Source organism: Coregonus lavaretus (assembly GCF_964263955.1).
Source record: "Coregonus lavaretus genome assembly, contig: HAP1_SCAFFOLD_1897, whole genome shotgun sequence".
In the NCBI taxonomy this organism is placed as follows: Eukaryota; Metazoa; Chordata; class Actinopteri; order Salmoniformes; family Salmonidae; genus Coregonus; species Coregonus lavaretus.
The window spans coordinates 4,011-76,099 of record NW_028165896.1 but is presented as its reverse complement, the minus strand read 5'-3'; the positions used below and the strand labels follow the sequence as shown (position 1 = coordinate 76,099).

General features: G+C 45.6%; 1 protein-coding gene across 3 annotated transcripts; it reads left to right on the top strand.

Annotated features, from left to right (window-relative positions):
* The first annotated feature begins 12,597 nt into the window (after window positions 1-12,597).
* Window positions 12,598-34,354, top strand: LOC311115326 (mRNA-decapping enzyme 1B-like). Of its 3 annotated transcripts, none has more exons than XM_084190519.1 (9): window positions 12,598-12,984; window positions 16,294-16,334; window positions 17,151-17,278; window positions 24,658-24,721; window positions 25,950-26,112; window positions 26,494-26,625; window positions 26,847-27,902; window positions 28,026-28,253; window positions 33,122-34,354. In XM_084190519.1, the coding sequence occupies exons 1-9, from the start codon at window positions 12,826-12,828 to the stop codon at window positions 33,200-33,202; spliced, it is 2,052 nt and encodes a 683-aa protein (XP_084046645.1). In that variant the 5' UTR covers window positions 12,598-12,825; the 3' UTR covers window positions 33,203-34,354. The 3 variants fall into 3 exon arrangements, with proteins under 3 accessions (XP_084046645.1, XP_084046644.1, XP_084046646.1); XM_084190518.1 differs by having other exon boundaries at window positions 24,655-24,721; XM_084190520.1 differs by lacking the exon at window positions 12,598-12,984 and adding an exon at window positions 13,688-13,946 and having other exon boundaries at window positions 24,655-24,721.
* The last annotated feature ends 37,735 nt before the right edge of the window (window positions 34,355-72,089 follow it).

Sequence of the window (72,089 nt, the reverse complement as noted above, 5' to 3'; positions counted from 1 at the left end):
TGTGTTGGAGCTGGTCCAGTCACCCAGAGACCCCCATGGTGTGTTGGAGCTGGTCCAGTCACCCAGAGACTCCCATGGTGTGTTGGAGCTGGTCCAGTCACTCAGAGACCCCCATGGTGTGTTGGAGCTGGTCCAGTCACCCAGAGACCCCCATGGTGTGTTGGAGCTGGTCCAGTCACCCAGAGACCCCCATGGTGTGTTGGAGCTGGTCCAGTCACCCAGAGACCCCCATGGTGTGTTGGAGCTGGTCCAGTCACCCAGAGACCCCCATGGTGTGTTGGAGCTGGTCCAGTCACCCAGAGACCCCCATGGTGTGTTGGAGCTGGTCCAGTCACCCAGAGACCCCCATGGTGTGTTGGAGCTGGTCCAGTCACCCAGAGACCCCCATGGTGTGTTGGAGCTGGTCCAGTCACCCAGAGACCCCCATGGTGTGTTGGAGCTGGTCCAGTCACTCAGAGACCCCCATGGTGTGTTGGAGCTGGTCCAGTCACCCAGAGACCCCCATGGTGTGTTGGAACTGGTCCAGTCACCCAGAGACCCCCATGGTGTGTTGGAGCTGGTCCAGTCACCCAGAGACCCCCATGGTGTGTTGGAGCTGGTCCAGTCACCCAGAGACCCCCATGGTGTGTTGGAGCTGGTCCAGTCACTCAGAGACCCCCATGGTGTGTTGGAGCTGGTCCAGTCACCCAGAGACCCCCATGGTGTGTTGGAACTGGTCCAGTCACCCAGAGACCCCCATGGTGTGTTGGAGCTGGTCCAGTCACCCAGAGACCCCCATGGTGTGTTGGAGCTGGTCCAGTCACCCAGAGACCCCCATGGTGTGTTGGAGCTGGTCCAGTCACCCAGAGACCCCCATGGTGTGTTGGAGCTGGTCCAGTCACCCAGAGACCCCCATGGTGTGTTGGAGCTGGTCCAGTCACCCAGAGACCCCCATGGTGTGTTGGAGCTGGTCCAGTCACCCAGAGACCCCCATGGTGTGTTGGAGCTGGTCCAGTCACCCAGAGACCCCCATGGTGTGTTGGAGCTGGTCCAGTCACCCAGAGACCCCCATGGTGTGTTGGAGCTGGTCCAGTCACCCAGAGACCCCCATGGTGTGTTGGAGCTGGTCCAGTCACCCAGAGACCCCCATGGTGTGTTGGAGCTGGTCCAGTCACCCAGAGACCCCCATGGTGTGTTGGAGCTGGTCCAGTCACCCAGAGACCCCCATGGTGTGTTGGAGCTGGTCCAGTCACCCAGAGACCCCCATGGTGTGTTGGAGCTGGTCCAGTCACCCAGAGACTCCCATGGTGTGTTGGAGCTGGTCCAGTCACCCAGAGACCCACATGGTGTGTTGGAGCTGGTCCAGTCACTGAGAGACCCCCATGGTGTGTTGGAGCTGGTCCAGTCACCCAGAGACCCCCATGGTGTGTTGGAGCTGGTCCAGTCACCCAGAGACCCCCATGGTGTGTTGGAGCTGGTCCAGTCACCCAGAGACTCCCATGGTGTTTTGGAGCTGGTCCAGTCACCCAGAGACCCCCATGGTGTGTTGGAGCTGGTCCAGTCACTCAGAGACCCCCATGGTGTGTTGGAGCTGGTCCAGTCACCCAGAGACCCCCATGGTGTGTTGGAGTTGGTCCAGTCCATCAGAGACCCCCATGGTGTGTTGGAGCTGGTCCAGTCACCCAGAGACCCCCATGGTGTGTTGGAGCTGGTCCAGTCACCCAGAGACCCCCATGGTGTGTTGGAGCTGGTCCAGTCCATCAGAGACCCCCATGGTGTGTTGGAGCTGGTCCAGTCACCCAGAGACCCCCATGGTGTGTTGGAGCTGGTCCAGTCACTCAGAGACCCCCATGGTGTGTTGGAGCTGGTCCAGTCACCCAGAGACCCCCATGGTGTGTTGGAGCTGGTCCAGTCACCCAGAGACCCCCATGGTGTGTTGGAGCTGGTCCAGTCACCCAGAGACCCCCATGGTGTGTTGGAGCTGGTCCAGTCACTCAGAGACCCCCATGGTGTGTTGGAGCTGGTCCAGTCACCCAGAGACCCCCATGGTGTTTGGAGCTGGTCCAGTCACCCAGAGACCCCCATGGTGTGTTGGAGCTGGTCCAGTCACCCAGAGACCCCCATGGTGTGTTGGAGCTGGTCCAGTCACCCAGAGACCCCCATGGTGTGTTGGAACTGGTCCAGTCACCCAGAGACCCCCATGGTGTGTTGGAGCTGGTCCAGTCACCCAGAGACCCCCATGGTGTGTTGGAGCTGGTCCAGTCACCCAGAGACCCCCATGGTGTGTTGGAGCTGGTCCAGTCACCCAGAGACTCCCATGGTGTGTTGGAGCTGGTCCAGTCACCCAGAGACCCCCATGGTGTGTTGGAGCTGGTCCAGTCACCCAGAGACCCCCATGGTGTGTTGGAGCTGGTCCAGTCCATCAGAGACCCCCATGGTGTGTTGGAGCTGGTCCAGTCACCCAGAGACCCCCATGGTGTGTTGGAGCTGGTCCAGTCACCCAGAGACCCCCATGGTGTGTTGGAGCTGGTCCAGTCCATCAGAGACCCCCATGGTGTGTTGGAGCTGGTCCAGTCACCCAGAGACCCCCATGGTGTGTTGGAGCTGGTCCAGTCACCCAGAGACCCCCATGGTGTGTTGGAGCTGGTCCAGTCACTCAGAGACCCCCATGGTGTGTTGGAGCTGGTCCAGTCACTCAGAGACCCCCATGGTGTGTTGGAGCTGGTCCAGTCACTCAGAGACCCCCATGGTGTGTTGGAGCTGGTCCAGTCACCCAGAGACCCCCATGGTGTGTTGGAGCTGGTCCAGTCACCCAGAGACCCCCATGGTGTGTTGGAGCTGGTCCAGTCACCCAGAGACCCCCATGGTGTGTTGGAGCTGGTCCAGTCACCCAGAGACCCCCATGGTGTGTCGGAGCTGGTTCAGTCACTCAGAGACCCCCATGGTGTGTTGGAGCTGGTCCAGTCACCCAGAGACCCCCATGGTGTGTTGGAGCTGGTCCAGTCACTCAGAGACCCCCATGGTGTGTTGGAGCTGGTCCAGTCACCCAGAGACCCCCATGGTGTGTTGGAGCTGGTCCAGTCACCCAGAGACCCCCATGGTGTGTTGGAGCTGGTCCAGTCACCCAGAGACCCCCATGGTGTGTTGGAGCTGGTCCAGTCACTCAGAGACTCATCAGAAACACATTCATACTAATAACGAGCGATCACGCATAGGATATGAGTCTGGCAGGTAGCCCGTGTGTGTGTGTGTGTGTGTGTGCGTGCGTGCGTGCGTGTGTGTGTGTGTGGTTATTCTATCTTTGACCATCCTACTGACTGGGACCATAGTGTACTGTAATGACAGACAGCTGTCACTACTGACTGGGACCATAGTGTACTGTAATGACAGACAGCTGTCACTACTGACTGGGACCATAGTGTACTGTAATGACAGACAGCTGTCACTACTGACTGGGACCATAGTGTACTGTAATGACAGACAGCTCTCACTACTGACTGGGACCATAGTGTACTGTAATGACAGACAGCTCTCACTACTGACTGGGACCATAGTGTACTGTAATGACAGACAGCTCTCACTACTGACTGGGACCATAGTGTACTGTAATGACAGACAGCTCTCACTACTGACTGGGACCATAGTGTACTGTAATGACAGACAGCTCTCACTACTGACTGGGACCATAGTGTACTGTAATGACAGACAGCTCTCACTACTGACTGGGACCATAGTGTACTGTAATGACAGACAGCTCTCACTACTGACTGGGACCATAGTGTACTGTAATGACAGACAGCTCTCACTACTGACTGGGACCATAGTGTACTGTAATGACAGACAGCTCTCACTACTGACTGGGACCATAGTGTACTGTAATGACAGACAGCTCTCACTACTGACTGGGACCATAGTGTACTGTAATGACAGACAGCTCTCACTACTGACTGGGACCATAGTGTACTGTAATGACAGACAGCTCTCACTACTGACTGGGACCATAGTGTACTGTAACGACAGACAGCTCTCACTACTGACTGGGACCATAGTGTACTGTAACGACAGACAGCTCTCACTACTGACTGGGACCATAGTGTACTGTAACGACAGACAGCTCTCACTACTGACTGGGACCATAGTGTACTGTAACGACAGACAGCTCTCACTACTGACTGGGACCATAGTGTACTGTAACGACAGACAGCTCTCACTACTGACTGGGACCATAGTGTACTGTAACGACAGACAGCTCTCACTACTGACTGGGACCATAGTGTACTGTAACGACAGACAGCTCTCACTACTGACTGGGACCATAGTGTACTGTAATGACAGACAGCTCTCACTACTGACTGGGACCATAGTGTACTGTAACGACAGACAGCTCTCACTACTGACTGGGACCATAGTGTACTGTAACGACAGACAGCTCTCACTACTGACTGGGACCATAGTGTACTGTAATGACAGACAGCTCTCACTACTGACTGGGACCATAGTGTACTGTAATGACAGACAGCTCTCACTACTGACTGGGACCATAGTGTACTGTAATGACAGACAGCTCTCACTACTGACTGGGACCATAGTGTACTGTAATGACAGACAGCTCTCACTACTGACTGGGACCATAGTGTACTGTAATGACAGACAGCTCTCACTACTGACTGGGACCATAGTGTACTGTAATGACAGACAGCTCTCACTACTGACTGGGACCATAGTGTACTGTAATGACAGACAGCTCTCACTACTGACTGGGACCATAGTGTACTAGAACAAAACATAGAAAATAACACATAGAACATCCACACCCTGGCTCAACATATAAGAGTCCCCAGAGCCAGGGCGTGACAGTACCCCCCCCCCCCCCACAAAGGCGCGGACTGCGACCGCGCCAACCAAACACAAGAGGGTAGGGGCCGGGTGGGCATTCCGCCTCGGAGGCGGATCCGGCTCCGGGCGTGACCACCACTCTCTATCTACCCCCCCGTAGCACCCCTGGTCTGGTCTGGCCCCGCTGGCCGGAGCTGGACTGGACATCGGTGGAGCGGATTGCTCTGGCTCCGGTTTGGAGCAGCTGACCGGTGCCGGACCAGGCACCGGTGGAACAGGCACGGACCGTGCCGGGCTGATGACGCGCACCACTGGCTTGGTGCGGGGAGCAGGAACGGGCCGGACCGGGCTGACGACGCGCACCACTGGCTTGGTGCGGGGAGCAGGAACGGGCCGGACCGGGCTGACGACGCGCACCACTGGCTTGGTGCGGGGAGCAGGAACGGGCCGGACCGGGCTGACGACGCGCACCACTGGCTTGGTGCGGGGAGCAGGAACAGGCCGGACCGGGCTGGCGACGCGCACCACTGTCTTGGTGCGGGGAGCAGGAACGGGCCGAACTGGGCTGGCGACGCTCACCACAGTCTTGGTGCGGGGAGCAGGAACGGGCCGGACCGGGCTGGGAACACACACCACTGGCCTTGTGCGGGGATCAGGAACGGGCCGGACAGGACTGGTAACACACCCCAGTACCTCTCGCCGTGCCTCTACACTCTCCTTCCCCCTCATGACCAATGGCCCCCGTAACCTGGTGGCCTCCTCTCCTAGTCCACAAACTCGCCCTGTAGCTGCCTCCAGCAGCCCTGTCGTCCATGCCTTGTGCCCCCCCCAAATTTTTTTATTGGGGTTGCCTCTCGCCTGTCCGACGACGGCACTGTTGGCGCCGTACCTCCTCTCTCGCCAGGGCTTTAACTTTTGCCCATGGCCCTTTGCCCGCGAACATGTCCTCCCAAGACCACCATTCGCCCACCTGGGACATCGCCAACTTCTCCAGTTCCTTTCCCGGTGTTTGCTCCTGAACACGCTGCTTGGTCCTTCTTTGGTAGGATCTTCTGTCACGATCGTCATAAGAGGCAGACCAAGGCGCAGCGTGATATGCGTACATCTTTTAATTAGTACTTAATACATGAACAACAAAACGATACGTGAAGTCTACAGGTTCACCAACACAAACCTATACAGAACAAGATCCCACAAATAACTGTACAAAACAGGCTGCCTAAGTGTGGCTCCCAATCAGAGACAACGAGCAACAGCTGCCTCTGATCGGGAACCACCCTGGCCAACATAGATCTAAACGATCTAGAATAAACACATAGAAACTACAACATAGAAACTAACACCCTGGCTCAACATAAAAGAGTCCCCAGAGCCAGGGCGTGACAACCATAGTGTACTGTAATGACAGACAGCTCTCACTACTGACTGGGACCATAGTGTACTGTAATGACAGACAGCTCTCACTACTGACTGGGACCATAGTGTACTGTAATGACAGACAGCTCTCACTACTGACTGGGACCATAGTGTACTGTAATGACAGACAGCTCTCACTACTGACTGGGACCATAGTGTACTGTAATGACAGACAGCTCTCACTACTGACTGGGACCATAGTGTACTGTAATGACAGACAGCTCTCACTACTGACTGGGACCATAGTGTACTGTAATGACAGACAGCTCTCACTACTGACTGGGACCATAGTGTACTGTAATGACAGACAGCTCTCACTACTGACTGGGACCATAGTGTACTGTAATGACAGACAGCTCTCACTACTGACTGGGACCATAGTGTACTGTAATGACAGACAGCTCTCACTACTGACTGGGACCATAGTGTACTGTAATGGCAGACAGCTCTCACTACTGACTGGGACCATAGTGTACTGTAACGACAGACAGCTCTCACTACTGACTGGGACCATAGTGTACTGTAATGACAGACAGCTCTCACTACTGACTGGGACCATAGTGTACTGTAATGACAGACAGCTCTCACTACTGACTGGGACCATAGTGTACTGTAATGACAGACAGCTCTCACTACTGACTGGGACCATAGTGTACTGTAACGACAGACAGCTCTCACTACTGACTGGGACCATAGTGTACTGTAACGACAGACAGCTCTCACTACTGACTGGGACCATAGTGTACTGTAATGACAGACAGCTCTCACTACTGACTGGGACCATAGTGTACTGTAATGACAGACAGCTCTCACTACTGACTGGGACCATAGTGTACTGTAATGACAGACAGCTCTCACTACTGACTGGGACCATAGTGTACTGTAATGACAGACAGCTCTCACTACTGACTGGGACCATAGTGTACTGTAATGACAGACAGCTCTAACTACTGACTGGGACCATAGTGTACTGCTTCTAAGGTGTTGAAGCTAAGAGGTTCACAAACACACACACCGAACACACAATTCACAACATACATCAAACCCACACACACACACACCGAACACACACCGATTTGATTTGATTTTGAACACACACACACCAAACACAGCATCAAACATTAGTTTATTTCAATTTATTTCAGGCATAAATAAAATGATAAGATATGTATAGGCCTGTGACGTAATCTGTCTGACACCAACATAACTCGAAGTCTTCCTGAGTTTGGCCTAATATATATTTTTACAACTGCCTGGTTCACAACGGTTCTGTTTACCTGTAATGCTATAGGCTAGCTATAGCCTATCGGCAAAGGCGTTATGCACTGAGGTCGCACTGAATAGAACGTCAATAGGCATACAAAGCGTGGTCCATTCATGATTACTCTGCTGACCGAATGAAATGGCATTGTGAATGTAATCTAAACCTTAATCAATAACAAACGAAAGCACACTGTATGGAATGAAGCGGTCACCAGCCCGAAGGTGGAGGGCAGGAGCGGCTCACACTAGGTAGTCTAGCAACAGGTAGGCCTAGATCAGAACGCGGGAACGACAGTAGCCTAGTCTAAAATATACGACTTTTAAAACCTGATGTAAGATGGTCAAATAATACAACTAGGCCGTAACCGGACAGTGTAACATGGATGATTTGCTAAATGTATGGGAGAATAAAAGCTGAGGTCGTAAAATCCATGTCGGGAACCGCGAAACAGCGAAAAAACTAACAAACAGTTGTTCGTACCATGACCTGAAATCCCTTGAGAGCTGTCAGAGGACAAACTGCACCATATCCCATTTATTGTGCACTAGAGAATATGGTGTCATTTGGGACCAAATCAGGGTTTAGCAGTGAGGAGCCTTCTCCACATTTCCTCTGGAAAAAGGAAGCTCGAGCTTGTTGCACTAAAACATGAGAATAGATGTGGATCTCATCTGAGGGAAAATCCGAATAATTAAGGATATGACAATAATAGGTTGGTTATTTCAACAACAGGCTATTAGAGAAGAAATACCATTGGTTTCACACGCATGTTCAGTGTTGCGCCCAGACACGGAGGTCATGGCATGGCGGCCAGGCGGCCTTTCATAGATAACCTGTCCATGGTGCTGAAAAGGCCACCCAAGGCCGCGGAATGCCGGGAGCACCTAATCAACAATTAATGGCGAATGAGAGAGCCTATAGGCTACTATTCATGGAGGAAAGTTAGACTACATTTCGTTACGCGTTTGCTAAATTTGACATAATAGTGTAGGTCTACTACAACCAGCCATCGGTGGAGAAATATGATCAGAGGAATCCCCATGTGTGATGCTGCGTTACGCAATGTAGCCTGCTATGACCAACGCGCCTCGTATGAGACAGACAACAAATATTAATAGCGAGTGTCAGGGGGTTGACACCAAGATGATATGTAGGCTATGTCATGGTTTTACTATGAGACCAAACCAATCAACTGCTGCGCCACAGATGCTGTGGCACAAGCTTAGGCAGGATTCCATGTATGCGACCACAGTCCGCTGCTCGCAGCTCGAGCACTCTCTCTCTGTTGCTATGGGCCCCCGCCTCTCCTCGCTCTGCTGTCGCCACGGTGTCGGTGGCAACGATAAAGGCAAGGCAGCTTTGCCTACTCCGTAGTTGGTAATCACAAGTTAAGACAATGATCTACTAAATCACTGCATTGTAGGCTATATCCTATGGACACTGTTGTGATTTAGGCTACTGTTGTGATTTAGTAATGCTCAGCTCAACGTGGGAAGAGGCAAATAGCCTACTGCGCAACATGCATGCAACAGACAGACCCTTGATCAGAATTGGCCTATAGGCTATTGCTTGATGCATGTTCAAAGTAATTATGTCCCACGTTATCCGTATCTTGTTTGAGATTTTAAACGCAAAATCCCAAAATGTAGATTCTAGTCTGATGACAATTGAGGCCCTGCGCATAGCCTGTGATTTTAATTAGATTATAAATCCCGAAAATAGCCTGTTAATGTGCCATGTCTTGGCCATGAATGCAAATGACATGTAAACTACATTAGCCCTACGTTTCACAAGCGAGTATCGATCCATGATAAATTAATCGATAGGTGATCGAAAATATCGATGCGCATCAGTGGGCTATCATTTTGTGCATGCACTCAGGCGGTGCGTTTCCTCCATTGCATTCTGTAAACGGGCTTGATTTGAATGCTCCAAGCATTAAAAATGAATCGATCCACAAGTTTGTAAACGAATACAACATTCGCCTTGGGACAAAATGCATGTGTGAAACCTTATTTAGCCTATAGGTGTGCGAGCATGTGTCAATCCGTTGGTTACCTGTCGGCTAATAATAATGATCTGCTGCTGGGCTAACCTACCTATGGCTGCCTGCATGTATGTATGCAGATAAAACTCGAACAGTGAAAACTAATTGACACCTCCAATAACCCGTTATGGTTTGTGTCATATGTCCATCTGTTTAAAAGAGAAGGTAACAACCCATTCCCTTTAGCTCCCCGTCTCCAAACCATGCTAGAAGAAATATCATGCATCTCCCCTCCCCAACAACAACACACAGCTTGAAAACAACTGAATATAAAAAAAGGCATTACCTTGATGGTTCTCAAGGGTGTCCTCTGGTATGTACATGTTTTTGCTTTCATTTACCATAAATGTGGTCCAGCTTTATCCGTAGTTGAATGGAGAAAGAGGTTGTGAAAAGGAGTAGAGAAAAAAATAAACCAAACAGAAGAAAAAAAACGGAAAACGCCCGGACAGCTTTCGATATTCCTTTTTTTTTTTTTGCGTTTCAATAAATATTACCTGATCCCCATTCTGGAGTTGAAACACAGAAATATATATTTGCTTGAACCACCTAAGAAGACGAACCAGTGCATCCTCGGAACATCCGGGCCCTAAGAAACATGGCACTAGCACCATTTGCTGCTAGCCTACCTATTAATCAAAATCCTATCAATTTGCCCCCCAAATGTTTTAAATAGGGTACATCAAAAGCCGAACCAATGACACCAAACCCCTGGCGCTGCCACTGATGCCGTAAAAGGAAAAGAAACAAAGATTCAAGCTCTCAGCGCAAAAAAAAAAAAAAAGATATATTCCAGAAGTGCTGCTCACACAGGGTTAAATCTCCCAATAGAATCGATTCCACCAAATGCTGTCCAAAAAAACAGGCAAATACACGTGGCGTGCCTCATTTACAGATACTTTCAGTCATCAATTCCAGGCCAGAATCGCACGAAACGGGAGTAGTTCAATAGCCCTGTGGAGAGCGGCCGCTTGTACCTCTCTGCAGTGATATTGTCTGGTGAGAGGCAAGCGAGAGAGAGAGAGAGAGAGAGAGCGCACGAGACAGAGGGGGGGTGACGACCAAGCCCCCCTCCCCTGTAGACGATCTGACTGGTTCCAGATGTTAGCCTGCTACAACGTTAGAAAATAGAGTAAACCGTCCATGATTTTCCAGACTTGCTATCTCTGGAGAGGGAGCTAAATAAGCACAGTGAAGTCAGATAGGGCTTGTGCTTTGATTTCTGGAGGATGGAGGAAGGAAGGAGGAAATCTGTTAAACCTGACTTAGATTATATCTGGATGGATTCATTCCCAAGCGTGAGATCTCTATCACTGACAATAGCAGGCTAACCAGTTTGTAAACCTACCGTTTTTAAATGCCTTAGTGGCTTAATAGACGCATTTATGGGAAGCCTATGGAAGATCATCGAATGATCATCTTAGTCGGCTACAGTTTGAGTTCCAATAGCTCGATTTTACGCGCGCCAAACGTGGCCAAAATATGCGTAATGTTTACACATAATAATAATGATGGAACCGCAAAACATGCTGAATTTGATTTGGCACCAACGTGTTACACAGATACAACCACTATTTCAAGTGAATCCCTATAGTCCAGATACAAATAGATTATGTCGATATTCAAATAGAAAATAAAATAGGCTATAGCCTATGCAACCCCATCTCATTCACGTCAAGAATGACTTTTAGGGCACTCCCCTGATCATGACCAAAGCAGAAAACTGCAATGAAAAATCATTGAGTCCTCAAAAGATTGTTCAGTTCAGAGAAACTATTACATAATCGACCTCAGTCTATAAATGTCCTAGGTCAACTTGGTGTTGTGTTTAAAACGAGCCAGATAGAGGGACTGGCATTTGAGTGCATGTCGTGGGAACTGACACTATGCCCAAGAGAATGGGGATGGACGACTCTGGCTTCATCCCAAATAGCCCTCTATTCCCTATGTAGTGTGCCATTTGGGAGGCAGACTGGATGCTACTGTGCTGTGTTTGCCATATTAGTTAATGTCCCTTCTGTGACACAGGGCCCCTACTGGTCCTGAGACCACCCCCCCATCCCTCATCACCTCTCCCTTCGTCTCCCACCGACCATCAGTCGCAGACACCGGGACATAGTCACTCATAATGGATCTGACTGTGTCTGAAGCATTGTTAGATGAGATGAAGGAAATATACGTTCTCAGGTCACCTAAATTCTGTTTGGGGGATGAGTTTGATTAGACCATATAGATTTCTAGCACCAAAGGTGTCCAAAAACAGTCATTGTGCTTATGAATTCTGGACAAATACTAGATGAATAGCCTTCTAGATAAAACATATTTCAGAGTAATGAAGACATGTAGAGTGCTGCCTGGTAGGCTACTGTTTATGGTGGTATGGCTGTTCACATGCTGCTCATTGTACACGCCTATAGCCTATAGTGACCAAAGGTTTCACCTGCTATCAATAACCCTGCCACTGCCAGAATCACAATCTATCCATAGAAACATGTAGAGCTACGTGTTGAATTGATATTACACACTAAATATAGCCTAGCGCAATGCCCAAGCGAAAGGCAGCATTGAGGTAAATCCATTTTTAAAAAATAGACGTTTTTCAAAGGAAGTGGCGCCCTCTAGAGCCACCAATGCAGACTGCATCGTTTTTTCCCCCATCAACTTCGGCAGCACACATTTTCAGGCCTATGATATGCTGCAAATTGTATCTGCTAAACAAGGTATTAAGTCGACTAATTAATTAATTAATTAACAAACTAACGAATTTCAATGATCAGACTGATATAAAAGTGATTTTGAAGTAAGCCTTCAAAACTTTTCAGGACAAAATGGAATTCAATGGATTCAACGATGGATTCTAACAAGATATCATTGACAAAGTCCAAAGTTATTTTGGTGCAACCTGCCTAGCCAATAAACATCCTTCTTCCTTCATCATCAACTTCTGCTTCCGCCTGATGAAGCGGTCAATCTATTTTTCGAGATTGATTAACGTTCCTTATATCCATCCACGCTCAACTCGTCATGCCTAATTGTTTACAATCTGTTCGACGAAACATGGCTGCTGTCAAGTGAGCTGTTGATAGTGTACCGAACAGTTACACTTCACTTTTATGTTCTCTTTAATTATTTTAAATATTTGAATTCATAAGTGTAATGTGACGAGGATAGTTTCAATAGTGTGCTTTTTTACTTTGGAACCGTCACAAATTCCTTCACCTGCGATAGCGTGCCAGTTAGCATTGGTAGCGACCTAAACTAGCTAGCTAGCTCACAGAGAACAATGACTGCAAGCTCATCGGGTGGAAACACCTGTCTCACTGCTAAAGGTTTGGACATTAGTCTCGCCGCCCTGCAAAGACAAGATCCTTACATCAACAACATTGTAGATGTGGCGAGTCAAGTGGCGTTGTATACTTTCAACAACCGATCAAATGAGTGGGTGAGTTAGGGGATGTTACCTCTGTTCGCGCGCGCTTCTCTTTTCAACAAAGTTGCATGCTATCTAACGTTAACTAACATCGTGGCGGACAGATATGGATGCCACATTATAAGCTAGTTTACCAGGTTGAATTCACGTGGTTTTGGAAGATTTGGCTTGTCAATTTAGCATTAACTAGTTCTCCAATAAACTAGCTAGCTAGAAAGCTAGCTAACATCACCCTATACCGCTTTCACGTCCTAGTCCGCACTAGGAAACTCAAACGTCCGACTTGTTAACTGGTTGGACACGGCACGTGTATAGCTAACATATTAGCAAGTTGGACGTTTCCTAATTCCGACTAAGCACGTTAACGTGGCAATAATGCCTGCCAACTATGTGCGTTAGAGATGTCGACGATGAATATGACGCGGCGTTCTAAACAACTGGGAACTCTGAAAAATACGAGGTCAAATCATGAGGTCAGTGATCTTCAGGTCGGAGTTCTACAAAGAGGCCCGAGTTCCCGAGGTGGATGACCGTTCAAATCGATTTTTCACAGTCCGAGATAGTTTTATTCCAAGGTCCCAGATGTTTGAACGCTCGGAAGTCGGAGATTTACGAGTTCCCAGCTGTTTTGAAGGCGGCATATCGCCCAAGAAGCTCAGATTCAAACTCCCATTACACAGCTCAGCAAGCGTTTTGTCAAAATACGTTTGTTACTCACAAAATATGGAGTTTCGCAGAGCAACTATCTTAATGTGTATGTGTATTTATTTATTTGACAAGCAACCGAAAAATAGCCTATTTGAAACCTCCATTGTAAATTACACATTAATTCCACGCACAGGTCGGAAGTCTACAACAGCTCAATAGCATTAGAGCATATTTTCGTTTACCTTTTATTTAGACCTTTGTTGGAAGTACGTACCGGCTGTAACGGGAGTAAATTAAGATAGTTGCTCAGCAAGACTCCATATTTGGTGAGTAACGAACGCATTTTGACATTATAGCTAACGCTTGCAGAGCTGTCTAATGGGAGTTTAAATGTAAAAAATGTAAATGAGTTTAAATCGGAGCTTCAAGGCCCCGGTTTCCGATAGAGATGGAATTTAGGCTTAAGAGTGTTTTCAAGATGCATCTTTCCTACAACAGCTGAAGATGTAACATGCGTTTCCCAAAACACCACGCAGAGATAAGAATGGTTGCTAAAAGGCTCTGCATGGTCAATCCGACGTCAGCAGTGGCCAGACAGCATTTACTGTTATGCGGCCTATGCAGAACTCAGAGCAAACATACTTTTTGTGCTTTGCAGAGCTGTTGTCAAGGAAGTGAGTTTGTGTTTATACAGGACCTCCCGCCCCCACCCACGTCAACCAATCATGTCAATGTGGAGCTGTATGTAGTCCTTCACATTGTTACAACATTTTGAGAGGCGCATGTGAAATGTAGTCAGAGGCCCCTATGGAGGGTGTGACACAATTGCAGAGCCTCCGGAGGCACGCAGAGGCCAAATTGAGCTCCGTACCGCATCTCCGTGCGCCTCCCAAATGTTGTAACAATGCGGCGGGCCCCAAATAGCTCTGCATTGAATTGATTGGGTGACGGTAGGTCCTTTATAAACACAAATTCACATCCTTGACAATTTCTTTCACAGCAGCTCGGCTCAACAGCTCTGCGCTGCTCCGCGGAAGGGCAAGAAGTATGAATGCCCTGACTTCTGCGGAGGTTATATCACCGTAAACGCTGCATGGCCCAATGCAGACGTCGGATTCACCGCGCCACGCCTTTTAGGATACACATCATGAAATATGTCGAGACACATTAGACAGTAGCCTACAAGTAGCAAAATAAAACGGATTGAAATAGGCCTATAGCTTACTGTTTGTTTTAATGCAGCCATCTTGGTTTTCATTTGAAGCCTCTTTTTATACGTTGCTTGACTTGTATCAATTGCAAAGACATTGGCAACTTCTGTATTTGTAGTCAACTTTGTTCTGAAGTTATCGCGGTCACGGAGAGACGTATACATCTTGTGATTCTCTATGTTTAGTGGATCTGTGTATAAAGTGGGAGGGCAGGGAACCATCCAACGACACATTTAACTGTTCTACGAGTGGTCTGAGGCAGGCGTTAGATTACGAGCGTTTTTCAAGTGCAACGTTAATAACGATGGTTTTGGGAAACAGCTCTGAGATTTAACCATGCTCCTACAAAGATTCTATGAACTTATGCCACGTTCACGTGCTAGTTGGCACTAGGAAATGTGAAATATTTCTGACTTGCTAACTGGTTGAACATGACACGCGTATAACTACAACCTGTTAGGAAGTCGGAAATGTCAGAGTTCCGACTATAACGTGAACGCGGCGTTAGCCTTAAGATGCTTTTGGGAAACCAGGCCCTGGGCGTTAGAGGAGACGCATCACGCTCATCGTCAACAACTCGAACGCACAGATACTGGAGCACATAGTACCTATTGCCCACCAGCTAGTTATTATAGTGAGATGTGGTGGACAAGAGTAAGTATTTATCACATTGCTACTAGTTTGTAAACAGCTGACAGTTTTCAGACTGACATAGTAGTAGATAGGTCAGTGAATATGGGCCACCCAGAACCAAATCTTGTGTGAATGCTTGCCTCTGGATTTGGGCAATTCCAAGGGAACAGAATAATGCTGAGACACAGATTTTATCATTTTGAAATATGTGCCAAACAAAAACTAAAGATTTGCAAAGTTAAACAAACCATACAACTCCATGCACAAGGATGACTTTTAAGAATATCTTACAAAAACACATTTACTTGATGCAGGGTGCAAAGTTTGGTAACATTAACAGGATCACGGTTTGTGCTATTTGTGCCGTCATTCTGTTACCAAACTTTGCATCTGCACTGTTCTTCAAGTAAATGTGTTTTTCCATCCTTGTGCATAGAGTTATGTGGTTTAACTTTGCAATCATTGGTTTTTGTTTGGCATACATTTTAAAAGTGAAAAATCAGAGTCTCAGAATCATTCTGTTATCGTGGAATTGCCCACTTGGTTCTGAAGGTGGGTGTGACGGTGGTGAACCCCTCCCCTTTCAAACATAAAAAAAATGCAGATGTAGGTGCCCCCCCCCCCCCCCCCCCCCCCCGAAATCATGATTGGTCCAAATAATCGGTGACTCAATCATCGCACCGGTAGACGTTTTCTTCATATCCCACAGCCTACGTAACATTTTGCTATGAATGTTAAGGAGAGATCAATCAAGACTCTGTTCAAGCAAATCAATGTCCTTAATTCATTCAACCCTAATCAGTTACTGTATGTTGTGTTTGTTTTGCAGGAGAAGACTGACGTGGAGGGGACCCTGTTTGTGTACACAAGGTATAATGGGTCTTTTACGATGCTAGCTAATTACTTTCTCTGTGTACTTCCCCCGGGAGCGCTGAAACTTGGTTGGATCCGTCCCAAATGTTGCCCTATATAGGGAATAGGGTGCCATTTGGGACCAGTCTCTGTGTATACTTCAGCTGTGAGCTGAGAAGCCTGCCTCCATCAGGTTAAACATAATGGGCTTAGTGGGCTAGCTACGTCAGCCTCACTCTGAACAGATTGGTTATCACTCAGTAGACTATTCTGGCCTGTAGCCTGGAAGAGCCATGACTACTCCCACACACCCTATCCCACCCAGGAAATGGGTCATAAACATGTAATACCTTTCTGTTTCCTTATAGGCCTACTTGAACATGTAATACCTTTCTGTTTCCTTATAGGCCTACTTGAACATGTAATACCTTTCTGTTTCCTTATAGGCCTACTTGAACATGTAACACCTTTCTGTTTCCTTGTAGGCCTACTTGAACATGCAGCACCTTTCTGTTTCCTTGTTGTCCTACTTGAACATGCAACACCTTTCCGTTTCCTTGTAGGCCTACTTGTACATACATTGCCACTGTAGTTCTTGTACTCTTAAGAAAATTCTCAAACTCCGATGCATGCATGTACTTACTGGTTAGTTTCCAGGCTGTTAGCGTGTTACACAGGTTATTGAACTTGTATGTAATGTAAAGTACCTCCCGCTTTTATTTAAATGTTTTTATTCATGCCCTCCTGTGTACTTTGCTATTAACTCTGGTATAAGGCCTGTGCAATGTAAAGTCCCTTAGCTCTTTCTATTCATGTCCTCCTGTTTGTCCTCAGGCTGGCGTCTCCCAGACATGGCTTCACCATAATGAACAGGCTGAGCATGGAGAACCTGACTGAACCCATCACTAAAGACCTGGACTTCCAACTGCAGGACCCCTTCCTCCTCTACAGGAACGCTCGCTGTAAGTCCCCTGGGTTGTTCAGCCTGCCTACTCAGTCCCTGGGCTGTTCAGCCTGCCTACTCAGTACCTGGGCTGTTCAGCCTGCCTACTCAGTACCTGGGCTGTTCAGCCTGCCTACTCAGTACCTGGGCTGTTCAGCCTGCCTACTCAGTCCCTGGGCTGTTCAGCCTACCCACTCAGTCCCTGGGCTGTTCAGCCTACCCACTCAGTCCCCTGGGCTGTTCAGCCTGCCTACTCAGTCCCCTGGGCTGTTCAGCCTGCCTACTCAGTCCCCTGGGCTGTTCAGCCTGCCTACTCAGTCCCCTGGGCTGTTCAGCCTGCCTACTCAGTCCCCTGGGCTGTTCAGCCTGCCTACTCAGTCCCCTGGGCTGTTCAGCCTGCCTACTCAGTCCCCTGGGCTGTTCAGCCTGCCTACTCAGTCCCCTGGGCTGTTCAGCCTGCCTACTCAGTCCCCTGGGCTGTTCAGCCTACCTATTCAGTACCTGGGCTGTTCAGCCTGCCTACTCAGTACCTGGGCTGTTCAGCCTACCCACTCAGTACCTGGGCTGTTCAGCCTACCTATTCAGTACCTGGGCTGTTCAGCCTACCTATTCAGTACCTGGGCTGTTCAGCCTGCCTACTCAGTACCTGGGCTGTTCAGCCTACCTATTCAGTACCTGGGCTGTTCAGCCTGCCTACTCAGTACCTGGGCTGTTCAGCCTACCTACTCAGTACCTGGGCTGTTCAGCCTGCCTACTCAGTACCTGGGCTGTTCAGCCTGCCTACTCAGTACCTGGGCTGTTCAGCCTACCTACTCAGTACCTGGGCTGTTCAGCCTACCTACTCAGTACCTGGGCTGTTCAGCCTGCCTACTCAGTACCTGGGCTGTTCAGCCTACCTATTCAGTACCTGGGCTGTTCAGCCTACCTACTCAGTACCTGGGCTGTTCAGCCTACCTACTCAGTACCTGGGCTGTTCAGCCTACCTATTCAGTACCTGGGCTGTTCAGCCTACCTATTCAGTACCTGGGCTGTTCAGCCTGCCTACTCAGTACCTGGGCTGTTCAGCCTGCCTACTCAGTACCTGGGCTGTTCAGCCTACCTATTCAGTACCTGGGCTGTTCAGCCTACCTATTCAGTACCTGGGCTGTTCAGCCTACCTATTCAGTACCTGGGCTGTTCAGCCTACCTACTCAGTACCTGGGCTGTTCAGCCTGCCTATTCAGTACCTGGGCATTTGAATACCTTAGTCCATCAGTGTGTATATATCACCATAGGAACTATGTGTCCATCAGTGTGTATATATCACCACAGGAACTATGTGTCCATCAGTGTGTATATATCACCACAGGAACTATGTGTCCATCAGTGTGTATATATCACCACAGGAACTATGGGTCCATCAGTGTGTATATATCACCACAGGAACTATGTGTCCATCAGTGTGTATATATCACCATAGGAACTATGTGTCCATCAGTGTGTATATATCACCACAGGAACTATGTGTCCATCAGTGTGTAGATATCACCACAGGAACTATGTGTCCATCAGTGTGTATATATCACCACAGGAACTATGGGTCAGAGGTATAGGCCTGTAGATGTTGATCTTTGCATTCCAGGTCATATTTATTTAAGTCCTGCTAGGCTACACATCTCGGAAGATTTTCATTTGATTAGAACAAATCTTACATTTCTAGAAAGAGATTGAATGTGAATCATGGTCAATACTACTGGAGAGGTCAGCATAGTTTAAACAGATTGAAGATGAAGCTAACTTTCTTCCAAGTGGCATAGGCCAGGATTCCTGGACAATCATGGAACACTTCATTAAATGAGAGAACTATTTGCGGAGTGCAGACCAGACCTGGGTTCAAACACTATTTTGAAATCTTTAAAAAACCTTTGAGCGTATCCCCTAGCCCGGCTGGGGTGCCTGATGGGTGGGATTTATAGTTTGGGGACTATTCTATTAGTGCGTTAAGCCAGACAAGCTCAATCAAGCCCAAATAAAGTGTTTGAAATGACTTCGAATAGTATTTGAACCCAGGTCGGTTGCAGACTGAGAGACTCAGTGCTGCAGACACACACACACACACACACCCTGAGGAGAGGAGCCTGGAGCCGTCTCTAGTCTAGTGGCTGTGGCCCCACAGGTCCATATATGGTCCAGAGGTATTTTGGTGGCAGTAGTCCCAGGTTTGAGTGCCTCTGTGCCGGTTTTCTACCGCAAGTGTCCTGCCAACACCAGGGATCCAGCCTACATTAGATACAAACCAACCCTTCATTGTAAGTCAAACACACCACACACACACTGATGCACACATCATTCTCAGTGACAGACCGGTGGAATGCTTTGTTTAAGATATTGCTGGAGTCCTCGTTCTGTTTGGGTTATAGTCCTCTAATTATTAGACATTTACACACAAACAGAACTGTCCTGAGGGGAAAAAATATAGCTAACAGAGTTATTTATATGGGATGTTTAGAACACCACACGTCCCTCAAAATGACCTTTCACGAGTGGTCACGGAATCTTATCACTAAACAAATATTTCAGCATGGGGTCATTAGCTGGTGGAAGTGCCAGCCAGGCCAATTAGAATGTTGTCTCTGCTGTGACATCATTATTATGTGACGTTGACAGCAGGGTTTCTGATAGCCTGTAATAGCTGGCTTTTGGACAAAAAAAAAGATCTATATAGAAAAGCCGATAAATACAATTGGTGCCGGCCAATTGTCCGGGAGAAGAAGGGAAAAAATCCCATTGAAAAATAATGCTTTTTAGTCAATTGATGGAAATACCAGTCGATGGAAATACATTTGACTGGTCATACTCATCGGTCTATAGGTTAATTTGCATAATTTAGTGGAATTAAATGTGGGCGTGTGTCCAGTATTCATGATGCATCTTTATTTATCACCCCGTACAGATGCAGAGCCTTAGAGCTGAAAACCTGTCAGACAGAGAGCTGCTGCGGCATCTCAAACAGCAAATGCAACGGAAGGCAGGCTTCATCAGAGAGTAACACCACTTTGCAATGAGCTGGAGGCAGTATGCATTTTGAAAACATTTTACTTAACTGTTTGAAACCTTAATGTTTGAATACATATTATGAGGTATATCTTAACTTGCTTCAATGTAGCCTAGCCAAAATAAGATCTGTGGAGGAAATAATTGTATTTAAACTTTCTTTCATTGTCCAGTAGCCAAAGGCCCAATCCTAGTCATATTAGCAACCCATGCTAGTTGTTGCATCTTTAGATCTCCCCTCTTTCTACATTTCTAACGGATATTTTCATCTCTGTCACATGAAACCGCTCGCATCGGGCAGTGTCCTTTTGACAACTTGTTTCCCCACCAGTTGCTTTATGGAACGAACAGCCGCTCGTAGCCTTCTGCCTTGTGCGCTTTGATGCGCTGATAATGTTCAGAAATAATAGTTTTATCAACATTTTTAAAGCTAAACGTTCTGATCTGTCGCATCAGACATTGCTTTTTAATGTTTGTTATGTAGCCTAGGTCTACTGGTTGGATGAATTTGGGATCCATCGTCCCACAACTGTCCCAGAGTCAGTTTGGAACAGGCTATTGTTTTCTCGACAAGCTGACCAATAGAATAGGTTAACTTTTCTACTATGGGTGATAGTAGATTGACATAGGCTAGTGATTTTGCTGTTGGTTACTCGTCTTGTTGGCTGAGGAAAAGTACATGTGGACAAGTTATTTCTAACATCTTCAAAGTGCACATTAGAATTCAGGAAGAAGGACCCGCATATCGTTGCATCCTCGACTTGCGTGTTCTGTTAATATGAACGACCATCATCTAAATGGGATTTCTGTCATTCTGAGGACCGTAGGGTGGACGCCCTAATCAGGTTACGCACCCAATGCATATGGGTCCGGTAAATTTCTCAAATGTCCGGTAAATTAAAATGCATGCCGGTCAGCTACACATTTTACCTAACGGAAAACCTGATTGACAGGGTGACAAAAAAGGCTAAGAAACACACCTGAGACAGGCCACTACAGAAGGAATAGGGTGCCATTTGGGACACGGCCACTACAGAAGGAATAGGGTGCCATTTGGGACACGGCCACTACAGAAGGAATAGGGTGCCATTTGGGACACGGCCACTACAGAAGGAATAGGGTGCCATTTGGAACACTGCTATATGACAACACTTTGACGCTTTCCTTACCTCCTGGCCGTACGTAGGTGTACCCCATCTCTGTCTCTGAGATGAGCATCCCCTTGGCTGCCCGAACCTCCGGCTCCTCTTGAAGACGCTCATGTTTGGGTTTACGCTGGAACAACCACCCCAACATAGTCCCTCTAAGACGATAGTCTAGTAGTAGTAGTAGTAGTGTTGTGGAGCTGCTGCTAGGTCACAACGTTTACACAACGTTTAGACAATGTTTTCTCTGGTACTGCTGAGGTACCCGTCTATCCTCTTCTTCTTACAGACCTTCCTATTCTCCTTGTCTCGGTCCTTGCCTCTTTTCCAAAGGAGGACTTCTGCTTTAGTGCTGCAAGGTGACAACCAACGTTCAGACAACGTTTACTCTGGTACTGCTGAGATACTAGTCTCCTGTCTGTCTGTCCTCTGGTACTGCTGAGATACTAGTCTCCTGTCTGTCTGTCTGTCCGCTGGTACTGCTGAGATACTAGTCTCCTGTCTGTCTGTCTGTCTGTCCTTGGTACTGCTGAGATACTAGTCTCCTGTCTGTCTGTCTGTCTGTCTGTCCTTGGTACTGCTGAGATACTAGTCTCCTGTCTGTCTGTCTGTCCTCTGGTACTGCTGAGATACTAGTCTCCTGTCTGTCTGTCTGTCTGTCCTTGGTACTGCTGAGATACTTGTCTGTCTGTCTGTCTGTCTGTCTGTGTCTGTCTGTCTGTCCGTCCTCTGGTACTGCTGAGATACTAGTCTCCTGTCTGTCTGTCCTCTTCCTTTAACACCCCCCTTTTGTTCTATGAGGAAATAATGAACCAATAGAACCCTTTCTCTGCCTCAGTCTCTGGTTTAAAATACTGAGGTACCTGACCACTCTATTCTGCTCCTGTACCTGTCTCTCCTCCTCCTGTACCTGTCTCTCCTCCTCCTGTACCCGTCTCTCCTCCTCCTGTACCCGTCTCTCCTCCTCCTGTACCCGTCTCTCCTCCTCCTGTACCCGTCTCTCCTCCTCCTGTACCCGTCTCTCCTCCTCCTGTACCCGTCTCTCCTCCTCCTGTACCCGTCTCTCCTCCTCCTCCTGGACCTGTCTCCTCCTCCTCCTGTACCCGTCTCTCCTCCTCCTGTACCCGTCTCTCCTCTAACAGTACAGTCTTCTCAGAGAGACTGCCTGGTGTGAGACTTGGTGATGTCTCAGTCCTCCTCAGAGAGAGTAGTAGAGGAGGCTAATCAGAGTAGTCCCCTGTAGCTACTAAGCTAAGTGGTCTCTCTCTCTCTCCTCGCTGCCCTCGCTGGTTCTTTATTTTCCCAGGGTTTGGAGCGTCTGTCTGGTCCTTTTCCCAGGGGGTGACCTTTGGCTCTCCACAGCCCCAGGCAGGGCAGCTCAGGGTACACAGCTCAGGGGGGCAGACAGGGTGGCAGCAGACAGACCGTAGCAGATCCAGCTACTCAGAACTCCCAGTGCTTTACCCGCTGTCCTCACTGACTCAGTTACTCTCTCACTGTAGTCTCTCTCTCTGTCAGTCAGGAGCCAGCATGCTCTATTCTACTGGCTGGCGTTCAGTCCTTCCCTCAGTCTCCACCCTGCTTCCCTCACTCTTCCCTCCTTTCTCTCTCCTCCTTTCTTATCTCTCCCCCTGTCCTCTCTTTTTTGGGCCGACCGGCGTGCCGGGGTGTTATCTCCCTGCCTGGCCTATTTGAGGCTGCGTGAGCTCTACTCTGATGGAGGTGACAGGAGAAGTGTTCCTGGTCTGCCTGTCAACAGGTCTCCTGTCTCAGTCACGCTGAGTAGAGTAGTGGCCTGGCCTGGCTTCTAACTCTCTCTGATCCAGAGCCTCAATAACCCCTCTAACCCTCTACCCACTCTATGGTCCCTACCCCACCACCCAATGATCCGGCCCCAGCCTGCCCTAACCCTGGATAACTGCCACAGAGACATTTGTCCTTTCCCATAGCACATATATGTCTGTAACATTGATGTAGGCTACCCTGAGTAATTATGACACTAAGACGCCAATGTGGTCATGGTGACAGAACCCAGAACCTGCACTTAATCCATAACAATGTCATGAATCATGACTAAAGATGGTGACGAGATCAACACAGGACTGTTATGTATTTATCTTTATTTAATCCATGATAGTCCACTCGGGTGAAAGTCGTCACAGTTTCCAAGAAGTTAACGTGGTCTTGCGTGAGTCATGACTTGCGTTTTAATAATGACAGTAGGTAATCCCACGGTGTCTCAATGGTGGAATATATTGTCCTCTGCTGAACACAGCCCGGTCTCCCCTTCCTGGAATCTATCGGTATATCTTCCGTTCCGGGAATGTCCGGAACCATCCTGGATGAACAGTGCCCCAGTAGGAGGAATTGTTTGTGTGAAGCACCGTCTCCACTGTAATCCCTCGGGGTGTGTCCCAATAATATCTCACTTCCCCTAAAGTGTTCACTACTTCCCACTAATCTAAAAAGCATTGTGTTGGCGGAGGCATGGGCTAGAAGGGGAGTTTACACCGTGTTTCATTTTCAAACCAGTGAAGGGGAGTGAACAAGTGCACACTTCGGGAGGAAGGAGAGATAATTGGGACACAGCCCCGATTCCTCCTCTCAGACTGCCTGCCAGGAAGGAACACATCAGGGAGCCTGCCAACACACACACACACACACACACACACACACAGCAGTGAACCTATTTCAACAGTCACCAACATTCATCGTTCAGGTTATTTTAGACTTTAGATCCTATTCCCAGATTGGTACTTATTTATCTCCACTGTATACACTGTTTATGTCCCCAGGGACCACGTCTTATAGCCCCACCACACACACACACACACACAGAGGATCACACACACACACACCCAGAGGATCACACACACACCCAGAGGATCACACACCCACACACCCAGAGGATCACACACACACACCCAGAGGATCATATCACACACACACACACACAGAGGATCCCACACACACACGTTCTATATTTTGTTACTTTCTCCCAGTGTTTTGTGATGGCTGGGAAATGAAACGACTCCCATGGTGCTAGCTGGTGTATTTAGCGATGACTCTCTGTCTGAGGGGGGTTGGACTGATGTTGACGCTGCACTGCAGTCTGTTTTGCCTGGATTTAGATTGGAGCCTCGATTGCGGCCATTGACTTACCTGTGACCTGTCTCGCTCCCTGCGCTGCTCTCTCTCTCTCTCTCTCTTTCTCTAGTAGCTATCTATGGCATCTGGTTCTATGATAAGGCGGACTGCCAGCGCATCGCAGAGCTTATGAAGAAGTGAGTAACACCTCTCCCTCTCTGTCCCCATGACGCTATCCCTGCAAGCTATCATCACTCACTATCTACCACCAGCTACTAGCCACTGGTGTGTGTCCACACTGCTGCACTAAAACACTGGTGTCTGTGTCTGTCCACACTGCTGCACTAAAACACTGGTGTGTGTCTGTCCACACTGCTCCACTAAAACACTGGTGTCTGTGTCTGTCCACACTGCTGCACTAAAACACTGGTGTGTGTCTGTCCACACTGCTGCACTAAAACACTGGTGTCTGTGTCTGTCCACACTGCTGCACTAAAAACACTGGTGTCTGTGTCTGTCCACACTGCTGCCCTAAAACACTGGTGTCTGTGTCTGTCCACACTGCTGCACTAAAACACTGGTGTCTGTGTCTGTCCACACTGCTCCACTAAAACACTGGTGTCTGTGTCTGTCCACACTGCTGCACTAAAACACTGGTGGCTGTGTCTGTCCACACTGCTGCACTAAAACACTGGTGTCTGTGTCTGTCCACACTGCTCCACTAAAACACTGGTGTCTGTGTCTGTCCACACTGCTGCACTAAAACACTGGTGTCTGTGTCTGTCCACACTGCTCCACTAAAACACTGGTGTCTGTGTCTGTCCACACTGCTCCACTAAAACACTGGTGGCTGTGTCTGTCCACACTGCTCCACTAAAAGCACTCCATCATAGTTAAATCATGTAAACATTGTTTTATTAAGCATTCGCTGCGGCAGCATTCCCCTGCTGGATACAAAGGCACCTAGTGAACTAATAGCTGTCAGATTAATACTAAGGGGCTGTGTCTCAAATGGTACCCTTTTCCATATATAGTGCACTACTTTGGACCAGGGCCTGCATTGGGCCAGACCATTGCCAATTCATAACAGCACAGACACACACGCACAGGCACAGACACACTCACAGAGAGACACACATACACACACACAGTGATTTAAACCCTACCAGTTTCCAGTTGATTTATGTAATGATTGTTGTGTAGTGGCCTCCCTAGTGAATGACCATCTGTTACTGTGTGTGAGACCGTGTAAAAATGAAATGTGACTGTGCGTGTAAACACATAATCGAGGTTTGCTCAATCTCCTGTCAATGCAGTCGAATTATTGCATGCTCTCTCACTCACTCACTCACTCCCTCACACAGACACTCACTCACTCACTCACTCACTCACTCACACAGACACTCTAACCTCTTCTCTCTCCAGTCTGACGAAGCAGGAACAGGCCCTAGCCCAGCTGGGTCAACAGGCACAGGGTCAGGGGGGCTTGGTGTCTCCTCGAGCCCTGGAGGCAGCAGGGGACCCTGGGAAGGGACAAGGAGTGGACATCCTGCAGATGCTGACCAAAGCACGCAATGAGTATGACAAGGTAGGTACCTACTGTATGTGCTAGCACTATGACACGGTACTAACCCACCACTACCACTAGGGGGCACTAAGGCATATATAACAAGGCTGCTGCCTGTGATTTCTGTAAGTATTTCTGAGGAAATAAAATGTTTGCTGCTGTGGCATAATGTGTGCATGCTAATATATTCCTGAATGCACCTCTGTCTCTCTCACTCTGTCTCTGTCTCTGTCTCTGTCTGTCTCTCTGTCTCTCTGTCTCTCTGTCTCTCTCTCTCTCTCTCTCTCTCTCTCTCTCTCTTTATCTCTTTCTTTATCTCTCTCTCTCTCTCTCTCTCTCTTTCTTTCTCTCTCTCTCCCTCTGTCTCTCCCCCTGTCTCCCTCTCTCCCCCTCTCCTCTCAGGGTGGTAATCCAGAGCCTAAGGAGATAGGAGGATGTAATGTCCTTGATGACAACCCCAACCTGATCAAACCTATCCCTGTCAAACCTATGGAGAGATATCCCCAGGCTGTGCTACAGGAGAGGCCTGTTCAGGTACACGCAGCCTTTCACCTTATTGAACACAATGGAAATAAGGTGTTCCACCTGTGTGGCTAGAATTAGTGTTTTTTAAATGGTCAAATGAATGATTTCTAACACAGTGTTGACCTGGTATCACAGGTATTCTCTGCTGTTTGGTTACCTTATGTTCTCTCCTGTCTGTTTCACACCACCTATCTCTCACCCTCTCTCTCCATCCTCTTTCCCTCTCTTAGGATAGTCAAGGAGAGCCCAGGCCTCTCTCTCTGGCCACTCTGTTTGGTGTCCAGCAGCCCAGACCAGAGCTGGTCTCTCCCATGGCTGGGTCAGGGTCAGGAGGTCCAGGGTCCCAGCCCCAGGGTAAGCCTGGAGGTGTCCGCCCGGCGGTGGCCCGCTCCCTGTCCTACGAGGACCCAGTCCAGGCCCAGGAAGGGGTTCTGATCTCAGGTAGCAGCCCCCCACAGCACTGCCCTGCCTTCCAGAAGCTCATGAGGGATGCTTCCTCCTTCTCCTCCCAGCCTCAGAACCAGCTCCAGAGAGGGGGTCCCATGGAGCTGCTCCAACCCGTCTCCGAGTCACCCGAGAACAGGCTGCATGAGAACGGAGCCCCCTCTGCCCTCCAACACCACCAGCAGATCCAGGCCAGACAAGACCCCATCCAGAGACTGTTCCAGAACCATCCCACTTCCACCACCCCTTCGATGGCCTCCTCCACTCCCTGTTGTTCCCACCCCCCTCCTCCTCTCATCCCTGGACTCCAGTCTGCCCGTCCTCAGCCTCTCCTGGTGGATGCTTTGGGCTTCCCTGGTTCTCAACACCATCACCACCACCCTCACCAGGCCCAGCCGCTGTACTTCAGACCCACCAAGCCCCCCCAGATGCTGGTGCCCTTGCAGCCCTCACACCCCTCCCAGTCTCAACCTCTCCACCAAACCCAGCCTGGCCATCCTCAACCTCAATCACAGCCCTCTCACCCTTTCCCCTCCTTCCAGCAACCCCAGTCCCACCCCCAGCCCTTTCACCTCCAACCCCAGCCAGGTCACCCCCAGCCGGTGCAGCTAACTGGTGTCGTCTCCCCCCATGAGCTGCTCCAGAGGCTGCAGCTGGTTCAACAGGAGCAGAGTCTGGTCCCGGAGCCCACTAGGCCTTCCTCCAACCTGGCCCCCCGCTTCCACGAGCCAGCCCCCCCAGCCATGGGGCAGCACGGCCAGCAGTCAGCTCATTCTACAGCCAGGTCTCTGGACAGTTGGGCTGACATGAACTCTGCAGGCACCGCTGCTCAGAAGTTCCAGGTAAAAAAACAAACATATCCTATCTGACTCAAAGGACCATATAAAGTGCTGGAGTGGTTTTGTACAGGGAGGGATCTGGGTTCGTAGAAGTAAGGTCTCTAACCATCCCCTCTCCATCTCCAGGTGATCTCCCCCAAGCGTATCCCAGCCACGGTGGCTCCTACCCTCCTCCTGTCCCCCAGTGTCTTCTCCCAGGCCAAGCGCCCCCAGCCCAAAGCCCCTGGGGACCCCCACTGCTCACCTGGCCCTCATCCTCCCTCAGCCCTTCTGGCCCCACAGGCCCCTGAGGACCCCCACCCCAGGGGCCTCTCTAAGAACCAGCTCCAGGCCACCCTGCTGCACCTCATACAGGTAGGAGAGAGAGGATGAGACATACTCAGGCTGTTTTTACAGAAACAAAGTTATGTACACTGAACAAAAATATAAACGCAACATGCAACAATTTCAAAGATTTGATGGAGTTCCAGTGGTCACCAACCGGTCGATCTTCAAGGCATTCCTAGTCGATCACCAAACATTCCTGGAGGAAAGCCAATGATAAAGGCTTGTGCTCCTTTTATTATTATTTGTGTTGCTGTTGGTGGTAGGTGGACTTGGTTCAGAAGCCCTGTTGGTGGTAGGTGCACTTGATTCAGGAAGCCCTGTTGGTGGTAGGTGCACTTGATTCAGGAAGCCCTGTTGGTGGTAGGTGCACTTGATTCAGGAAGCCCTGTTGGTGGTAGGTGCACTTGATTCAGAAGCCCTGTTGGTGGTAGGTGCACTTGATTCAGGAAGCCCTTTTGGTGGTAGGTGCACTTGATTCAGGAAGCCCTGTTGGTGGTAGGTGCACTTGATTCAGGAAGCCCTGTTGGTGGTAGGTGCACTTGATTCAGAAGCCCTGTTGGTGGTAGGTACACTTGATTCAGGAAGCCCTGTTGGTGGTAGGTGCACTTGATTCAGAAGCCCTGTTGGTGGTAGGTGCACTTGATTCAGAAGCCCTGTTGGTGGTAGGTGCACTTGATTCAGGAAGCCCTGTTGGTGGTAGGTGCACTTGATTCAGAAGCCCTGTTGGTGGTAGGTACACTTGATTCAGGAAGCCCTGTTGGTGGTAGGTGCACTTGATTCAGAAGCCCTGTTGGTGGTAGGTGCACTTGATTCAGAAGCCCTGTTGGTGGTAGGTGCACTTGATTCAGAAGCCCTGTTGGTGGTAGGTGCACTTGATTCAGGAAGCCCTGTTGGTGGTAGGTGCACTTGATTCAGGAAGCCCTGTTGGTGGTAGGTGCACTTGATTCAGGAAGCCCTGTTGGTGGTAGGTGCACTTGATTCAGAAGCCCTGTTGGTGGTAGGTACACTTGATTCAGGAAGCCCTGTTGGTGGTAGGTGCACTTGATTCAGAAGCCCTGTTGGTGGTAGGTGCACTTGATTCAGAAGCCCTGTTGGTGGTAGGTGCACTTGATTCAGGAAGCCCTGTTGGTGGTAGGTGCACTTGATTCAGAAGCCCTGTTGGTGGTAGGTACACTTGATTCAGGAAGCCCTGTTGGTGGTAGGTGCACTTGATTCAGAAGCCCTGTTGGTGGTAGGTGCACTTGATTCAGAAGCCCTGTTGGTGGTGGTGCACTTGATTCAGAAGCCCTGTTGGTGGTAGGTGCACTTGATTCAGAAGCCCTGTTGGTGGTAGGTGCACTTGATTCAGAAGCCCTGTTGGCGGTAGGTGCACTTGGTTTCAGAAGCCCTGTTGGTGGTAGGTGCACTTGATTCAGAAGCCCTGTTGGTGGTAGGTGCACTTGATTCAGAAGCGCTGTTGGTGGTGGTGCACTTGATTCAGAAGCCCTGTTGGTGGTAGGTGCACTTGATTCAGAAGCCCTGTTGGTGGTAGGTGCACTTGATTCAGAAGCCCTGTTGGCGGTAGGTGCACTTGATTCAGAAGCCCTGTTGGTGGTAGGTGCACTTGATTCAGAAGCCCTGTTGGTGGTAGGTGCACTTGATTCAGAAGCCCTGTTGGTGGTAGGTGCACTTGATTCAGAAGCCCTGTTGGTGGTGGTGCACTTGATTCAGAAGCCCTGTTGGTGGTAGGTGCACTTGATTCAGAAGCCCTGTTGGTGGTAGGTGCACTTGATTCAGAAGCCCTGTTGGCGGTAGGTGCACTTGGTTCAGAAGCCCTGTTGGTGGTAGGTGCACTTGATTCAGAAGCCCTGTTGGTGGTAGGTGCACTTGATTCAGAAGCGCTGTTGGTGGTGGTGCACTTGATTCAGAAGCCCTGTTGGTGGTAGGTGCACTTGATTCAGAAGCCCTGTTGGTGGTAGGTGCACTTGATTCAGAAGCCCTGTTGGCGGTAGGTGCACTTGATTCAGAAGCCCTGTTGGTGGTAGGTGCACTTGATTCAGAAGCCCTGTTGGTGGTAGGTGCACTTGATTCAGAAGCCCTGTTGGTGGTAGGTGCACTTGATTCAGAAGCCCTGTTGGCGGTAGGTGCACTTGGTTCAGAAGACTTGTGCACCAGGTAGGCAAAGTGTTCCCATTTTGAACCATTTCATTTGTCTGAAAAGACAAACTCCCCCTGCCCAGCGGACTGGGAGGTCTGTGGCTAAATAAAGTTTGCCTGCTGCGCTGGCCAATCTGATATCTCAAATCGCCGTTCCTACAGCTTCCACGACCCCAGCCACAGCAACGTTTCATACTAGCCTACATGAGATTTCATAATTTAAAAAACCAATCTTCAGAGAGAGACTTGCAAAGAGCTGCTGTTTTATACGAGTGAGTTCATGTCCACGTTTATTCAGCACTGTCAACATTTGTTTTTGTTCAACACTATTCCAAACATAAATGCACTTCTCCCTACTTCCACTCGCCCTGCAGCTGCAATGAATGAGTAGCCATGTGTATCGACAGCCCTGCATTTTTATTATTATTATTAGCAGCTCATCTTGTCTATTTTAATATCGAGGATATTTCTCTGGTCGTAGGAACAATATGAATTTGTGCATGAGGCAGACGCGGTGCGACTCGAGTTGCTCACGCCGCTGAGACTAATGCCATGTTCAACACTACTGGGAACTCTGAAATCTCCGACTTCAGTGCGTTCAAGACAATTAGGATCTCGGAAAAAAGCTAGATCCGACTTGGATTTTATTTTGGAACGGTCATCCAAGTCGGAAACTCTGGCATCTTTCTAGAGCTCCGACTTTCTGACCTGAAGATCACTGACATCATGACGTCACGATTTCTCCAGAGTTCCCAGTTTCCTTGAAAGCACCATGACCATCAGATGCAGGTACCATCAGTCAGTAAAATAAAAAAATGAAATTATTTCGATTTATGCTCAGCTGTGCCTCGCAAGTACTACACCAACTGATCTATTTAGTTATCAAAGCTGGAGTTTTGAAATATAATACACTATTGTTAGGCCAGACATATAACCAACATGCTGTGATAATGTATTACTACACAAACCTCATTCCTACAGAACGGTTTTTATGAGGTTAATGTTTTAAAAATGAAGTCATGTTTTTAAAGTATTCTTAGCAGTAGATCTCTGGCTTGCTTTCTGACTGCGAAAGGTTGGTGACCACTGATATAAGGAAATCAGTCAATTTTAAATTAATTAATTGGGCCCTAATCTATGGATTTCACATGACTGGGAATACAGATATGCATCTGTTGGTCACAGATACCTTAAAAAAAAAAAGGTAGGGGCATGGATCAGAAAACCAGTCAGTATCTGGTGTGACCACCATTTGCCTCATGCAGCGCGATACATTTCCTTCGCGTAGAGTTGATCAGGCTGTTGATTGCGGCCTGTGGAATGTTGTCCCACTCTTCAATGGCTGTATGAAGTTGCTGGATATTGGAGGGAACTGCCAACACCCTGTCGATCCAGAGCATCCCAAACACGCTCAATGAGTGATATGTCTGGTGAGTATGCAGGCCATGAAACAACTGGGACATTGTCAGATTCCAGGAGTTGTGTACAGTTCTTTGCTACATGGGGCTGTGCATTATCATGCTGAAACATGAGGTGATGGTGGCAGATGAATGGCACGACAATGGGCCTCAGGATCTCGTCACGGTATCTCTGTGCATTCAATTGCCATCGATAAAATGCAATTGTGTTCGTTGTCTGTAGCTTATGCCTGCCCATACCATAACCCCACCGCCACCATGGGGCACTCTGTTCACAACGTTGACATCAGCAAACCGCTCGCTCACATGACTGCAGTCAGGTCAAGACCCTGATGAGGACGACGAGCATGCAGATGAGCTTCACTGACAGTTCGGTTGTGTAAACCTACAGTTTCATCAGCTGTCCGGGTGGCTGGTCTCAGACGATCCTGCAGGTGAAGAAGCCGGATGTGGAGATCCTGGACTGGCATGGTTACACATGGTCTGCGGTTGTGAGGCCGGTTGGACGTACTGCCAAATTCTCTAAAACGACTTTGGAGGCGGCTTATGGTAGAGAAATGAACATTCAGTTCTCTGGCACCAGCTCTGGTGGACATCCTGCAGTCAGCATGCCAATTGCGCGCTCCCTCAACTTGAGACATCTGTGGCATTGTGTTGTGTGACAACTGCACATTTTAGTGGCCTTTTATTGCCCCTAGCACAAGGTGCACCTGTGTAATGATCATGCTGTTTAATCAGCTTCCTGATATGCCATACCTGTCAGGTGGATGGATTATCTTGGCAAAGGAGAAATGCTCACTAACAGGGATGTAAACAAATTTGTGCACAAAATTTGAGAGAAATTAGCTTCTTGTACGTATGGAATATTTCTGGGATCTTTTATTTCAGCTCATGAAACATGGGACCAACATGTTGCTTTTTATATTTTTGTTCAATGTATTTACATAATACTAGCAATTCTGCAGGCGTCAAACTCTTCCCTCTTGAAGAAGCAGCTCGTCTCACACAGCCAAATGGGTTGTCCTGGGTTCCTGCCTTTGTTTATATAAACTGTCTTTCTACTCAGTACACCGTCAGTCTGTTTATGTTTGGAAGTCTTTGTACAGTCAGACAGTCTTGCCAAAGGACACTGTCCTGCTAAAGAGAGCTGTTTCAGACCAGCGCAGAGTGCAGACAGACCCACTCAACCTGTCCAAATGCTAATGTGTTGTTTCTGTTCCCCGCTCCTGATCAAAGTACTCTATCCCTCTCTTATCTCCATCTCTCTCTCTCCTCTCCTCTCTCTAACGCTCTCTCTTTCCTCCTCTCTCTAACTCTGTCTCGCTCTTCTCTCTCTTTCAGAACGACAGTTCCTTCCTGGATACCATCTATGAGTGCTACGCCCACCGCTTCTCCGCGGAAGCCACCGCAAACAAGTTCTGAGTCCAGGGCCCTGTTTTAATGAGGCACGCAATGGAAAACGTTTCAAAACGCTTTGCAACGGGAAGTGATAATAAGCATTTCTTATGGGACAAGTCCAGGGAACCCCTCTCCCTGTTTGTCTGTTTTCTTCCGTTCGGTGCCTAATGAATAAGTCCTTGGGGTCATGCCCAAACCGGCACAATCATTTTATAATCTAAGCCATTTGCTGATCTAGCAAAATTAGTCTTCCTAATGTGAGCACTGTGGATTTAATCTGTGGATTCAGATTACAAGGAAATTCGATTTTTGTCATTTTAAGATGTTTTTATCATAAGAATACAATAATTTAAGGTTGAATGGGATATTGTAGTAGGAGCTATCAAACAATTGTACATGTTTTAGAATGACTGCACTTGTTTTAAAAGATACCTCTCAACCAAAAATGTTTTTCAGGCATTTGACAATGTTTAATTCACTTGAAGTCGGATTTTCGAAGAAGTTGGATGAGTTTATTTGAATGCTTGTACAGTATACTGTCTTCAGTAAGTGGAAAGTCCTGTTTTAAAATATTGCAAATCTTAATCTTGTGTTACCTCACAATCACTGTTGGGGTAAAAGTTTCCCAAAGGAAGAATTAGACCATACTGTAGCACCTGCCATTTATTTTCATAACGCGATTGGCTTTATTTCCAAAGGTCTGAAACGCAAATGTACAACAACACGGTTCTTCCAGAATCTTCTGTGCTCACACACGCTAGACTAGTTTGATAGTCGGTTTATATGTATCAAGCAAAGGGTTTAAGACACTATTTTATGTTACAAGAGAGAGATGATAGAATATTTATTTCTATTTTTCTATGCTGTTCTCATACCATCCCAGTTATATTACATTTAAAAACACACCATTTTGCAATGACCTGTACCACTGAAACAGGAATTAGTTTTAATTCACACAATCTGGCATGTATCAGTTATTTTCAAACCTGTGGAATCTGGAGTCTCATCATTTTGTTGTTTTGCTTTTGAAAAACCAACCTTTTTTTTTTTTTTTTTTTTAACGAGTCAAATATTCTGAGGGACTGCAAAGCTCACTACATGACTTGTTTCTTGTGTAATGATTGAACGGTCTCTGAACCACAACTGAATTGGAAATAAATGAATGTCTTCTTCAAACTCTTCAAACATGTGGCTCCGGGGTGAAGTTTCCCCAAGGTACATATCTAGGATCAGTTTCCCAATATTAACCTTAACCATTAGTGGGGTAAATGCTAAACTGACCCATATGAACCTTAACCATTAGTGGGGTAAATGCTAAACTGACCCATATGAACCTTAACCATTAGTGGGGTAAATGCTAAACTGACCCATATGAACCTTAACCATTAGTGGGGTAAATGCTAAACTGACCCATATGAACCTTAACCATTAGTGGGGTAAATGCTAAACTGACCCAGGATCACTGTCTACGGGCAGCTTCACTCTACTCCAGATGTGGCAGGAATAACCCACGTCTGTATTTGCCAGCGTCTCTTCTTTTCACTATTTTAAGAGGAAAAGGGATGCCTCCCAAAATTCACCCTATTCCCTATATAGTGCACTACTTTTGACCAGAGCCCTACTGCACTGAATAGGGTGCCATTTGGGACTCGATCCTTTATTTCGGAATTTTAACTTCTACCAAGTCAGTATGTCCTTGGGATGTGGAAAGAGGAACTTAGGAACTTAGGAATGTGGAAATGGGTATTCCAGACTGTCATTACCTGTGAGAGGTCTGTGGAAGGCATCCACTTCTCAAGTGCATTCCATTCTAAGTGAGATCATGCAGATTAAAAAATATATATGTACAGTGAGGGGAAAAAAGTATTTGATCCCCTGCTGATTTTGTACATTTGCCCACTGACAAAGACATGATCAGTCTATAATTTTAATGGTAGGTTTATTTGAACAGTGAGAGACAGAATAACAACAACAAAATCCAGAAAAACGTATGTCAAAAATGTTATGAATTCATTTGCATTTTAATTAGGGAAATAAGTATTTGACCCCTCTGCAAAACATGATTTAGTACTTTGTGGCAAAACCCTTGTTGGCAATCACAGAGGTCAGACGTTTCTTGTAGTTGGCCACCAGGTTTGCACACATCTCAGCAGGGATTTTGTTCCACTTCTCTTTGCAGATCTTCTCCAAGTCATTAAGGTTTCAAGGCTGACGTTTGGCAACCCGAACCTTCAGCTCCCTCCACAGATTTTCTATGGGATTAAGGTCTGGAGACTGGCTAGGCCACTCCAGGACCTTAATGTGCTTCTTCTTGAGCCACTCCTTTGTTGCCTTGGCCGTGTGTTTTGGGTCATTGTCATAATGGAATACCCATCCACGACCCATTTTCAATGCCCTGGCTGAGGGAAGGAGGTTCTCACCCAAGATTTGACAGTACATGGCCCCGTGCATCGTCCCTTTAATGCGGTGAAGTTGTCTTGTCCCCTTAGCAGAAAAACACCCCCAAAGCATAATGTTTCCACCTCCATGTTTGACGGTGGGGATGGTGTTCTTGGGGTCATAGGCAGCATTCCTCCTCCTCCAAACACGGTGAGTTGAGTTGATGCCAAAGAGCTCGATTTTGGTCTCATCTGACCACAACACTTTCACCCAGTTCTCCTCTGAATCATTCAGATGTTCATTGGCAAACTTCAGACGGGCATGTATATGTGCTTTCTTGAGCAGGGGGACCTTGCTGGCGCTGCAGGATTTTAGTCCTTCACGGCGTAGTGTGTTACCAATTGTTTTCTTGGTGACTATGGTCCCAGCTGCCTTGAGATCATTGACAAGATCCTTCCGTGTAGTTCTGGGCTGATTCCTCACCGTTCTCATGATCATTGCAACTCCACGAGGTGAGATCTTGCATGGAGCCCCAGGCCGAGGGAGATTGACAGTTATTTTGTGTTTCTTCCATTTGCGAATAATCGCACCAACTGTTGTCACCTTCTCATCAAGCTGCTTGGCGATGGTCTTGTAGCCCATTCCAGCTTAGTGTAGGTCTACAATCTTGTCCCTGACATCCTTGGAGAGCTCTTTGGTCTTGGCCATGGTGGAGAGTTTGGAATCTGATTGATTGATTGCTTCTGTGGACAGGTGTATTTTATACAGGTAACAAGCTGAGATTAGGAGCACTCCCTTTTAAGAGTGTGCTCCTAATCTCAGCTCTTTACCTGTATAAAAGACACCTGGGAGCCAGAAATCTTTCTGATTGAGAGGGGGTCAAATACTTATTTCCCTCATTAAAATGCGAATCAATTTATAAAATTTTTAACATGCGTTTTTCTGGATTTTTTTGTTGTTATTCTGTCTCTCACTGTTCAAATAAACCTACCATTAAAATTATAGGCTGATCATTTCTTTGTCAGTGGGCAAACATACAAAACAAAATGCAGGGGATCAAATACTTTTTTCCCTCACTGTATGTGTTCAAAATAAGTCTTCCCCCTCACTCTCTTTTTCACACCCCAGCAATATTGATATGCCAGGACTAATTAGCTCTCAACCTATACTGTACACTGCAGTAGTTTTCCAATAGCCAGATCCATTTCCATTTGTCAAACCCACTCATGCACACAACCCGATAATTAGACCTGTACCCTGGTCCGTTGACATTCAGGGGGAGGAGAGGTGGGAGGGTATTATATTGATTGTGTATTTAGGCATTTAGTTATGCTACAAAAAGTATTGATATTCATATGTTTTCATTATTGATTAAGTTTAACATCTCTTTTATAAGTCTGTGATATTTATTATCATGTTACGTGATTGTATGCTGAATACATTTCTGTAAGGAGCTAGTCGTGTAAAATGACGTGGTGCGCTGTCCTCTCAAAACCTGTTAGCTTGTGTATTTCTCCTGAATGATTCTACGGCTCTCTCAATTGTCCTCCTTCATGACACTGATTTGAAAGAACTGCCCAGGTGAAATCCAGCCCTAGCCATGTTGTTTTCTCCTGTCAAGTATTTTCCAATCATTGCAGATAAATGGGAGTGGAGGACATACTTCCAAGATATTGAGATAGAGCTCCAAATCTCAATAAATGGGAAGACCCGCTGAGGGGAAAATGGAGAATGCTATTCAGTTACTTCCAATCCAATTTATCAGGAAGAAAAAGTTGCAGTGATTGACAGATTTGAACGTTGGGAATCCCTCTGGAGAAAATGGAATGGCAGCTCTCCCCTACGGTGGCCCTGGAGGGACATTGGAGACCAACAATAACGAGCTGTCAATCAACATGTAGGCTATTCTCTCGATCTCCAGCTGTCTTTCCCTCTCCTTCCTTCCTTAGTGTCTGTCTAGGGCTTGCCCCGAAGTACAGGGTTGAAATGAGTTGAACCAGGCCAGTGTAGGCTCCTTAATGTTATTTCCTCAGCTAATAATAGAGACACTTTAAATGTGTGATGAAAGGAGGTGTCATCGTCACAGCATTAGTGCAGATAAACTGATAAAGGAACTCTGAACAGGCCTGGCTGGAGAATGGGATTGTCTGTGTCTCAAATGGCACCCTATTCCCTATATAGTGCACTACTTTTGACCCCAAATGGCACCCTATTCCCTATATAGTGCACTACTTTTGACCAGGGCTGATAGGCATCTCTTCGTCTTTCTCAGTACCCTGGTCTGTTACTCTCTCTCCCTCGCTCCCTCCTCCTTCCCCTCTCTTTCTCTCTCTTTCTCTCTCCCTCCTTCACGCCCTCCCTCATTTTCTCAGTACCCTGGTCCGTTACTCTCGCTCCCTCCTTCCCCTCTCTTTCTCTCTCTTTCTCTCGCCCTCCTTCACACCCTCCCTCATTTTCTCAGTACCCTGGTCCGTTACTCTCTCTCCGTCGCTCCCTCCTTCTTCCCCTCTCTTTCTCTCTCTTTCTCTCTCCCTCCTTCACGCCCTCCCTCATTTTCTCAGTACCCTGGTCCGTTACTCTCTCTCCCTCGCTCCCTCCTTCTTCCCCTCTCTTTCTCTCTCCCCTCTTTCACGCCCTCCCTCATTTTCTCAGTACCCTGGTCCGTTAATCTCGTTCCCTCCTTCTTTCTCTCTCTTTCTCTCTCCTTCTCTCTCCCTCCTTCATGCCCTCCCTCATTTTCTCAGTATCCTGGTCCGTTACTCTCTCTCCCTCCTTCTTCCCCTCTCTTTCTCTCTCTTTCTCTCTCCCTCCTTCTTCCCCTCTCTTTCTCTCTCCCTCCTTCACGCCCTCCCTAATTTCTCAGTACCCTGGTCCGTTACTCTCTCTCCCTCGCTCCCTCCTTCTTCCCCTCTCTTTCTCTCTCTTTCTCTCTCCCCTCTTTCACACCCTCCCTCATTTTCTCAGTACCCTGGTCCGTTAATCTCTCTCCCTCCTTCTTCCCCTCTCTTTCTCTCTCCCCTCTTTCACACCCTCCCTCATTTTCTCAGTACCCTGGTCCGTTAATCTCGCTCCCTCCTTCTTTCTCTCTCTTTCTCTCTCTTTCTCTCTCCCTCTTTCACACCCTCCCTCATTTTCTCAGTACCCTGGTCCGTTAATCTCGCTCCCTCCTTCTTTCTCTCTCTTTCTCTCTCCCTCTTTCACACCCTCCCTCATTTTCTCAGTACCCTGGTCCGTTAATCTCGCTCCCTCCTTCTTCCCCTCTCTTTCTCTCTCTTTCTCTCGCCCTCCTTCACGCCCTCCCTCATTTTCTCAGTACCCTGGTCCGTTACTCTCGCTCCCTCCCTCTTCCCCTCTCTTTCTCTCTCCCTCCTTCACGCCCTCCCTCATTTTCTCAGTATCCTGGTCCGTTACTCTCTCTCCCTCGCTCCCTCCTTCTTCCCCTCTCTTTCTCTCTCCCTCCTTCACGCCCTCCCTCATTTTCTCAGTACCCTTCCCCTAATGTATCTGCTGCATAAGCGTCCCAATTATCCCCCCTCCCCCTTCCTCTCGCTAGGGACTGGTCCACGGGGGTTCCACTCCAATAGGTTTAGCTGATAGGGTGAAAATGAAGGCTGACACCTACTACTGGACGATGGGCTAATCAATGGCTAGAAGACACACTAAGAGTGCATCCCAAAAATGTTGTTCACTTGCTCACTTTCTCTCTGGATTTTAACGAGTGCAGAATTTAGGAGGGAGGAGAGATTATTGGGACGCAGCCTTGAGGATTGGGGGGCGGGAGAGGTGGGGCGTGTCTGGGGAGGTTAGTTGAAGCAGGAAGCAACATAACATTGCTTACTGTATCCTAGTGTGGAATGTACGCACAGTCAGTCAGGACAGCATGAACTAGTTACAACCTTTACGCCATTTAAAACTCATTACAACTGCTGTTATAGTATCAGTATTTTTTTTTTGTTGACTTGGTTAGTAGTTGAGCAGACCATTCCAGGGAGACAGTGTTACGTGCCAAGTGAGTCAGGACAGTCTTCAGATAGTTTTTGCCACCGGACTCTTATTCGATAGTTAACCTGAGGATTGACAGACAGGTGAGTGACTCTTTTAAAAAAAAAAATGCTTTCCTAGTTAGACTCCTAACCAGGACTACAAATTAGTTGAGAAGAGAGCTCCGCCAACCTAATGGGAAACGGCATACAATGAATCAAATAGAAACGGCTATGATGGGAACAATGACTTGTCCACTATTTTAGTCAGTCCCATCCCTCTCTGTCCTAGGCCCTAGTGCTGAGCCATGTTGTGTGGCAGAGGGCTAAGAGACGGGTTAGCAGGATGCGTGTGTCTCCGTCTCCATACATACACACAACAGGTGTCCTGCCTGCCCCTGTCCTGAGTCATATTGCGTGAGTTGTGTGTGAGAGGGGTTAGCAAGACTATGGCTGGTCCACACTACAGACCACAGCAGGTAGGGGACAGAACTGGGTCGGTGGGGGAGGAAGAGGAGCCCCATAGCCCAACCCTGCAGCTGACCCCAGCCTAGTCCACGACCACTAAGTGTGTGGGTGCACGTCTATACACACATGCGTGTGTGTTTTCATAAAAACACAGTTAGCGTGTGAGTGATTTAACATACAGTGCATTCGGGAAAGTATTCAGACCCCTTGACTTTATCCATATTTTGTTACGTTACAGCCTTATTCTAAAATGGATTAAATAGTTATTTCCCCCTCATCAATCTACACACACAACCCCATAATGACGAAGCAAAAACATGTTTTTTGGAATTTTTTGCAAATGTATTAAAAATAAGAAACTGATCACATTTACATAATTATTCAGACCCTTTACTCAGTACTTTGTTGAAGCACCTTTGGCAGCGATTACAGCCTCGAGTCTTCTTGGGTGCGACGCTACAAGCATGGCACACCTGTATTTGGGGAGTTTCTCGCATTCTTCTCTGCAGATCCTCTCAAGCTCTGTCAGAGTGGATGGGGAGCGTCGTTGCACAGCTATTTTCAGGTCTCTCCAGAGATATTCGATTAGGTTCAAGTCCGGGCTCTGGTTGGGCCACTCAAGGACATTCAGAGACTTGTCCCAATTCCTGCGTTGTCTTGGATGTGTGCTTAGGGTCGTTGTTATGTTGGAAGGTGAACCTTCACCCCAGTCTGAGGTCCTGAGCACTCTGGAGCAGGTTTTCATCAAGGATCTCTCTGTACTTTGCTCCGTTCATCTTTCCCTCGATGATGACTCGTCTCCCAGTCCCTGCCGCTGAAAAACATCCCCACAACATGATGCTGCCACCACCATGCTTCACCGTAGGGATGGTGCCAGGTTTCCTTCAGACGCTTGGCATTCAGGCCAAAGAGTTCAATCTTGGTTTCATCAGACCAGAGAATCTTGTTTCTCATTGTCTGAGAGTCCTTTAGGTGCCTTTTGGCAAACTCTAATCGGGCTGTCATGTGCCTTTTTACTGAGGAGTGGCTTCCGTCTGGCCACTCTACCGTAAAGGCCTGATTGGTGGAGTGCTGCAGAGATGGTTGTCCTTCTGGAAGGTTCTCCCATCTCCACAGAGGAACTCTGGAGCTCTGTCAGAGTGACCGTCGGGTTCTTGGTCACCTCCCTGACCAAGGCCCTTCTCCCCCGATTGCTCAGTTTGGCCGGGCGGCCAGCTCTAGGAAGAGTCTTGGTGGTTCCAAACTTCTTCCATTTAAGAATGATGGAGGCCACTGTGTTCTTGGGGACCTTCAATGCTGCAGACATTTTTTTTGGTACCCTCCCCCAGATCTGTGCCTCGACACAATCCTGTCTCGGAGCTCTACAGACAATTCCTTCGACCTCATAGCTTGGTTTTTGCTCTGACATGCACTGTCAACTGTGTGCCTTTCCAAACCATGTCCAATCAAATGAATTTACCACAGCTGGACTACAATCAAGTTGTAGAAAAATCTCAAGGATGATCAATGGAAACCGGATGCACCTGGGCTCAATTTAGAGTCTCATAGCAAAGGGTCTGAATACTTATGTAAATGTTATGTTTTAAAAAAACGGGTTTCGCTATGTCATTATGGGGTATTGTGTGTAGATTTTTTATTTTATTTTTTTATTTAAAAAAATAACATTTTAGAATAAGGCTGTAACACTACACTGCCTCCTCTGTTCAGATACTATATACAGTGCATTCGGAAAGTATTCAGACCTAGCCCCACAGCTATGGTACGGTACCTATGCTGTGTAACCAAGCCCCACAGCTATGGTACGGTATCTATGCTGTGTAACCAAGCCCCACAGCTATGGTACGGTATCTATGCTGTGTAACCTAGCCCCACAGCTATGGTACGGTATCTATGCTGTGTAACCTAGCAACACAGCTATGGTACGGTATCTATGCTGTGTAACCTAGCCCCACAGCTATGGTACGGTATCTATGCTGTGTAACCTAGCCCCACAGCTATGGTACGGTATCTATGCTGTGTAACCTAGCAACACAGCTATGGTACGGTATCTATGCTGTGTAACCTAGCCCCACAGCTATGGTACGGTATCTATGCTGTGTAACCTAGCCCCACAGCTATGGTACGGTATCTATGCTGTGTAACCTAGCCCCACAGCTATGGTACGGTATCTATGCTGTGTAACCTAGTGTCTGAGGAGGAGGTGTATGGTCATTGTGGTGTGTAGTAGTGTAATACATTGTGGTGTGTAGTAGTGTAATACATTGTAGTGTGTAGTAGTATAATACATTGTAGTGTGTAGTAGTATAATACATTGTAGTGTGTAGTAGTGTAATACATTGTGGTGTGTAATAGTATAATACATTGTGGTGTGTAGTAGTATAATACATTGTGGTGTGTAGTAGTATAATACATTGTGGTGTGTAATAGTATAATACATTGTGGTGTGTAGTAGTGTAATACATTGTGGTGTGTGGTGTGTAATACATTGTGGTGTGTAATACATTGTGGTGTGTAATACATTGTGGTGTGTAGTAGTGTAATACATTGTGGTGTGTAGTAGTATAATACATTGTGGTGTGTAGTAGGATAATACATTGTGGTGTGTAGTAGTATAATACATTGTGGTGTGTAATACATTGTGGTGTGTAGTAGTATAATACATTGTGGTGTGTAGTAGTATAATACATTGTGGTGTGTAGTAGTATAATACATTGTGGTGTGTAATACATTGTGGTGTGTAGTAGTATAATACATTGTGGTGTGTAGTAGTATAATACATTGTGGTGTGTAATACATTGTGGTGTGTAGTAGTATAATACATTGTGGTGTGTAGTAGTATAATACATTGTGGTGTGTAGTAGTATAATACATTGTGGTGTGTAGTAGTATAATACATTGTGGTGTGTAGTAGGATAATACATTGTGGTGTGTAGTAGTATAATACATTGTGGTGTGTAGTAGTATAATACATTGTGGTGTGTAGTAGTATAATACATTGTGGTGTGTAGTAGTATAATACATTGTGGTGTGTAGTAGGATAATACATTGTGGTGTGTAGTAGTATAATACATTGTGGTGTGTAGTAGGATAATACATTGTGGTGTGTAATACATTGTGGTGTGTAGTAGTGTAATACATTGTGGTGTTTAATACATAGTGGTGTGTAATAGTATAATACATTGTGGTGTGTAATACATTGTGGTGTGTAATAGTATAATACATTGTGGTGTGTAATACATTGTGGTGTGTAGTAGTATAATACATTGTGGTGTGTAATAGTATAATACATTGTGGTGTGTAATAGTATAATACATTGTGGTGTGTAGTAGTATAATACATTGTGGTGTGTAGTAGGATAATACATTGTGGTGTGTAGTAGTATAATACATTGTGGTGTGTAGTAGTATAATACATTGTGGTGTGTAGTAGTATAATACATTGTGGTGTGTAGTAGGATAATACATTGTGGTGTGTAATACATTGTGGTGTGTAGTAGTGTAATACATTGTGGTGTTTAATACATTGTGGTGTGTAATAGTATAATACATTGTGGTGTGTAATACATTGTGGTGTGTAATAGTATAATACATTGTGGTGTGTAATACATTGTGGTGTGTAGTAGTATAATACATTGTGGTGTGTAATACATTGTGGTGTGTAGTAGTATAATACATTGTGGTGTGTAGTAGGATAATACATTGTGGTGTGTAGTAGTATAATACATTGTGGTGTGTAGTAGTGTAATACATTTTGGTGTGTAGTAGGATAATACATTGTGGTGTGTAGTAGGATAATACATTGTGGTGTGTAGTAGTATAATACATTGTGGTGTATAATACATTGTGGTGTGTAGTAGTGTAATACATTGTGGTGTGTAGTAGTATAATACATTGTGGTGTGTAGTAGTATAATACATTGTGGTGTGGAGTATTATAATACATTGTGGTGTGTAGTAGGATAATACATTGTGGTGTGTAGTAGTGTAATACATTGTGGTGTGTAGTAGTATAATACATTGTGGTGTGGAGTATTATAATACATTGTGGTGTGTAATAGTATAATACATTGTCGTGTGTAGTAGTGTAATACATTGTGGTGTGTAGTAGTATAATACATTGTGGTGTGTAGTAGTATAATACATTGTGGTGTGTAGTAGTATAATACATTGTGGTGTGTAGTAGTATAATACATTGTGGTGTGTAGTAGTATAATACATTGTGGTGTGTAGTAGGATAATACATTGTGGTGTGTAGTAGGATAATACATTGTGGTGTGTAGTAGTATAATACATTGTGGTGTGTAGTAGTGTAATACATTGTGGTGTGTAGTAGTATAATACATTGTGGTGTATAATACATTGTGGTGTGTAATACATTGTGGTGTGTAGTAGTGTAATACATTGTGGTGTTTAATACATTGTGGTGTGTAATAGTATAATACATTGTGGTGTGTAATACATTGTGGTGTGTAATAGTATAATACATTGTGGTGTGTAATACATTGTGGTGTGTAGTAGTATAATACATTGTGGTGTGTAATACATTGTGGTGTGTAGTAGTGTAATACATTGTGGTGTGTAGTAGGATAATACATTGTGGTGTGTAGTAGTATAATACATTGTGGTGTGTAGTAGTGTAATACATTTTGGTGTGTAGTAGGATAATACATTGTGGTGTGTAGTAGGATAATACATTGTGGTGTGTAGTAGTATAATACATTGTGGTGTATAATACATTGTGGTGTGTAGTAGTGTAATACATTGTGGTGTGTAGTAGTATAATACATTGTGGTGTATAATACATTGTGGTGTGTAGTAGTGTAATACATTGTGGTGTGTAGTAGGATAATACATTGTGGTGTGTAGTAGTATAATACATTGTGGTGTGTAGTAGGATAATACATTGTGGTGTGTAGTAGTATAATACATTGTGGTGTGTAGTAGTGTAATACATTTTGGTGTGTAGTAGGATAATACATTGTGGTGTGTAGTAGGATAATACATTGTGGTGTGTAGTAGTATAATACATTGTGGTGTATAATACATTGTGGTGTGTAGTAGTGTAATACATTGTGGTGTGTAGTAGTATAATACATTGTGGTGTATAATACATTGTGGTGTGTAGTAGTGTAATACATTGTGGTGTGTAGTAGTATAATACATTGTGGTGTGTAGTAGTGTAATACATTGTGGTGTGTAGTAGGATAATACATTGTGGTGTGTAGTAGTATAATATATTGTGGTGTGTAGTAGTATAATACATTGTGGTGTGTAATAGTGTAATACATTGTGGTGTGTAATAGTGTAATACCTTGTGGTGTGTAGTTGTGTAATACATTGTGGTGTGTAGTAGTATAATACATTGTGGTGTGTAGTAGTGTAATACATTGTGGTGTGTAGTAGTGTAATACATTGTGTTGTGTAGTATTATAATACATTGTGGTGTGTAGTAGTATAATAATTGTGGTGTGTAGTTGTGTAATACATTGTGGTGTGTAGTAGTGTAATATATTGTGGTGTGTAGTAGTGTAATACATTGTGGTGTGTAGTAGGATAATACATTGTGGTGTGTAGTAGTATAATACATTGTGGTGTGTTGTAGTATAATACATTGTGGTGTGTAGTAAGATAATACATTGTGGTGTGTAGTAGTGTAATACATTGTGGTGTGTAGTAGTATAATACATTGTGGTGTGTAGTAGTGTAATACATTGTGGTGTGTAGTAGTATAATACATTGTGGTGTGTAGTAGTATAATACATTGTGGTGTGTAGTAGTATAATACATTGTGGTGTGTAGTAGTATAATACATTGTGGTGTGTAGTAGTGTAATACATTGTGGTGTGTAGTAGTGTAATACATTGTGGTGTGTAGTAGTGTAATACATTGTGGTGTGTAGTAGTGTAATACATTGTGGTGTGTAGTAGTATAATACATTGTGGTGTGTAGTAGTATAATACATTGTGGTGTGTAGTAGTATAATACATTGTGGTGTGTAGTAGTATAATACATTGTGGTGTGTAGTAGTGTAATACATTGTGGTGTGTAGTAGTGTAATACATTGTGGTGTGTAGTAGTGTAATACATTGTGGTGTGTAGTAGTGTAATACATTGTGGTGTGTAGTAGTATAATACATTGTGGTGTGTAGTAGTATAATACATTGTGGTGTGTAGTAGTATAATACATTGTGGTGTGCAGTAGTGTAATACATTGTGGTGTGTAATACATTGTGGTGTGTAGTAGTATAATACATTGTGGTGTGCAGTAGTGTAATACATTGTGGTGTGTAGTAGTATAATACATTGTGGTGTGTAATACATTGTGGTGTGTAGTAGTATAATACATTGTGGTGTGCAGTAGTCTAATACATTGTGGTGTGTAGTAGTATAATACATTGTGGTGTGCAGTAGTGTAATACATTGTGGTGTGTAGTAGTATAATACATTGTGGTGTGTAGTAGTATAATACATTGTAATAATAATAATAATATGCCATTTAGCAGACGCTTTTATCCAAAGCGACTTACAGTCATGCGTGCATATATTTTTTTTTTGTTGTGTATGGGTGGTCCCGGGGATCGAACCCACTACCTTGGCGTTACAAGCGCCGTGCTCTACCAGCTGAGCTACAGAGGACCACATTGTGGTGTGTAGTAGTATAATACATTGTGGTGTGTAGTAGGATAATACATTGTGGTGTGTAGTAGTGTAATACATTGTGGTGTGTAGTAGTATAATACATTTTGGTGTGTAGTAGTGTAATACATTGTGGTGTGTAGTAGTATAATACATTGTGGTGTGTAGTAGTGTAATACATTGTGGTGTGTAGTAGTATAATACATTGTGGTGTGTAGTAGTGTAATACATTGTGGTGTGTAGTAGTATAATACATTGTGGTGTGTAGTAGTATAATACATTGTGGTGTGTAGTAGTATAATACATTGTGGTGTGTAGTAGTGTAATACATTGTGGTGTGTAGTAGTATAATACATTGTGGTGTGTAGTAGTATAATACATTGTGGTGTGTAGTAGTATAATACATTGTGGTGTGTAGTAGTATAATACATTGTGGTGTGTAGTAGTATAATACATTGTGGTGTGTAGTAGTATAATACATTGTGGTGTGTAGTAGTGTAATACATTGTGGTGTGTAGTAGTATAATACATTGTGGTGTGTAATAGTATAATACATTGTGGTGTGTAGTAGTATAATACATTGTGGTGTGTAGTAGTATAATACATTGTGGTGTGTAGTAGGATAATACATTGTGGTGTGTAGTAGTATAATACATTGTGGTGTGTAGTTTTGTAATACATTGTGGTGTGTAGTAGTATAATACATTGTGGTGTGTAGTAGGGTAATACATTGTGGTGTGTAGTAGTGTAATACATTGTGGTGTGTAATAGTATAATACATTGTGGTGTGTAGTAGGATAATACATTGTGGTGTGTAGTAGTATAATACATTGTGGTGTGTAGTAGTGTAGTACATTGTGGTGTGTAGTAGGATAATACATTGTGGTGTGTAGTTGTGTAATACATTGTGGTGTGTAGTAGGATAATACATTGTGGTGTGTAGTAGTGTAATACATTGTGGTGTGTAGTAGTGTAATACATTGTGGTGTGTAGTAGGATAATACATTGTGGTGTGTAGTAGGATAATACATTGTGGTGTGTAGTAGTATAATACATTGTGGTGTGTAGTAGTATAATACATTGTGGTGTGTAGTAGTGTAATACATTGTGGTGTGTAATAGTATAATACATTGTGGTGTGTAGTAGGATAATACATTGTGGTGTGTAGTAGTATAATACATTGTGGTGTGTAGTAGTGTAGTACATTGTGGTGTGTAGTAGGATAATACATTGTGGTGTGTAGTTGTGTAATACATTGTGGTGTGTAGTAGGATAATACATTGTGGTGTGTAGTAGTGTAATACATTGTGGTGTGTAGTAGTGTAATACATTGTGGTGTGTAGTAGGATAATACATTGTGGTGTGTAGTAGGATAATACATTGTGGTGTGTAGTAGTATAATACATTGTGGTGTGTAGTAGTATAATACATTGTGGTGTGTAGTAGTGTAATACATTGTGGTGTGTAGTAGGATAATACATTGTGGTGTGTAGTAGTGTAATACATTGTGGTGTGTAGTAGGATAATACATTGTGGTGTGTAGTAGTGTAATACATTGTGGTGTGTAGTAGTGTAATACATTGTGGTGTGTAGTAGGATAATACATTGTGGTGTGTAGTAGTATAATACATTGTGGTGTGTAGTAGTGTAATACATTGTGGTGTGTAGTAGGATAATACATTGTGGTGTGTAGTAGTATAATACATTGTGGTGTGTAGTAGGATAATACATTGTGGTGTGTAGTAGTATAATACATTGTGGTGTGTAGTAGTATAATACATTGTGGTGTGTAGTAGTATAATACATTGTGGTGTGTAGTAGGATAATACATTGTGGTGTGTAGTAGTGTAATACATTGTGGTGTGTAGTAGTATAATACATGGTGGTGTGTAGTAGTGTAATACATTGTGGTGTGTAGTAGTGTAATACATTGTGGTGTGTAGTAGTGTAATACATTGTGGTGTGTAGTAGTATAATACATTGTGGTGTGTAATACATTGTGGTGTGTAGTAGTATAATACATTGTGGTGTGTAGTAGTATAATACATTGTGGTGTGTAGTAGTATAATACATGGTGGTGGGTAGTAGTGTAATACATTGTGGTGTGTAGTAGTGTAATACATTGTGGTGTGTAGTAGTGTAATACATTGTGGTGTGTAGTAGGATAATACATTGTGGTGTGTAGTACTGCGTCCCAAATGGCACCCTGGTCCCTTTTATAGTGCACTTCTTTTAACCAGGTCCAATAGGGCTCTGCTGGTCAAAAGTAGTGCACTATTTAGGGCAGCCATACTCAATTGGCTGACAGTGGGCCGGAACCGGACCCAGAATGGGGTCAATACGTGCCGCGGGTAACGACCTAAACAATTATAATCATTTTGTTGGGAATTGACTTCTGGTGTCATATGAACACTACATGTTCCCTTCGCACACACTCTACACACACGTACATTGTAATATTGTTGTATGGTGGTATTATACATTTTGCATTGTAGATATGTAGTGGTGTAATAATGTTATATGATATACTGTTTTATATTTTGTTTTATATGTACTGTAAGTGCCTTAATGGGTTTGGACCCCAGGAAGAGTAGCTGCTGCCTTGGCAGGAACTAATGGGGATCTATAATAAACCCCAGGAAGAGTAGCTGCTGCCTTGGCAGGAACTAATGGGGATCCATAATAAACCCCAGGAAGAGTAGCTGCTGCCTTGGCTGTAACTAATGGGGATCCATAATAAACCCCAGGAAGAGTAGCTGCTGCCTTGGCTGTAACTAATGGGGATCCATAATAAACCCCAGGAAGAGTAGCTGCTGCCTTGGCAGGAACTAATGGGGATCCATAATAAACCCCAGGAAGAGTAGCTGCTGCCTTGGCAGGAACTAATGGGGATCTATAATAAACCCCAGGAAGAGTAGCTGCTGCCTTGCCAGGAACTAATGGGGATCTATTATAAACCCCAGGAAGAGTAGCTGCTGCCTTGGCAGGAACTAATGGGGATCCATAATAAACCCCAGGAAGAGTAGCTGCTGCCTTGGCAGGAACTAATGGGGATACATAATAAACCCCAGGAAGAGTAGCTGCTGCCTTGGCTGTAACTAATGGGGATCCATATTAAACCCCAGGAAGAGTAGCTGCTGCCTTGGCTGTAACTAATGGGGATCCATAATAAACCCCAGGAAGAGTAGCTGCTGCCTTGGCTGTAACTAATGGGGATCCATAATAAACCCCAGGAAGAGTAGCTGCTGCCTTGGCAGGAACTAATGGGGATCCATAATAAACCCCAGGAAGAGTAGCTGCTGCCTTGGCAGGAACTAATGGGGATCCATAATAAACCCCAGGAAGAGTAGCTGCTGCCTTGGCAGGAACTAATGGGGATCTATAATAAACCCCAGGAAGAGTAGCTGCTGCCTTGGCTGTAACTAATGGGGATCCATAATAAACCCCAGGAAGAGTAGCTGCTGCCTTGGCAGGAACTACTGGGGATCCATAATAAACCCCAGGAAGAGTAGCTGCTGCCTTGGCAGGAACTAATGGGGATCCATAATAAACCCCAGGAAGAGTAGCTGCTGCCTTGGCAGGAACTAATGGGGATACATAATAAACCCCAGGAAGAGTAGCTGCTGCCTTGGCTGTAACTAATGGGGATCCATAATAAACCCCAGGAAGAGTAGCTGCTGCCTTGGCTGTAACTAATGGGGATCCATAATAAACCCCAGGAAGAGTAGCTGCTGCCTTGGCTGTAACTAATGGGGATCCATAATAAACCCAAATACAGCATCTATGCACCTACTGCATGTGTGTGCACAATGGCTAGTACTGTACTAGACAGAAAAGTCATAGGTACTGGAAAGAAGAATAGAACCACAGAGATTCTTTTAAATGACTACTAATTTCGAATTCAATGATTTGGACAACACAACTATACTCAACCTTAGAATAATCACTGTTGGGAGCGTACACCACTATGCAATGTGATTTATTTTGCTCTCCCATGTGTCCAGTTGCACAGTCTCTGGAGCTGAATGCTGTTGTCAGAGTCAGTCAGAGTTGTCACAGGCCCCACTAGGTGTCGCTCCACACTGTTTACAAACTAAGCTTCTGGACATTTTACATTTCCCTTTCTCTGATTGGTCTAACACAAGCTTGTCTCCAGAAATCACCATAATCCTCTCTGATACAACAACCTCTCCGCCCCCACCCTCGGCCGTCTCCGCCCCCCACCCACGGCCCTCTCCACCTCCACCCTCGGCCGTCTCTGCCCCCACCCACAGCCCCTGTTCCCCACGCCTACCCACTACTTCTCCCGTGCTTCCTCTCTCTCTCCCCTCTCTCTCTCACCCCCCTCTCTCTCGCCCCCCTCTCTCTCTAGCTCTCTCTCTCGCCCCCCCTCTCATTGTCTCTCTCTCACGCCCCCTCTCGCTCTCTCTCTCTCACCCCCCCCCTCTCTCTCTCTCCCTCTCTCGCTCCCTCTCTCCACTACCACAACCTCTGTAAACCCGTAGAGGAAGGGAGGGGAGGAGGAGAGTTTAATCCAAGCAGATTATGCTATAAACTGTCCGAGGGGAAGGAGCCGAGTGGCTAAGAGATATGCTGGCAGGCTGCAGCAGTAACTTCCAGTGGCAGGGCAGGCTGCAGCATCCGGCTGTGTACTGTCTCCTACTAACCTCTCTCTCCCTGAGCCTTGAGCCACGGCCCTAACCCTACGCCCCTCAGACACTTGGCACGGACTAACCAGGGGCCTTTTTTCCAACACCACATTTAGAGCCTGCTGAAAAGGATTACAAAGTTAGGCTGTTAGGGACAAAGTTTCTGCTAGTTACAGCTGAGTCATTTGGGAGTTTTCTTCTTTGGAGGAGGAAGTATGGTCTCTTGTTCGGTTGAGTAGGATCTTTGGTGGCAGAACCTTTCTTGGATTTGACTTTGGGTTTTTCTTTTATTTGAAGAAAGAAGTTGAACACCTCTGGTTTCTCTTTTCTCTCTGTGTGGATGTGTTTATTGGAGAGGTAGAGAAGCGAGGGAGGGAGCAGCATGGAGGAGGGAAGCAGACGGAGGCTTGGATTGATGAACGGATGAATAGAAGGTGGAGAGAAAGAGCCTGGTCTAGTGATGTGGTCTACAATGTTGATTTTGGGGCAGTAACTCGCAGCACCACAAACGAGATAAACTTGGTAGTGGTGCATGTTAACCCTAGTGTACACTTGGTAGTGTTCATGTTTAACCCTCTTCTAAAGAGGCAGTCATGTTGCTTGTACAGGCTGGTGTATGTCTTCGTCAGAACCTTCCTGAGCCCTGGATCACTGGGGCAGTACGGAGCTGCTGAATCTAACATGATCCAACTCCTGTTCCAACTGGGATCCTCTGTCTCCCTGAGTTCCTGAGTCTCCAGGGAATATACAGACTTCTGCTGGGTTTTTGTTGTTTAAATACATTATATCTGATAAGACCCAGTGGGTCGACCCCTACAGATGCTGTCAGAGAGGTCCTCGGCAACCGTTGGGATGCGTTGTTGGAACGCCGGCGGTTGGAACGTTGGTGTTGGTGCCGGGATGCGGGGGCGGGAGAGGGGTACCGGGACGACACGGATCATCACCCTGTGGATTATCTGGTCCAGCTGGCTCTGCTGGACGGCCAACGCACAGATGAAGATACCGCCCGAAACGTGAGTACCCTAACCATGACCTCACCTAAAACATGTGGACCTTGCACCCCTCGCCCCTCATCCCTCCCCCTAGCACTTGACCCGTTACCCCTGGCCCCTCTCATCGCCCATTGCCCCTTACCTTGACCCTAGCTCAAAACATCCTTCGCCCCTCAAACCCCGCCCCTTACCCTGACCCTAGCTCAAAACACCCCTCGCCCCTCAAACCCCGCCCCTAGCCCCTTACCCTAGCTCAAAACACCCCTCGCCCCTCAAACCCCGCCCCTAGCCCCTTACCCTAGCTCAAAGCACCCCTCGCCCCTCAAACCCCGCCCCTAGCCCCTTACCCTGACCCTAGCTCAAAGCACCCTTCGCCCCTCAAACCTCGCCCCTAGCCCCTTACCCTAGCTCAAAACACCCCTCGCCCCTCAAACCTCGCCCCTAGCCCCTTACCTTGACCCTAGCTCAAAGCATCCTTCGCCCCTCAGACCTCGCCCCTTACCCTGACCCTAGCTCAAAGCACCCTTCGCCCCTCAAACCCCGCCCCTAACCCCTTACCCTGACCCTAGCTCAAAACATCCTTCGCCCCTTAAACCCCGCCCCTTACCCTGACCCTAGCTCAAAGCACCCTTCGCCCCTCAAACCTCGCCCCTAGCCCCTTACCTTGACCCTAGCTCAAAGCATCCTTCGCCCCTCAGACCTCGCCCCTTACCCTGACCCTAGCTCAAAGCACCCTTCGCCCCTCAAACCCCGCCCCTAACCCCTTACCCTGACCCTAGCTCAAAACATCCTTCGCCCCTTAAACCCCGCCCCTTACCCTGACCCTAGCTCAAAACACCCCTCGCCCCTCAAACCCCTCCCCTTACCCCTCCCTGCACTGTCAGTAGAATAGTACTGTATCCCTATAGCTCAAAACACCCAACACTGTCTCCTATGCACTGTCAGTGTGTCTGTGTTGTAGCCCCAGTTAAACCGTGCATCCCAAAGGTTACTGGGTTCAACATACAGTAGGTTTCTCCTGGAGCTGAGATGTAGGACTGAGGAGGAGTGATGTTGCTAGGTCTGTGCTGTAACACTGTTACACAGGTGGGGGGTGGGGTGTCCTGATGCTGAGGTAAAGGCTCTACTCACCATTCAACTGGATACCTGCAACACAGACACAGAGACGTAACTAGACTAGTCTCTTCCGAGAGAGAGAGAGAGAGAGAGAGAGAGAGAGAGAGAGAGAGAGGAGAGAGAGAGAGAGAGAGAGAGAGAGAGAGAGAGAGAGAGAGAGAGAGAGAGAGAGAGAGAGGAGAGAGAGAGAGAGAGAGAGAGAGAGAGAGAGAGAGAGAGAGAGAGAGAGAGAGAGAGAGAGAGAGAGAGAGAGAGAGATACCCGCAATACCCGCTAATTATCAAAATCCAGAAAAGAGCCGTTAAATTCTATAACCACTTAAAAGGAAGCGATTCCCAAACCTTCCATAACAAAGCCATCACCTACAGAGAGATGAACTTGGAGAAGAGTCCCCTAAGTAAGCTTGTCCTGGGGCTCTGTTCACAAACACAAACAGACCCCACACAGCCCCAGGACAACAACAACAACAACACAACTAGACCCAACCAAATCATGAGAAAACAAAAAGAGAATTACTTGACACATTGGAAAGAACAAACAAAAAAACAGAGCAAACTAGTATGCTATTTGGCCCTAAACAGAGAGTACACAGTGGCAGAATACTTGACCACTGTGACTGACCCAAACTTAAGGAAAGCTTTGACTATGTACAGACTCAGTGAGCATAGCCTTGCTATTGAGAAAGGCCGCCGTAGGCAGACCTGGCTCTCAAGAGAAGACAGGCTATGTGCACACTGCCCACAAAATGAGGTGGAAACTGAGCTGCACTTCCTAACCTCCTGCCAAATGTATGACCATATTAGAGACACATATTTCCCTCAGATTACAGCGATCCACAAAGAATTCGAAAACAAATCCAATTTTGATAAACTCCCTTATCTACTGGGTGAAAAACCACAGTGTGCCATCACAGCTGCAAGATTTGTGACCTGTTGCCACAAGAAAAGGGCAACCAGTGAAGAACAAACACCATTGTAAATACAACCCATATTTATGTTCATTTATTTTCCCATTTGTACTTTAACTATTTGCACATTGTTACAACACTGTATATATACATAATATGACATTTGAAATGTCTTTATTCTTTTGGAACTTCTGAGTGTAATGTTTACTGTTAATATTTATTGTTTATTTCACTTTTGTTTACTATCTACTTCACTTGCTTTGGCAATGTTAACATACGTTTCCCATGCCAATAAAGCCCTTAAATTGAAATTGAATTGAGAGAGAGAGAGAGAGAGAGAGAGAGAGAGAGAGAGAGAGAGAGAGAGAGAGAGAGAGAGAGAGAGAGAGAGAGAGAGACAGAGAGACAGAGAGACAGAGTGAGTGAGTCAGCCAACTGTCTGTAACTGGACCTACAAAGTCACCATAAATTCATCTGGAAATATAGACTGAAGTGTTTCCTTATACACTATCAGTAATACAAATCTGTCTCCTCTGAAATGAATCTGGGTTATGATCTCCCCTCCCCTAGTCACTACTCTCCGTTGCCAGTATTGTAATTGAGCTATTTCCCTGCCTCTGCTACCAGTGGGACTTAACAGATTTATCACAGTATTATTGCTGTGTCCCAAATGACACCCTATTCCCAATTTAGTGCACTACTTTTGACCGGAGCCACAGTATTAGTGTCATTGGGCTAAGATCCTGTCTCCTATTATCTCCTCTGTTGAAATGGTACCTCTCATCATAGTCTAAGGAACGTCACCCAAAACACACTGCTGCCAACATCTCTGACCGCTGCTCAAGAGCAAGGATTACCCGGTCATCAGGACTGGCTCCCAAATGGCATCCTATTCAGTGCACCACTTTTAACCAGAGCTCTGTGGGCTCTTGGTTGAAAGTAGTGCACTATAAAGGAGATGGGGTGCCGTTTGGGACGCGGACCAGGAAGTCTGTTAACAGCACATTGAGCCGGTTCCACATGGTCAGCCCTGACACCAAGAGTAGAGGAAACATGGTGCCCTAACACCCTGACTCCTGGGGTGGATCTAACAGAACCGTTAAAGCTATACTATCCCATAAAGCCTCTAACCTGGTTTAACCTGCCCTGGCCCTTCCCTCTTAACCTTACAGAGGACATGTCACAGTAATGTAGTTAGGCACAGCAGTCACAGCGGGACATAGACAGAGCAACGGTGCCTTTTCCGTTACATCACCCTTTACGTGAAGAGAACGACAGCTGGCAGTAGTTTGCTCACTAAATTTCAATGTAATGACTTTTGACCTTTACCATCAAGATTGTAAAAAGGCTGTCTCACTTATTAGGGAGGATAGGTCACAGCACCATAGTTAGAACGGCAAACGCGTCACACAAGCCGAACAGCAGTGCACCTTAACCTTATCATAAGAGATGTCCAGAGAATGGGGGGGGGGGGGGGGGGGTTGTAGCACACGGAATCACCATAACAACAATACAACATGCACCCTAACCCTATCATCAACATTTTTGTAAAAAGACTCTCTTTGGCAGGTCAAAGGTCGCTTCAACCTGTCATAATTATCATCATCCCTAAAATACCAGTAGGGTTATATACTGACTCATTTTACTCACCATTCACTCATTTCATTTACAATGTGTAGCTACTAGCTAAGCTAACTGTTTGTCCAGGACTTTGAAACAAGGCTCAGTGTCTGCACTAAGTGCGTGAGCGGCTGAAACACGCAGCAGCTGTGAATGTCCTTTCATCTGTCCTCCACTCTCCATGGGGTCAGGAAGGATTGGGTTCTCGGCGGCCTGGCCTGTATGGGTTTAAAGCAGGGTCTGAATGACGGTGCATATTAGCTTAGCTTCCCACTGTAAGCATTTAGCATATTAGCTCTATAGCGTTAGTGTTAGCATCATAGACTTTTAGCATGTAGCATATTCGCTTTTCGTTGTTAGCATGTTGCATATTAACTCTCCAGCATTAGCGTAGCATATTAGCTCTGTAGCATGCAGCATAGTAGCGCTCCGGTGTTAGCATGTAACTCCAGCCACCCTAGTCATAGACTGTTCTCTCTGCTACCGCACAGCAAATGGTACCGGAGCACCAAGTCTAGGTCCAAAAGGCTCCTTAACAGCTTCTACCCCAAAGCCATAAGACTCCTGAACAGCTAATCATTGCCACCCTGGACTATTTGCATTGTCCCCCCCACCACACCCCACCCCCTCTTTTACGCTGCTGCTACTCTCTGTTTATTATCTATGCATAGTCACTTTAACTCTACCCACATATTACCTCAATTACCTCGACTAACCTGTGCCCCCGCACATTGACTCTGTACCGGTACCCCCTGTATATAGCCTCTCTACTGTTATTTTACTGCTGCTCTTTAATTATTAGTTATTTTTTATTTTTTACTGATCTATTTTTTACTTAACACTTAAATTCTTAAAACTGCATTTTTGGTTAAGGGCTTGTAAGTAAGCATACACCTGTTGTATTCGGCGCATGTGGCAAATAAAATGTGATTTGATAGTGACACTGTATCCCACTGTATTGTAGGTTATTATAATAACCTCTTGCGTGCTAGCTGCTTCCTCTGCTCCTCTGGCTGTGTTGAGCCATCTGTTCCCTCCCCCAGCTCACCTCTCTAACCACAGACCTCGCTGCTGGTTTAGTAACACACTCACACAGATTTCTCCCTGAGAATCTGCAACACACACACACACACACACACACACACACACACACACACACACACACACACACACACACACACACACACATATATACACACACACACACACACACACACACACACACACACACACACACACACACACACACACACACACACACACACACACACACACACACACACACACACACACACACACACACACACACACACACACACACACACACACACACACACACACACACACACACACACACACACACACACACATAAAGTACCGTATGACCCCACAACTCTAATGAAAATTAATTAATTTTCAAGAACCATCTGTTCTAGGTATACCTGAACAAATCAATTGTAACATACTTTGACCTCTGAAAAAAGGCTACAATACAGTTAAGTAGCTAATATAACAAATGTGGTATTGGCACCTCATTAGGAAATGTCTATGACCCATGCCATGAATCAGAGAAAAGCTCAATTAATCAATCAAATGTATTTTGTTAAGCCCTTTTTTTTTTTCATCAGCAGTTGTCACAAAGTGCTTTACAGAAACGCAGCCTAAAACCCCAAAGAGCAAGCGATGCCGAGGCAGAAGCACAGTGGCTAGGAAAAACTCCCTTAAATGCGGGAACCTAGGAAGAACCCTAGAGAGGAGACGGGCTGTGTTTTGAATAAAGGAATTCTGAAGAACCAGGCAGGTGCTGTTAGACATGAACTACGAGAATAAGAAGACAGTAAACTGAGCTCTCGTATTGGGGCCAATGTACTTCAGTTGTATTTGGGTTTTTACAACGCTTACAGTCATTTCCTGTATTTCCTTTCTGTTTTTCAGGGTTCAACAATGGGCCGTCTCCTATGGAAAACAAATCATTGCTCTTTCAACAAAATACTCTGGTGCTCTTCTACTCCAAAAGGTAACCCACAGAAAACACCTCTGATTTAGAGATGGACGAGTGAGGGGGAACAGTGAGGGTTTTCCCTGGGGGTGTGTGTGGTGTGTGTGTGTGTGTGTGTGTGTGTGTGTGTGTGTGTGTGTGAGTGAGGGGCTTCCCTGCAGGGTGAGCTCAGCCCTGCAATCAAAGAGAGAGGGGCGGCAATATAATGCTTTGTATGATCACTGCTGTTTATGGATATTGGGAATGGAGAGTGTGTTTGTGTGTGGAGGAAATACTCCAGGGGGTTGGGAGGTCACGTTGATGAGATTATCAACGCAGAAGATATTCATTTGTATGGTTGTGTGAAATGGAGAGAATAGAGTACTGTGCTTTCATGATGTTGGATAAGGAGAAAGAGAGAAATGAGGAAAGAGAGGAAGAAATATCGATGGAGAGATGATTCCGGAATGTGGATTTTACTGGGTTTATCTGGATCATATGACATCACCGTGGTCTTAGGCAGTGAGTGTGAAGGGAGGGGTTAGGGAACCCTGGCTCCTTCTACCAATCAGAAACAGACTTACTGTACAGTGTAGGCTACACAACTGAAATGCCGGCCACTGGAATGACACACGACTGTAAAACGACCCACTCGCATACTGTAGGCTATTTAATAGTACCAGAAACAGAAAATGGAACCATAGTATAGTGTACCTTTCAGGAAACCCTCACCCTCGGAGGTGTGGCTTGAGGCTGAGGGTGTCCTGAAAGGTAGATCGGACCACATTACTTCCTAATCAGTTGATAAAACATATAGGGTGGATTGGATCAGCCTCATTGTCATATGAGTGTGATTCTGTTTAGATCTCTTATGTTAATATCAGCTATTTAGCCCCATTAGTGCAGTGATATTGGTTTGGAGTTGGCGACTGTCTTATCTGTGTCAGATTTCCTTGATCTAAGTTCCCTTCCGCTACATCTCGTGTTCACGATGTGAGTCGTGAGGAGAGGACAGCCCTTGTAGGTGCTGATGATGTACGACAGTGGGTGCAGTGTGTGTGTGTGTGTGTGTGTGTGTGTGTGTGTGTGTGTGTGTGTGTATGTGTGTTGGCCTAATTACCACCCAAGGTGTGAGTCCCAGCTCTTCTCAGTAATTAGCACATGCTCTCTGTTCCCTAGCGACCCTGAGACTACCCAGCAGGACCTGACAACATCTGTCTGGCCTAACACACACACACACACACACACACACACACACACACACACACACACACACACAAGCACACACGCAAACTTATCACACACTCCTATCTGTCCAGTCCCCGTCCAATGATTTGACTGGATGGAATAAAATAACATGTATAAAGTGGGGAAAAAAAGTATTTAGTCAGCCACCAATTGTGCAAGTTCTCCCACTTAAAAAGATGAGAGAGGCCTGTAATTGTCATCATAGGTACACGTCAACTATGACAGACAAATTGAGAAAAAATAATCCAGAAAATCACATTGTAGGATTTTTAATGAATTTTATTTTTATTTATTTTTTATTTAACCTTTATTTAACCAGGAAGGGCTCATTGAGATTTAAAATCTATTTTTCAAGAGCGTCCTGGCCAAGATAGGCAGCACCAAGTCATTACAAAAAATTACAGACAGACAACATGAAAAACTACAAGTAATCTAGTAAAAACCATTCATGAATTCACAAGAGTATAACAATATCAAAAACAGCAAATTAAAAACATTGACAGGTCAGGGAATCAGCCTCAAAATCCTTCATCAGAGATTTAAAAACACCAATCGGGACAAGTTCTTCCAATTTAAAATTATTTTGTAAGGTGTTCCAAGACGATGGCGCAGAGTACATAAAATACCTTTTACCAAATTCAGTTCGGACATTTGGAACAGTTAGCAGGATAAAGTCCAGTGAACGAAGAGAGTACCCACCACATTTCTGAACAATAAAAATGCCCAAATAAAAAGGTAGTAAACCCAAAATGGCTTTGTAAATAAAAGTATACCAGTGACTGAGCCTACGAGTGACTAGAGAAGGCCAGCCAACCCTGGTATACAAAGTACAGTGGTGCGTAAGGGTTTTGCAGTTTAAAATAAATCTCAAAGTACCATGATAAAGAGTGTCAATTGATCTCAAACACTGAGCGGAAGCATTCATGTATAAAATATCCCCATAGTCTAGTAAAGGCATAAATGTAGCTGATACTAGCCTCCTTCTGGCTCCAAAAGAAAAACAGGCCTTATTCCTAAAATAAAATCCCAATTTCAGCTTCAATTTTTTTGTAAGTTGTTGAATATGCAATTTAAAAGAGAGGCCGTCATCAATTAGAATTCCAAGATATTTATATGAGGTTACAACCTCAATCTCCTTGCCCTGACAGGTAGTAACAGGTGAAAGGTTCAGAGGTCTATTTCTTGCATTAGAAAACACCATTAGTTTAGTTTTGTCAGTATTGAGGATAAGCTTCAATTGACACAAGGTATGTTGAACAGTATAAAAAGCAGTTTGCAAGTTCTGGAAAGCTTTTGTAAGAGATGAGGCACAACAGTAAATAACAGTATCATCAGCATAAAAATGAAGTTGTGCATTTTGGACATTTTTGTCTAAATCATTAATATAAATAGTGAATAAGAGAGGACCAAGTACAGAGCCCTGGGGCACACCATTCAGGACAGACAATTTAACAGACATAAGCCCATCAAATTGAGTGCACTGAGTTCTATCAGACAGATAGTTAGCAAACCATGCAACTGCATGCTCCGAAAGACCTACACTCAACAATCTCTGCCTTAGTATAGCATGATCAACTGTATCAAAAGCCTTAGAGAGATCAATAAAAAGTGAGACACAGTGCTGTTTTTTGTCAAGGGCTTCAGTGATATCATTTAAAACCTTCATGGCTGCTGTAATTGTGCTATGCTTCTTCCTGAAGCCCGATTGATACATTGATAAAATAGAGTTAGTAAATAAAAACTCTTTTAGCTGTTCACTTACAAGGGTTTCAAGTATTTTCACCAGGGGTGACAGCTTTGAGATTGGCCTATAATTATTTAAAAGAGTTGGATCTCCCCCTTTTAAAAGTGGTAGGACAAATGCTGATTTCCAGATCTTTGGAATTTCATTACATTCCAGGGTTAGATTGAACAGATATGTAAGTGGTTCAGCTATGAAATCAGCTGCCAGATTTAAAAAGCAGGGATCCAAAAGATCAGGACCTGCAGGCTTTCTTTGATCTAAGGATTTCAGGGCTTTATGTACCACCTGCACTGAGAATGGCAGAAAACTAAAAGTTTGACCAGCTCTCACTGGTTCATCCACACAGGGTTGTACAGAGACAGAGGACACTGGTTCATCCACACAGGGTTGTACAGAGACAGAGGACACTGAATCAAACAGCCTACCAGATGATACAAAGTGCTCATTGAAACAATTCAGCATTTCAGTTTTGTCATATATAGCAACAGAGTCCTTCAAAACACATGACGGTAATTCATTAACATTACTGTTACCAGACATAGACTTAATAGCATTCCAAAACTTTCTAGGGTCATTCAGGTTATCAGTGGTAACAGACATAAAATATTCAGACTTGGCCTTCCTGAGAAGAAAAGAACACTTGTTTCTTAACTGCCTAAAAATAAGCCAATCAGCATCAGAACAAGATTTCCTTGCTTTAGCCCAGGCTAGATTACGGTCGTGAATAATACAAGACAGCTCAGAAGAAAACCATGGATTATCCCGCCCTTTAACCCTGAACCTGCGGAATGGTGCATGTTTGTTTACTATTTGGAAAAAACCATCATGAAAGAATATCCAGTCATTTGCAAATGATGGTGGAAAATAAGTATTTGGTCACCTACAAACAAGCAAGATTTCTGGCTCTCACAGACCTGTAACTTCTTCTTTAAGAGGCTCCTCTGTCCTCCACTCGTTACCTGTATTATTGGCACCTGTTTGAACTTGTTATCAGTATAAAAGACACCTGTCCACAACCTCAAACAGTCACACTCCAAACTCCACTATGGCCAAGACCAAAGAGCTGTCAAAGGACACCAGAAACAAAATTGTAGACCTGCACCAGGCTGGGAAGACTGAATCTGCAATAGGTGAACACCATACCTACTGTGAAGCATGGGGGTGGAAACATCATGCTTTGGGGCTGTTTTTCTGCAAAGGGACCAGGACGACTGATCCGTGTAAAGGAAATAATGAATGGGGCCATGTATCGTGAGATTTTGAGTGAAAACCTCCTTCCATCAGCAAGGTCATTGAAGATGAAATGTGGCTGGGTCTTTCAGCATGACAATGATCCCAAACACACCGCCCGGGCAACGAAGGAGTGGCTTCGTAAGAAGCATTTCAAGGTCCTGGAGTGGCCTAGCCAGTCTCCAGATCTCAACTCCATAGAAAATCTTTGGAGGGAGTTGAAAGTCCGTGTTGCCCAGCGACAGCCCCAAAACATCACTGCTCTAGAGGAGATCTGCATGGAGGAATGGGCCAAAATACCAGCAACAGTGTGTGAAAACCTTGTGAAGACTTACATAAAATGTTTGACCTGTGTCATTGCCAACAAAGGGTATATAACAAAGTATTGAGAAACTTTTGTTATTGACCAAATACTTATTTTCCACCATAATTTGCAAATAAATTCATTAAAAATCCTACAATGTGATTTTCTGGATTTCTCATTTTGTCTGTCATAGTTGGCATGTACCTATGATGAAAATTACAGGCCTCTCTCATCTTTTTAAGTGGGAGAACTTGCACAATTGGTGGCTGACTAAATACTTTTTTTCCCCACTGTATAAGCTTTTCAGACATTACATTATGGTGGGGAATATAATGAACATCATCTAAACATTATGGTGGGGAATATAATGAACATCTAAACATTATGGTGGGGAATATAATGAACATCATCTAAACATTATGGTGGGGAATATAATGAACATCATCTAAACATTATGGTGGGGAATATAATGAACATCATCTAAACATTATGGTGGGGAATATAATGAACATCTTCTAAACATTATGGTGGGGAATATAATGAACATCATCTAAACATTATGGTGGGGAATATAATGAACATCATCTAAACATTATGGTGGGGAATATAATGAACATCATCTAAACATTATGGTGGGGAATATAATGAACATCATCTAAACATTATGGTGGGGAATATAATGAACATCATCTAAACATTATGGTGGGGAATATAATGAACATCATCTAAACATTATGGTGGGGAATATAATGAACATCATCTAAACATTATGGTGGGGAATATAATGAACATCATCTAAACATTATGGTGGGGAATATAATGAACATCATCTAAACATTATGGTGGGGAATATAATGAACATCATCTAAACATTATGGTGGGGAATATAATGAACATCTAAACATTATGGTGGGGAATATAATGAACATCATCTAAACATTATGGTGGGGAATATAATGAACATCATCTAAACATTATGGTGGGGAATATAATGAACATCATCTAAACATTATGGTGGGGAATATAATGAACATCTTCTAAACATTATGGTGGGGAATATAATGAACATCTTCTAAACATTATGGTGGGGAATATAATGAACATCTAAACATTATGGTGGGGAATATAATGAACATCATCTAAACATTATGGTGGGGAATATAATGAACATCTTCTAAACATTATGGTGGGGAATATAATGAATATCTAAACATTATGGTGGGGAATATAATGAACATCATCTAAACATTATGGTGGGGAATATAATGAACATCATCTAAACATTATGGTGGGGAATATAATGAACATCATCTAAACATTATGGTGGGGAATATAATGAACATCTAAACATTATGGTGGGGAATATAATGAACATCTTCTAAACATTATGGTGGGGAATATAATGAACATCTTCTAAACATTATGGTGGGGAATATAATGAACATCATCTAAACATTATGGTGGGGAATATGATGAACATCATCTAAACATTATGGTGGGGAATATAATGAACATCTTCTAAACATTATAGTGGGGAATATAATGAACATCTTCTAAACATTATGGTGGGGAATATAATGAACATCATCTAAACATTATGGTGGGGAATATAATGAACATCATCTAAACATTATGGTGGGGAATATAATGAACATCTTCTAAACATTATGGTGGGGAATATAATGAACATCTAAACATTATGGTGGGGAATATAATGAACATCTTCTAAACATTATAGTGGGGAATATAATGAACATCTTCTAAATATTATGGTGGGGAATATAATGAACATCATCTAAACATTATGGTGGGGAATATAATGAACATCATCTAAACATTATGGTGGGGAATATAATGAACATCATCTAAACATTATGGTGGGGAATATAATGAACATCTTCTAAACATTATGGTGGGGAATATAATGAACATCTTCTAAACATTATGGTGGGGAATATAATGAACATCTTCTAAACATTATGGTGGGGAATATAATGAACATCATCTAAACATTATGGTGGGGAACATAATGAACATCTTCTAAACATTATGGTGGGGAATATAATGAACATCTTCTAAACATTATGGTGGGGAATATAATGAACATCATCTAAACATTATGGTGGGGAATATAATGAACATCATCTAAACATTATGGTGGGGAATATAATGAACATCTTCTAAACATTATGGTGGGGAACATAATGAACATCATCTAAACATTATGGTGGGGAATATAATGAACATCATCTAAACATTATGGTGGGGAATATAATGAACATCTTCTAAACATTATGGTGGGGAACATAATGAACATCATCTAAACATTATGGTGGGGAATAAAATGAACATCTTCTAAACATTATGGTGGGGAATATAATGAACATCTTCTAAACATTATGGTGGGGAATATAATGAACATCTAAACATTATGGTGGGGAATATAATGAACATCTAAACATTATGGTGGGGAATATAATGTGCATCTTATAAAGCCACTGTGGTTGTGCTGGCAGTAGGCTTCTCTGTCAGCATCTTATAAAGCCACGGTGGTTGTGTTGGCAGTAGGCTTCTCTGTCAGCATCTTCTAAAGCCACGGTGGTTGTGTTGGCAGTAGGCTTCTCTGTCAGCATCTTATAAAGCCACTGTGGTTGTGTTGGCAGTAGGCTTCTCTGTCAGCATCTTCTAAAGCTGCCTTTGTCTGTATCTATTTGCAGTTTCTATGTCTATATCTCTCATCTGGGGACAGAATAAAGTCCGATATGTGTCCCAAATGGCACCCTATTCCCTATGTAGTGCACTAATTTTGACCGGGACCTATAGGGTTCAGGTCAAAAGTAGTGCACTGCATAGGGAATAGGGTGCCATTTGGAACGAAACTATGTGTACTACTGGATTAACCCTGGACGACCTGGCTGACAGCTTAGTTTGATAGGAACACAATTTCCATCCAGAGAGCGAGAACAGTCCATACAATGATAACAGTATTTTAGTGACAGACGGAAAGGTTTTAATGCTTGAATAGATTTAAGCTTCCCCTTTTCTGGCCCCTCCACCCCATTCTACCTTTCCTGCCACAGTCTATTTATTTGTATTAGTTTATTTGACAGGGTCCATGTAAAAAAAATATATTACACCAGATTTTAACTGTATAGCAAATTTTCTAGAACCCACAAGAGCGCAACACCATAATATGCAGAATAATCATATTTGTTTGAGCTTCGTAATGAGTAGATTTCTCATGCACCACATCATACATACAGTATATGTTATTCTCATTAGCTTTGGAAAAGATGACTGTCAAAAGCACAAGAGTTAAAACATACACAGGGTATTTGTCTGAGCTTCTTAATGAGCTTTATGCTACATCTTCATCATCATAAACATCGTAATCTACATCATAAACATCATCTTCATTATCTTTTTCATCATAAACATCATTATAAACATAATCTTCATCATAAACATAATCTTCATCATAAACATCATCTTCATCATAAACATCACAATCTTCATCATCATCATAAACATCATTATAAACATACTCTTCATCATAAACATCTTCATCATCATAAACATCATTATAAACATAATCTTCATCATAAACATCTTCATCATAAACATAATCTTCATCATCTTTATCAAAAACAGGTCGATGCTAAACTGATTATTCATGGTAAAGAATCTTTACATATGACTTCACCTGATAGTTAGTTAGCTGGTTGATTATTGATTGGGATTGTGTTTATTGATTGGTTGGGTGGTTGGTTGCTTGGGAAGAAACATTTGCTTTTCATTTCCGTTGACAGTGGTGATCTGTGCTGTTCACTCAGCCACTGCTTCTATGAAGCCCTATTTTGACCATGAAGAGGATCCATTTATGTTTATGGTGTTTGTACAAGACAGGTTCAGATAGCGAGGGACACACTGGGACGTTTTATCATTGTCCGGAAGGTTTCTATGTGTTTTTCCTTCCTGGTTACATTGGAATGTAACTATTCTACAAGCAATATATGGTACAATTTCCGCTACTTCCTCCGCACGCACGCACGCACTTAAGCCTTAAGCCCTGCCTTAGTTTTATACTAAAGGCTGGAGGCCTGAAGATTTCTAGGAGTGCCCCCTTGTCATCCCCCTCCTGTCCTCTGATCCAGTGATCCACCCTGGGGTACTATCCCCTCCTGTCCTCTGATCCAGTGATCCACCCTGGGGTACTATCCCCTCCTGTCCTCTGATCCAGTGATCCACCCTGGGGTACTATCCCCTCCTGTCCTCTGATCCAGTGATCCACCCTGGGGTACTATTCCCTCCTGTCCTGTGATCCAGTGATCCACCCTGGGGTATTATCCCCTCCTGTCCTCTGATCCAGTGATCCACCCTGGGGTACTGTCCCCTCCTGTCCTCTGATCCAGTGATCCACCCTGGGGTATTATCCCCTCCTGTCCTCTGATCCAGTGATCCACCCTGGGGTACTATCCCCTCCTGTCCTCTGATCCAGTGATCCACCCTGGGGTACTATTCCCTCCTGTCCTGTGATCCAGTGATCCACCCTGGGGTATTATCCCCTCCTGTCCTCTGATCCAGTGATCCACCCTGGGGTACTGTCCCCTCCTGTCCTCTGATCCAGTGATCCACCCTGGGGTATTATCCCCTCCTGTCCTCTGATCCAGTGATCCACCCTGGGGTACTATTCCCTCCTGTCCTCTGATCCAGTGATCCACCCTGGGGTACTATTCCCTCCTGTCCTCTGATCCAGTGATCCACCCTGGGGTACTATTCCCTCCTGTCCTCTGATCCAGTGATCCACCCTGGGGTACTATCCCCTCCTGTCCTCTGATCCAGTGATCCACCCTGGGGTATTATCCCCTCATGTCCTCTGATCCAGTGATCCACCCTGGGGTACTATCCCCTCCTGTCCTCTGATCCAGTGATCCACCCTGGTGTATTATCCCCTCCTGTCCTCTGATCCAGTGATCCACCCTGGGGTACTATCCCCTCCTGTCCTCTGGTCAGGTGATTTACATTTACATTTACATCATTTAGTGATCCAGCCTTCAGCATGATGCAACAGGAACTGGGATTCATCAGACCAGGAGATGTTTTTCCACTCCTCAATTGTCCAGTGTTGGTGATGGCGTGCCCACTGGAGCCGCTTCTTCTTGTTTTTAACTGATAGGAGTGGAACCCGGTGTGGTCGTCTGCTGCAACCGACGAGTTTTGCGTTCCCGAGATGCCTTTCTACACGCCACTGTTGTACTGCGCTGTTATTTGCCTGTTTGTGGCCCACCTGTTAACTTGCATGACTCTTGCCATTCTCCTTTGACCTCTCATCAATGAGATGTTTTCGCCCACAGGACTGCCGCTGATGGATGTTTTTTTGTTTGTCGCACCATTCTTGATAAACCCTAGACACTGTCGTGTGTGAAAAGCCCAGAAGGGCGGCCGTTTCTGAGATACTGGAACCGGCACGCCTGGCACCGTCGATCATACCACGCTCAATGTCTCTTAGGTCACTCGTTTTGCCCATTCTAACGTTCAATCGAACAGTAACTGAATGCCTCGATGCCTGTCTGCCTGCTTTATATAGCAAGCCACGGCCACGTGACTCACTGTCTGTTAGGAGCGATCCATTTTCATGAACGGGGTTGTGTACCTAATAAACTGGCCACTGAGTGTACGTGTGTGTAAGTTAATGTGTTGGTATGTGAGGGGTGGTAAGGTCGTGAGGGCAGAGCATTAACACCGTTGTCCAGAGTGACTGTGGTGAAAACAACAGGAGCTGATCAACAGGCTACTTTAGTCCACCAACAGCTGTTTAATAGTCACCAGTCATTAGCTAAGACAACTGAGTCCGATAGCTGTTTGTCAAGGTTCTATTTAGAGTGAATCGCTGTCTACACTGAGTAGAAACATTAGGAACACTTTCCTAATATTGAGTTGCACCCCCTTTTTGACCTCAGAACAATTAATCGAGGCAAGGACTCTACAAGGTGTTGAAAGCATTCCACAGGGATGCTGGGCCCATGTTGACTCCAGTGCTTCCCACAGTTGTGTCAAGTTGGCTGGATGTCCTTTGGGTGGTGGACCATTATTGATACGCACGGGAAACTGTTGAGCGTGAAATTTAACAGGTGACATCAATAAGGGATCGTATCGTTCACCTGGATTCACCTGGTCAGTCTATGTCATGGAAAGAGCAGTTGTTCTTAATGTTTTGTCCACTCAGTGTATGTTCTCTAGCCAATCCAATACCATCGTCCAACTCTTCTCTGACTATTGTCATACAATACGTTACATGTGTCACTTATATGGCAGCTCCCTTGTGGAAATGGATTCAATTACAGACTTGAAAACAACTGAATCCTGAAAGATAATCACATTTGACACTTCACCTGTGCAGTTAACAGGACATGATATCAGGGACCGTTGGTTACTTAAACATGTTTATTAATATGTATTTAACCCTTTCCTCCCCAGAAATACAAAGACATTGAGCCCACGGTGAAGATGGAGGAGGTGGACGGGGAGGAACTGGTGAAGAAGTTTGCTGAGGAGATGGAGGGCATGCTGGGTAGGAAGATGAAGTCCGTGAAGAGACTGGCGGAGGCGGCGGAGGACGCTGATTTATACCATGAGTTCAACGCTACCTTAGAGGTCAGTCACAGTGGAGTCACACCGCCGCGTTCCGTCCTTACAAATACACATTTTAAATGGGTTTATCTTTGCTGTTGTTCAAAGGTAGCCGATAGTCACAGACCGAGTACAGGTGTACATGTAACAAATATGACAACTTTTATTCATTATACATTATGATACACACAACCAAGATCATTACAGCTGTACAAAATATGCAAGGTTGGAAATGTACAGCAGTTACTGACCTTTTGTGATGTGCACTTTCCTCTGTTGTAGTTTGACCTTATCTTTTCCTCTTTGATTTCTCTCTCCTCTTCAGTTTGACCACTGTAACTCTGTGATTTCTCTCTCCTCTTCAGTTTGACCACTGTAACTCTGTGATTTCTCTCTCCTCTTCAGTTTGACTACTGTAACTCTGTGATTTCTCTCTCCTCTTCAGTTTGACTACTATAACTCTATGCTGATCAACTCAGTGGATAATGATGGGAACGCTATAGAGCTGGGAGGAGAGTTTCCTCTGGAAGAGAATGAACACTTCAACAAGCTCCAGGTCAACACTCTGCAGAGCGACATACAGGTCCCCACCAACGTGTACAACAAAGGTCAGCTAGCGGTGGTTCATTTAGCTACTTTAGGACAATGCCGTTGTTAGTCAACATTATCCAGACAGGGTTGGGTTAGCTCCCTTGTCCAGACAGGGTTGGGTTAGCTCCCTTGTCCAGACAGGGTTGGGTTAGCTCCCTTGTCCAGACAGGGTTGGGTTAGCTCCCTTGTCCAGACAGGGTTGGGTTAGCTCCCTTGTCCAGACAGGGTTGGGTTAGCTCCCTTGTCCAGACAGGGTTGGGTTAGCTCCCTTGTCCAGACAGGGTTGGGTTAGCTCCCTTGTCCAGACAGGGTTGGGTTAGCTCCCTTGTCCAGACGGGGTTGGGTTAGCTCCCTTGTCCAGACAGGGTTGGGTTAGCTCCCTTGTCCAGACAGGGTTGGGTTAGCTCCCTTGTCCAGACAGGGTTGGGTTAGCTCCCTTGTCTTTAGCTGTTGCTTTGTTGCTCACCGGAATGTGTTGATGTTGTTCTCATTACTGCTTCATAGGCCTTAAAGGGGTGCTGTACTGGAGGAATGTTCATCAGATACTAACTCTTTACCCTGTTCCCTCTCTCTCTCTCTCTCTCTCTCTCTCTCTCTCTCTCTCTCTCTCTCTCTCTCTCTCTCTCTCTCTCTCTCTCTCTCTCTCTCTCTCTCCCCCTCTCTCCCTCTCTCTCGTTCTCTCTCTCTCTCTCTCTCTCTCTCTCTCTCTCTCTCTCTCTCTCTCTCTCTCCCTCCCCTCTCTCACTCTCTCTCTCTCTCTCTCTCTCTCTCTCTCTCTCCCTCCCTCGTTCTGGTCAGACCCTGGTATTCTAAATGGGGTGTACATGTCGGAGGCCCTGAACGATGTGTTCGTGGATAACTTCCAGAAGGACCCTACTCTAACCTGGCAGTACTTTGGCAGCGCCACTGGCTTCTTCAGACTCTACCCAGGTAACGTCACACTCACATACACGCACGCACACGACCGAGACAGATATGAACACACAGATATGAATCTGACCTTACTCTCACACCACCGGATATCAGGTGTGTTCTTACCCTGACCTTAAATGTTATGACATGCCCCAATACTGTACAGTCACGCACACACTAGACAGACAGACAGACAGACAGACAGACAGACAGACAGACAGACAGACAGACAGACAGACAGACAGACAGACAGACAGACAGACAGACAGACCTACAGCACAAGTCCAGCTAAGCTAAATCCACAGATCAGCACGCCACACTGCAGGCTGAGCCCAATAGCCTTGCTAGGTTGAACTGACAGCATTCATAATGGAGGGTAGCAGATTATATAGCTGAGTCTATCAGGTCATTAGCGGTATAGCGTGACTACAAAGCCACCCGTCAGCCCTGGTCAGCCCACCCGTCAGCCCTGGTCAGCCCACCCGTCAGCCCTGGTCAGCCCATCCCGTAAGCCCTGGTCAGCCCATCCCGTCAGCCCTGGTCAGCCCACCCGTCAGCCCTGGTCAGCCCATCCCGTCAGCACACCTGTCAGCCCTGGTCAGCCCATCCATCAGTCCTGGTCAGCACATCTGTCAGCCCTGCTGGGCTCTGGGAGGACAGAAGAGCTGTGTGGCTCTGTAGGGCTCAGCACAGGGCTTAGCTAGGGCCTCAGCAGGACCTGGATCTCACACACACACACACACACACACACACACACACACACACACACAAACACACACACACACACACACACAAACACACACACACACACACAAACAGATGCACTCACACACGCAAACAAACAAACGAATGCACTCACGCACCCACGAAAATGGATTGGCACACAAACACACGTCCTGAGAACTGCACTAAACCTCTCTCTTTGCATAAACAATCTACTCCAATCTTCTCCTTTTTAACTGATAATTGAGCATTTTGTACAATATTGTGAGTACACACAATGCATTTGCAATAAAACCATTTACACAGGCATCGCATGGACCCCAGATGAGAATGGTGTAGTCACGTTCGACTGCAGGAACAGAAACTGGTGAGTTCCTATAACTGCGTCCCAAATGGCACCCTATTCCCTAGATAGGTCCTGTTCAAAAGTAGTGCACTATATAGGGAATAGGGTGCAATTTGGGGCGCAGCGCAGCCCGTGTCTGTCTCCCACTCCCGTGTCTGTCTGCCTGTCTGTCTGCCTGTCTGTCTTCCTGTCTGTCTTCCTGCTGTGAGAGCCTTTTGTTGGGAGGAAAGAGGAAGGGATCTGGAAGTGTGTCCCTGTGTGAGCCTGTAGTAAAGAGGAATTCATGAGGAAGTGATCTGTTAGATTCCCTGAACCAGCAGTTCCTTGGCAATCTAGTTACACTAATCTGTTATTTCGTTGACTGGCCGTCTGTCCTTACTGACCTTGGTCTGCAGAGAATTACAACCCCCACGCTGCTGCCGCCTGATAGGCTGGCTATTACCATCCCTGGGTCTGGTGG

Bases quoted from the DNA above. Each gene is read 5' to 3' on its own strand.
- LOC311115326 (XM_084190518.1), top strand. From the start codon at position 12,826: ATGACTGCAAGCTCATCGGGTGGAAACACCTGTCTCACTGCTAAAGGT. The intron at 26,626-26,846 runs GTACACGCAGCC...TCCCTCTCTTAG, and splicing joins TACAGGAGAGGCCTGTTCAG to GATAGTCAAGGAGAGCCCAG. The intron at 28,254-33,121 runs GTAGGAGAGAGA...TCTCTCTTTCAG, and splicing joins CCCTGCTGCACCTCATACAG to AACGACAGTTCCTTCCTGGA.